The sequence below is a fragment of the Melopsittacus undulatus genome, chromosome 9 (genome assembly GCF_012275295.1).
Source record: "Melopsittacus undulatus isolate bMelUnd1 chromosome 9, bMelUnd1.mat.Z, whole genome shotgun sequence".
NCBI lineage: Eukaryota > Metazoa > Chordata > Aves > Psittaciformes > Psittaculidae > Melopsittacus > Melopsittacus undulatus.
Window position 1 is genome coordinate 37854479 of NC_047535.1, and position 70088 is coordinate 37924566.

Here is a 70088-nt window from a genome sequence, read left to right on the forward strand (position 1 = left end):
GCCCAGATTCCCTTTTCACAGGTGCTGTGGATGGAATATGATCTGGCAAATCAGAGATGCTGCAGGGAACTCCTGGCTTACCTGCCTAGTCTCACCTCCTGCAACAGCAGAGGTTAACACAAAGCTCTGTTTCCTTCAGCAGGAAGAAGAGGGCTCCAGCTGCAGGTCCTGGCAGGTAAGGAAGGATGCAGCAGTTGTTCAGTCACCTCTGGGGCAGGCATGGGGCTGTTGTGATATTGGGTCAATACATGCTTATCCTCATTTAACAGAAAATATTTCAAGGCTTAATCTTTTTCCTGGAATATCGCTCTGCACCGTCAAAACTTTCCTGAGCCAAAGCAGAGGGAGATACATGGTATTGGAACCACAGTTCTATTCAACTCCTCTATGTGGCCCAAGCACCGTTATTTCTAGATCAGCAGCAGCAAGTCATGTATACAGACACTGACAGCCCTGCCTCTAGCTCTATGAATTCTCCTCTCTATGGCAGCTCTAGTTTGGGATATTCCGCCACTTCCTCAGTTAAGATGTAATCAGCCAAATCTTCACCATTTCACTGTTTAAAGCTAGTGACTTCCCCGTACTACAACATCACTCTGGGTGCACATTTATCAGCAGCCCACATGCCACAAGGGGGATAAGCCCATGGTATGTGTTGTCTGTGGCATGCATCAGATTGCACTCAGCCAGGGGAGTCTGCTCTCCTTGCTCAAAGGGCTTTGCCACCCCTCCAGGACCTGCCAAAGCTGCGCTCACTCTACAGAGAGGCTCATTCATCACTTTCCTTGGGGTCTGGTGGCACAAAACCAACAGGGAAACTCTCTGAAACGGGCACCTCCCTTCCTTCCCTAACCCAGAAAGTGCACCTGTGTGCTCTGAAAAGTTAACCTACAACAAAGCAGGCGCTGTTCCTAAGCACACAGCTTGGTAGATGGTATCAGCCAGCACCAGCCCAGAAACTGGAACTCAGGACCTTTTAGTGGTAACAGACACACCAAAAAACCACCGGTGCCATCACACAGGGTTTGCTTCCCAAAGTGACTACAGTGCTTGTGCCCATTTGTAACACAAACCAAAGGGGTGACCAGCTGGGCTCAGTGGGCCGGCCATGCTTGTGGGAAGTCACTGGTTTGTTGGCTTCATCCTCCCCAGTCTCAGCACGATCCCAGAGCAGGGCAGGTACTGTTCATGCATTGATGGCATTGGCAACGTCTGCGAACACAAGCCGGCTGGGTCTCTGGAGGGCTCCTTGACTTGTCAGCAGAATCTGCATTGAAGCAGTGAAAGATGAGACCCAGCAAGTCTGCCTTCGCTCAGGTGCATGTGCTTGGGCACACACTGCACAGGACTGTAACTACATTCTGCCCCTTGCTAAGGGAAGACTGGCTGACTAACATGGTATTAACTTGGCTGTGATGGGAAAATACAACAGGCCAGTGAGCAAGTCAGCACACCCATGTCAGTTCAATTATCCCCACATCACTGGATTACTGGGTGTCATTATTTATATCAATGCAGCATGAAAAGACTTGAAACACCAAGAAGGCCTGAAAACATGCCATAGACTGAACTTGGTTGGTTTAGACTCTCCCTCTCTTATGTTAAGCATTTAAACTTGAAATTTTCCAAGAGGGTATCTATGCATCAGCAAGCTCTGGAGAGATCTCGGGTATCCTGCTGGCCAGGCTCTGTATAGGAAGGATCTGCTTTTACTGTGATGGTTTAACTCTGGCCATGTCATTTCTCCCTTTGCCACCTGGAAGGAAATGTGTACTAATAGAGGGATCTGATGTTTTCCCAGTATGTGCTACCCAGAAGGACAAGATCCTTTGCTTTTATACAACAATATTTCTTGCTTTTCCAGACCAGTGTATGGAATATATTGACTTTCATATTCCAACACACACATCTCCCCTGTGCTCTTTAGTACGTTAGCAAGCATGTCTTAAGGTAAATATTTTATAACTACAGTGGTACTTATCTCCTCTGTTTCTGCCCATGCTTAGCTTGCTGCAGGTTATCTGAACGTGTAAAGCGTGGGGATATTGAGAATTGTTTGGGAGAGCTCCTGGAACTGGAAAAGCAAGGGAAGACATGGGCAACATGGAGCAGCTGGAAAGAATTCAAGAAAGGAGAGATGTCTACTCTAAGGGGAGGCTGCACCACTGGCTGAAAGACATACCTGTTCCAACCGTGCCTGCTGGCTCTGGCTTTCAGATGGGCTTTTTGTGTGGTGGTGGTGACAAAGGAAAGAGAGAACACTGTGAAGCTGGCTGCAAACAATTGTGAGAAACCCTTCTTTGTTATTTCTCCTAACTCTTGGTACATTGGGGAAGGAGATAGTTTCCTATCAAAGACCCATGTGGATAACTGGCCAAGTTATTAAGCTGTTTCCTAACTCACAAATGTAGTAAGTCAGCGGTCTCTAATGGCCTTATAATATCTCAGCATGCTGCATGCCTCTGAAAGCTCAGATGTGGTCAAAGTAAAGGCTTCTTTCCCTCTTCACAATTTCAAATAGAGAACCCTCCTCTCTTTTCCTGAGCCATGCCTGCTCTGTGCCCAGCAAGGTTGGCCTGGAGGTGCTGGCAACACCAGATGTGCCATGCCATAACAACATGCAGGCTTTCTGCCTGTGTTCTTCAGGGCTTGCAGCACAGTTAGCTATTAGGAGTACAGGCTTTCCCTCAGCAAGGCCTTGTTCCACACTTGCATCCTTAGACAAAGCTGGGATACCTTAAAACTGGGTGGGAATTACTTGCTTTTCAGGGCCAGGACAAAGAAGCCTCAGTATTTTGAGGGCATTGAAACCCCATCTCCCAGAAAATTACATTCATCCTACTGCTCCCTACTGCACATCCTGCTGTGGTGCCCTAGGTGGTAAACTGTAGTAAATGCACCCTTAATTACTAAAGTTGCCCTTCGCTCTTGCCTATTGAGTAGATCCACCATTTTGCCTCCCCAGGCTCTTTGTCCTAGCTGCCTAACCCTTCAGTCTGTCCTAAGCACTCCAAAAGGCTCAAGTCCCCTATCTCCAGGGCTGGCAGAGATGGAACAAGTACTCCTGAGGTCTTACATGATTTCCTTACCCTACAACCCTACAAAGAACTCCTTGGCTCTGTAACAAAAGCAGTATAGGGACCAGTGGCTGTAGTAACAGACTCACTGGTCCCTGCTGCCTACCTTGCTCTGTGATGCCTGGGAAGATGCTGCATCTCGCCCATGTTCCAGCAGCTCCTGCTCCAGTTCATCCTGTTCCTCAGTGGGATCAAAGTTGTACATGGGCATGAGCTGGTGCCGGAGCTTCTCCAACCTGCCCATGGGAGGGAAGGGAAAGGGTTGGTTGAGAAGGACAGATGCTCAGGCTGCCTTCCCTGCCCAGTGCTGAGGCTTTCTGCAAGGCCTTTCTCCTGCTGTAAAGGGATTCTGCTCTTGTTGTTCTTGCTGGATAAGGGTTATGTCATGTCCTGTCCTGCAGGGATGAGGATAAGAACCTACTGCACACAGCTGGCAGGAGCAGAAGATACCCAGAGAGCAGTTACAGGGATTAATTGCCATCACTAAGCTATGCTGGCAGGCATTAGTCACAGAGGAATCAGACACGGATTTAAATTGATGCAAACCTTAAAAGAGCAAGCTTTCTGTGGTGGGACAAAGACTGAACATACTGCCTAGGCACGTTGTGACTTTTCTCCCTGTCCTTCTGCCTGCAACAGTCAGTCCTGCCAAGTCACGCTTAGTCTGCCAGCAGAAGTCCACTTCTGGCTCAAGTGGCCCCAGAGTAGTACTTAACTCTGGGCTGAAATACATAAAAATGAATAGAAAATAATAAAAAGAAAACAGGAAAGAGATTCTCACAGGAGGCTGATGCTTGTGGACAGATTGTTCTTGCTCTTGTATCACTGCTCCAAGTGACAGAGCTATAAACTATACCCCATGGGGCCTTCCTCAATACTGGGTGGCTCAGAGATGGAGGATGGGTGGGTGGGCAAGCTCCTGTGAAAATACTGAGCCCTGCCTTAGGCTGTAGCTGAGTTTTGGGGGTGGGAAACACACCAGTAGTTACTGGCAGTGTCACCACAAATATCTGTTTTGGCAAGTGTTGGGATGACACACTCCCTCCCTGGTTCTATATGGGTTTGCCAATACAACCATTATCTCCAGCAGTGCTATGTTCACAGGCCAAGCATTAGCTGCTCCTGTGGCAGTAGCCGGACCTGGGCTTCAGGGTTTGGCTTGGGAATTTTACAGTGGGCAGCAGCCCTTCTTAAGTGTGTTAAGTGAGCACAGCTCACTTCACGGCCACGCCAGGCCTGGCACCAGGAGTCAAGCATGGAGAAGGTACCGTATCTAATGGGTCTTCTTCAGCAGTGTCCCAGCTGTCAGAGACAAGAATTAAGACATGTCCCTCTGTATGCTGCTCTCATCTCTATTTCTAGCCAGCAGCTTAATAAGGAAATTAAGACACTAAGTTTTTGGGGTAGATAGCTGCACCTCTACACTACGCTGCTGCCAGCTGCTGTGACTGCAGCTTAGCCGCCTGTCAGCCTTGCAAGGCCAGTGTCATTGCCCAGGCTGTTGGAAAACACAGGGATCAGGGAATGACTGAAACGTGAGATCTGCACCTCTCATGACAGAGTTCCCAGTTTCTTTGCATACTTGTGAGCCTTTTCTCTGTTTTAGTGCATCCCATATATAAGCATGAAGAGTTTGCAGGATCCCAAACGTCCTCCTGCTCATCCATGTTTTCCTTTCCAAAGCTGCAGAGGAGTCTTTGAAGCTTTGGTGATAGAAAGTGGGTCAGCACCATGAGTGCAGTGTCCCTACCCCTGCCTCCTTCACACACACCTGATTCCCTGGACAGCCATCCCTTGCACTCTCCCTATCTTGCTGTCTGCTTCCCAATTCTCTGAATTTTGAGGGGCACTGAGATCCCTTCAGCCAACAGATGTAACTTACCTCTTCCTCTTCCTGATATACAGAACCTGAAGGAGAAAGAAAACCATCATTATAACAGTCCCAATAGGATGGGGAAGAGAAATTTTGGGCACAGGGCACACGGAAGGGAGGTGCAGCAAGTGTGGTGTCACTGCACACTGAAGCAGGGGGAAGGGAGAAGTGACAACCAAAACTGAAATTCCATAGGCATCAGTGTAAGCTTGGTGGCACACCATGTCTGACACCAAGTGCTCGAGTGGCCTGTTATTAGGTGTGTTAGTAGTAGTAGTAAGAGTATTAGGTATATTATTATTAGGTGTAGCTCAGCACATTTCTGGTGGCTGCAGGACATGTACTGCAGTTTAAGAGTGGGTGAAGAACCTTCTCTTTGTGATTTCCATCTGTAAACTCCCTACAGTGCTGAAGTGCTATAACCCCCTCCCCAGTATGAAGGGATGAAGCAAAGAGGGCATGCTCAGTGACTTGCCTCGTGTCAGCCAGTAAGAGTGGCTGTGCTGGGAAGAAAGGGAGGCTTTTGGCCTCCAGAGCCTTGATCTGAGAACTACGAACGCTGGATGTTGCTCTTGGGAACTTATGACCATTTCCAGGATAATGTTTCCAGGTTCTTAAGGGCTTTTGGAATAACTCCTCCTTGGGCCTGCAATGAAATGTTGCAGTAGTCCCTCTCTGTAGTCTCCTCTGATGGCTGTATTAGTGAAGCTCTTCCTCATACGAGGAATGGGAGCTTGCTACCTTCTGTTCTCTGTTGGCAGGTAAATGATGTAGTTATATATCAGAAGAAATGCAGCACTTGCATTGCCCATGTCAGGCCCAGAACTACAGTTTCTGAAAGCTTCTGCCTGCAGCATTAATGGCAGGTTTAGTTACACAGCAAATCCTCAAGCATTTTGCTAATATCCAGCAAGTAGAACCTTGAAAATACAGCCCAGAATGAGTCAAATAAAACAGATCCAGGCTGTTTTCATTCAAAAAAAGGCACAACCATAGGGGGGGGAGATAAATGTTTTCAACAGTCTGCTTTAAAAGTCAATTTGGATGAACTTTCTTGCAGGGCCCCAGTGTTGACAAGGTTTAAATCAAAGCATCTGTTCCACTTAAGACAGAACAGAATTTGCTTTGTGTTCTTTTAACTGAACTTCCTATTGCTAATAAAAATAAACACTGATGCTACATATGGCTTCCCCTAGGCCTGCTGAGCATCCCGGCTGGATTAGACCTCAAGGAAACTGCAGAAATACAGAAGCACTGGATAAAGGCCTTATAAAAAAAGGGATCTCAGGAACAATCAGTTTCCAGCAGTTCTGGGTGAACCTTTAGCAGAATGCAAATAAATAATTCAACCCAGATCAGTCCTAGAACCCCTTTGCCACCCTCCACAGGCCACAAAATACTTAGCAGGGCTTTCTTACCATAGCTACAGCCAACCCAATCACAGTTATGATCCCAAAGGACAGCAGCATTGTGCTCAGGCCGGGTCCAGTGCTGGTCACATCTGGGATTTTGGTGCTGTTGAAACTGGTAGTCTCAGGGCTTACGGTAGCTGTTTCTGGTACAGTCACATCCAGAGTTGTCCCTGGGTCTGGCCTGGCAGTGGTGGTGATGCTGTGATACAAGTCATGCACAGAAGGTGAGCTGTAACTCATCCTGTCAGCTCTTGGTAGCTCCTTTTAACAACGTGTTGTCCTCACCCATCAGCTACAGAAGTGGAGAGCTGCCCTTCATATGGTGGCCCCTCATGTGAGACCTGTCCTGTAGCATCACCGCTGATGGTTTTCTTCATAGGAACCTAGGAAAGAATGAGACAAATGAACAGTGCAGAGTTCTTAGAGAAAGGCAGAACGTTTTCCATAGCTTTCCAAGTCACTAGTACAATTGTTAAGAGCAGTTCACAGATGCCCACTCAGAGTAAGATTTTTTGGGGGTGCTCCCCAGAGCCATGCCTCATTCCTTGAAGTCAGTCATACTCTCCCCTTACCACTTCAGCTCTGTCTCCTTACAGGAACTTGGCAGATACATGTGGGGATAGCCCCAAAACCCCACATCTATTCACCATAGGAGATACAGGGTTTTCCTGTTTCTGACTCTTGCTGTTCATTTTTGGACAGTTACGCAGATCCTCTTATCAGTGGCACTCGGCTGCGAAGCAGCTGCATCTCAGGATGCTTTTTATTGCATCCAAAGTAGGACTTCCCTGTTGCGGCAGGCACTGGTGACTGGTAAGTCACTGCACTATCCATCACCCCACTGTCCCTCACCCCATGCACTCTGCAAAGGCAGCTTCCCTAGAGCAGTGAGTTGCAGGGAGTATTTCTCAAGTCCCCCATGAAAGCACCCACTCGAGCTTAGTCATGCACTTCTTATTATCACTATTAATTTTAAAATGAGTCCAATTTTGGTTTGAAGTTGTGAAATTTGATGGCTCTATTCATGCTGAAAACATGAAAGCCTTTAATTGCTTCATGCTTCTATTGTGCAAATGATCAGGAATTGCAAAACACCATGGGGATGATCCTATGGGAATTATTTGCAAAACTTTGTTTATAAACCCACTGTTTATAACATCAGTTCAACAACTGCTTCCATGAAAATGCAGCTACCTCTGGACCAGAGCAGTGCCAACCCTGAGAACCTGGTAATTTCTTTGCTGTTGAGCAGACATTACATCTCTGGACTGGAATGCAGCTGGACACAGGGGCTAATGAGCTCTGAATAGAAAAAGACGTTCCTGCAAAGAGAAATGAGCCATTGTTCTGCTCTGTTCTATTCTAGGCAAGGTTATTGTGCAGTTCCCATTACCACAGCGCCTTACTGCTGTCCGTAACTGCATTAAGCGGCATGATTAACATCTGTCAGTAATGACTGCAGCAGAGAAATCACACCAGGCAAACAGCACCTGTGGTCAGGTAGCAGCACAAGTAGCCACCTGCATTCGCACAGCACTTGTCCTGCATCTCCCTGAGCAGGTAAGTCTCTTGCCACACCTGCAGGATCTGTCTCACAGGAGTTGCTGTGGGAGCTGTCAAACTCCCAAGGGTTTCTAAGAGAAATGTAAAGATAGCAGTTGTGGTCTGGTCCCATCTAACACCATGCTGAGACACGAGTTCACTGCAGCTGAAAGGGACCATGTCCTTCACTTCCCACCAAACCATGCATGCTGAATTTAAACCATGTGGCACCAGGATTTCCTGGACCATTTCTGACCACAGCAGAGCTCAGGTTTGGCACAGTCGGGCACAAAGATGGCAAACTTGAAATGCAAGTGCCACAACAGCAGCAGCAACGACAGCCCAGCACTGCAAGGGAAGGGATTGTTGAACCACTGATTTGTGCTATTCAGGGAAAATTTCCATTACAATAATTCAGAGTTTTAAAAAAGCCACAACCAAGGAATCAAGAAGTAGAAAAAGAGCCTAAGTGAGAGGAGTGAAGCAGGCCCAAGGCCTTTGCAAAGTATGGCTTTAGATCTTACACAGCTCCTGAATTATGGAAACAAGAGGGGTTACACCTTCATTTCAATGCGCTGTTAAGTTTTGGAAAAGCACTGGAACTTGGATGTTGAAGCTGATAGCATGCCTTGGGTAAGACCTCTTTTGTATGGACCACGCACTGAGCTGTTGTGCATTGCTCCTTTGAATAAAGTTAGGCTAGATTAGAACTAGACAGCAGAAAATCTGTTCAAAGTGGGAATGGGGGCTTCTGTCCATGCTGATGGATTCCCAAGCATAGAGACCTAGCTCTAAAAGCAGTCCTGTATGAAAGAACATGGCTTATACAACCAGTTCTATGTCCAGATGAGGGTATTTCTACTCCCAAGCCCCTTCTGCTCCAGGTTGCAGAGGGCCAAATGGGGAGGCTGAGTGCAGGGCCCAAGGCTTAAAAAGCAAGGGCTGGGAGCCATTGATCTTTCCCACCACCTTCCTTCCCCAGTTGTCATCCTGGTGCTGGAAGTTTGAGCTGCAAGCTGGGCACACTTCAAGTCTCTGAGCTGCTCTAGGGCCAGGGACTGCTACTACCTATTGCTAGCAGGTTCAGCATAGTCCATGCACAAATAGATGAGGAACCACATCCTCAATTGCTGCTGGCATTCTTCCATTGCCTGCACCACCAGAGCTTCTCACATAGCCAGGGCTGGTCCATGCTGGGCTCTGCTGGGTCTGGGAGTAAGAAGAGTATGTTTCTCTCCTAGCCAGCATTTCCAAACCAGTCTCTGGTAAGTGCTGCTGTGGCCAACACCTCTGAGATGCAGATCATTGCGTCAGGGACTAGCTTGTGGCTGCTGGCTTTTCTGAGCCTTGGTTTTAATCTCTCTGTGCTGCAGCTTCCTCTCGGGTATGCCAGGAATAGAGGGTTGTGTCACAGGGATGAAGGTGGCTCACAGGGTCTCTGAATGAAGAAGGCAAATGGTAACTAGTATTTCTTTCTGCATTACTTCACCGAGATGAAGTGTCTTTAGTCACTCAGAAGTGCGAGCAGCACCGGGCTGCTGTTGCCTATGGGATGTGGCTTCCCAGTGTGTGAACTTATGGCTTCGTCTCGCCCTGCTATGGGGCTGACCGGTCTCCAGGGCAGCCCCCAGGGCAGGGGAAGCCCCGGCCGCGGGTGCCCTCTGTCCCGGAGCACCTCAGCCGCCTCCCTCCCACGGTCCCAGCCCTCCGAAGCACAGGCGAGGGGCCCCTGCCCAGCAATGTCCCTCTCCTCCGGCTCCGCACTTACAGAAACGCGAGCAACGGCCGGACCCGGAGCCCTCTCCGGTCAGTGCCACCCGCGGCTGTCTGGGGATGCTTCCCCATCCCAGAGAACGTTTCCAGACGGGTAACGGGTTATGGCCCTTCCCTCTCCGCAGCGCTCCCCATGCGGGGACGGAGCGGCCCCAGGGCTCGCAGCCCGCTCCCCTCTGCGCTGCTGTCACGCTCCACACCCGCGGCTCCGCCACCCGCAGCGCTGTGCTCGCCCGGCAGGGGCTGGCCGGGCCTCGTCGGGGCGAACGCACCAGGGCTGGGACCGGGCTCCCCCCCGCCCGCTGCCCGGCCCTGCGCTGCTCCCCTCCCGGTGTCAGCCCTGTTTCAGCGCTGCCTCCGCTGCGCCGGGGCGGCTGCTGCCCGCCGGGGCCGGCACTTACTGAGCGCTCCGTGCTGAGGCCTCCGGTGCCCCCGGAGCGCCGCCGCCGGTCGGTGGGGAAGGGGCGGCCGAGCCCCGCAGCTAAGCGCGCAGCGCCGCACGCCCGGAGGCCCCGCCCCGCCGCCCAGCGCCACAGGTGATTGGTTGGCGGCCGCAGGGCTCGTCTCGCGATTGGTCCGTGCCCCTGTCAGTCATGCGCGCGGCGGCCGGCGCTGAGGTGATGTGGTGGCGCGCGGGGAGCGGCGGGGTTGTGCGGCGCTGCCTTCATGCCCTATCCCTCAGCCCCACTGTGGGGTGCGGGGTGCGGGGTGGGAGGTGGATGCGCAGGGTCCGCTTCCAGGGGGTCCGGTTGCGGCTCCAGCCCCGCCGGTGACGGGAGCCATGAGGGGAGGTGTCGCTGTGCGGACGCGCTCGCCCGTGAGAGGGCCCGGGCCTGCCGCCGCCCGGGTAAAGGGACCCCGCTCCATGGCCGCGGTGCCAGGCGGGGTGCTTGGGGGGGTCAGGGTATTGCGTGTGTAGGGAGGGCCGGGCCAGCTGGAAGGAAAGCCGGGTTCCGGTCCCGCAGTGTGCTCTGGGACTCGTTTACCGCCCGAGAGCCGCTAGGTCACCAGAATGAGGTGTGGATGGGCAGCTCCCTGGCTGGCAAATGGGGCCTCCTACCTCCTGCCTGGTACGGGCCGAGGGGCCGGCCAAGCGGAGTAGTGACGCCGTGGCACAGAGGTACCAGGTTGTACTGTGCAGGCCCCAGTTGCTGCCTGAGCCTGTGAGCAGGACAAGGAGTGTGGGGCAGGTTGAAAGGTGGAGCCTTTCAGCAGCCACCACTGTTTGTGTTGGCCTTAATTGAGTGGGATCAAACCACACAACTGTGGGAAAACATCTGTTCCTTGCCTTCGTGCAAACAGGTATTTGCACCGAGAAGTAGCTTGCAGGGAACCTCACATCAGTACCAGGTCAGCTTTATTAGTAATGATAGTAGTGGCAGCATTGTTACAGCCATGGCAAAAGACGGATTAAAGACTTAGCTGCCTCCCTAACAGTAGTGGTTAATGTTTTATTCCTTCAGTGTTCCTCTTTGGTAGTATCCTCAAAACAGGGCTTTGAAGTGTGGAGCTGCTTAGGTAAAGCCTAGCTGTCGGACTCCTTATGCGTAACATAACAACAAGTTTTCATAGGGGCTGCTTATCTCTGCTGGGTAGTAATGAAGATGGTAAGGAGGGAATCTTCAGGCTCTTTGAGCACCCACCCCTTGCCAGAAGGTGGCAGATAAGCCAGTCTTGAGGCCTTTGCTGCAGAGTATGCCCTCTTCTGTCTCTCTGGGCTCTGGTTTGATTTTGCAAAGGAGGGCCTGACTTCCCCCAGTTTTGCTGTGCAGCAAGAGCAGGGTAGGCTCCACACTGCTGCCTGTGCAGCATGGTCCAGGGCTGCTGCAGGGGATGAGTGCCAGCATCTGCCCAGGTGGGAGCTGACCCAGCCTCCCAGATCTCTCTGCAGCATCAGTCCTACAGGGCAGCACCCTGGCTCTTTAGTTGTTTGTGTGGTGGTTTTTTGGAGGAGGGGAGGTTGTGGTTTTTCTGAGAGGGTGAAAGAAAGCAGCCATCAATAGAGGTATGGGAATGGATGCTTAGGGAAACCCACAGTGGCCCCAGGGACTGTGAGTCAGAAGGGAGGGAGGCCCTCATTTCTGATGGATCACAGCAGGAAAGCAGTTTTGTTTCTCACACACAGTCCCAAGTGTGATATGCAGCAGCTGTTCTGTAAAGCTTCATCTCCTTTGTCTCCTGCAGTCATCTTGTTTGTTTTCCTTCTGTCTGGCTCTGCCTGTCCTATTCTTTAAGAAACTGACTTCTTTCTGGCAGGGTTTGCCTTTACTGGCCTTTGTATCTTTCAAGTGTTTCCCTTCCCTCTAGTTGTCTAGTTGTGAGTTTTTCTTTCTTCTCTGCTCTTAGCAGCTCAACCCTGCCGTTGTGGCCCCTTGTGTGCTCTCTGGGGATGGTGACAGTGTGGAAGACCCTTGATATTTGGAGTCAAGGTCTTCTGTGGGCACATCTGCTAGCCCAGGACTTGTGGTTTATGAACAGAGAGAAGAATAAAAGAAAGAATCTAGGAGAGACTTACGGTGTTCCTGCAGGGAGCCAGGATGATCCACTTGTGAGGTGAAGAGCCAAGGGCTGGAGCTGAGGTTGGTGTGTCTGTGGGTTTCTGGGACCAAGGACAAGCAGAGCACTGTGCCTGTATTTGATTTTACAAAGAAGGGCCTGACTTCTGACAAGAAGGCACGCTTGCTTCTGCCCTGCCTCCTTGTAGCTCTGTCCTTTGGAGATGGGCAGCTTTGCAAAGAACTGGATTGCAGCAGCAGAGCAGGTTGGCTGTTACCTGAGTCTTCTGTTGGGGTAATCCTTTGTTATTCTTAGGGTGTAATGGTTTTTTACCTGTGGGCTGGGATTACAGCAAGCAGTCTGCATTTTGTCAGAGGGGAACAACTGATTTGCAAGCCCAGGGGATTCAGGCTGTTCTCTTGTCTCGTTTTCTAGACCAGAAGTGCTGCAAACCAGTGCCATTTTTGTGCTGCTGTGAAGAGATGCATTGACTGTGCTCAGCTGGTGCTTAGCCATAGTGGCTTGTGGTAGCAGCAAGTGTCCTTAGCACTGACTGGATCAGCTGGTGGCAGGAACTGATTTTGCAACAATGAGATGCCTCACGCACACACTGTTTAGGAGGTTGTCCTGTCTCTCACCTCAGTGCATGCCATGGAGGTGGAGTCAAATCCTCAGTCCGAAGGAGTTGTCTCTGAGGCAGAGCTGCAGCGCAAGGCCTGGGGTCATGACTGCCACCGATGTGGTCAACTACTGGCAGAAGGTGTTTGAGACAAATGGGATCCCTGAAGCACGAGAATCCAGTGAATATATCGTGTCATTTGTCCTAGGAGCAAAAACAGTTAAGTAATAGGAAAAGTATGTAGTCTGTGTGTGCCTCTCACTTCATCATTTTGGTTGAATCCCTTACCTTTCTCTTACAGGAAGTAGAAAAACTTTTCCTTCCTTAGGCTGCACAGAGGGTGAGGTGTAGTTTATTTATGCCAATAGAACACTTGGGTTCTCTTGAATACCCTCTTTTGCAGAGATGGAATGTAACCCGTGGCATACACACCCACACTGTACCCTGACTTGTGTGTTGGAATGTTCCTTAATTTTACTTTTTCTTCTGAGCCACAAAAGGAGCAGAAGAACAGTTGTACAGGTTTGGTTTAAAGCTTGCAGATAGGTTTGCCTAATCATTTCTTGTTTCTAACAGCCCCTGGCACATGTTTGTCAGAATACTGGGTCTCCCTGAAGGATGCTTTTGGGAGGGTGCAGAGGATGCCTTAGTGGCACAAGTGGGCAGGTTGTAATGTGACCTTGTCTCAGTTTCAGAGCCTGAGTTCCAAAAGCCTCTGCACTCCGCTTACAGTAGCGCAGCAGGAGCAAATCCAGCAGCTGAGCAACAAGCGACTAGAAAGGTAGGAGCATCCTCTTACAGTCATTCCTTTGGAGGATTTTCCTTCAGCCTTAATAAGCCAGATGAATGGCAGCAGAGAGAAGACAGAATACCATTAGCAGCTGACATGTCAAGTAACAGTGCTGTGTTTGTCTCTCATGTGACTCAAGTGATTGGCATTTGCTGTTGTCAGGTAGCAAATTACCTGTCTGTCCTGTCTGGAAGCAAAGAGGTTTAAGGGATGTTGCAGAGGAGCAGGGAACTGGCAATACTGACTTTGAGTTGGGTACATTTTCATTAAGCTCTTCTGTGCTTACAAAATTGAGCCCTGGCCCCTCCTGTCTTCAGCTGCCAGTCCTACACTGGTCTGTGGTGTTGCTATGCTTTCCTTTCTAGGCTTTGAAAAGAGATTTCCTTGGTGTTTAGAGGTTGCTGTAGCTTTGGCCTCCATTTGGGCTCCATGTGCTTGCTCTGTGAAGGAAACCTTCTCTTAATACAAAAATTAAACGGATTTGCAGTGAAAGAGCTACCTGGAATCAGGCTTGCAGGTTGCTGTGTCTTAAGCGCTATTAAGATTGCAAAAAATATCTGCTGTTCTACATGGAGAACAGTATGGTGCAGCAGCTAAGAGCATGGCCCCAGAATTCATAAAGACATGGAATCATGGAGGTTGACAGGAATCTATGGAAATCTAGTCCATCTCCCCCTGCTTAAAGGATCAACTAGAGCAAGTTGCTCAGAGCCATGCCCAGTTTGGTTCTTAATATAACTGAAGATAGATGTTATACAGCATCTCTGGACAGCCTGTTCCTGTGTTTAACCACCCTCACAATGTAAAAAAAGGAAAGGGAGGAGTGGTTCTTAGATTAAATTGTCTTCTTTTTCAGTCTGTGCCCTTTGCTTGTCTTTTCACTGAAGAATCAGGCTCTGTTTTCTTTGCTTCATCTCACCAGATACATATGGTTATTAATGAGGTTTCCTTCCCCTGCTCATCCAGCCTAAGCCTTCTCTTCTCAGGGTTTAACAGTCCCAGCTCTGAGTCTCTCCTTGTATGTCAGATGCTAAAATCCCTTAATGTCGGCCTTACTCCAGTATGTCCACGTCTCTCCTGTACTATAGGACTTTATATTACTCTCTGCTGAATTTCATGAGGTTCCTGTCAGCCCATTTCTCCAGCCTCCTTAGGTCCTTGGGAAAAGTAGCACATCCATCTGGCCTGTTGACCACTCCTCCCAATTTGCTGTGCACCTGCAGACATGTGCTCTCTGTCCCTTTATATAGGTCCTGAATAAAGATGTTATGCTATATTGGCCCACTCTCTTGACACCAGGGGTTACACCACTAGTGATCTGCCTTCATGACTTTATGCTGCTGAACACAGCCCTCCAAGCCTGCCAGTACAGTCAGTTTTCAGCCCACCTCATTTACCTAGTCCATACTTCATCAGTTTGTATATGAGGATGTTATAGGAGCCAGTATCAAAATCCTTAAGAAAGTCAAGATGAACAGTTTTGGTTATTCTTTTCTCATGCACCGAGCTAGTCACTGTGTCATGGATGGCTGTCAGGTAGTGAGGAATGATTTCCCCTTTGCTGGCTACTCCCGGTCACCTTCCTGTACTTAGTATGTTTAGAAACAATCTCTAGAACAAGTTCCATCACTTGCCCCAGTATTGAGGTGAGGCCGACTGCTCAGTGCATGATGGCAAACTCTTTTGTGGGAATGGAACTCTCTTAGAGTGCACATGCACATTGCACACACAGTTGAGAGCCTTAGGGGTGTCTGGGTGCTCACTCAGAAGGGTGATGTGTTAGTAATGAGGTAAGCATGGTATTGGGAGCTTACCTTGTGTAACAAGGTGTAGTCCTGAAGTGTTCACACTTACTTTTGCTTGCCACAGAATGCCGGTGCAGTATATACTTGGTGAGTGGGACTTTCAGGACCTGACTCTGAAGATGAGACCCCCAGTATTTATTCCTCGGCCTGAAACAGAGGTATGAATGTAGGGAATATGGTGGGGTGGGCTGGAATCTCTGAATGACATACAGTACAATCATAGCATTGCTGTGAAGGCATGCTGTATATCGTGAGGTTGTAGTGATGAGGAGGTCAGATCACTTCTTTTAGAATAGAGGGGAAATTCTTAGCTTGTGATCTGGAACTGCTGGACTTTGCCTCCTGGCTCGGAACAAGAGATATTGCAAGCTAATGTATCAAGTAGTTGCACAGAGAGCCATCTCCATTGATGGCTTTCTTCCCATGACTTGGCTTTCTTTCCTCCTTTCTGCTTTAATAATTACTTCTGGAAGTTCAAAACCTATGCTGCTATATCCTCAGTGGCCTAGTACTTTGGTACAAGGATAAGAATCTCAAAGGTGTCCAAAGGTTGTTAACAAAATCCTGCAGTAGTGAAAAGCTGCTACTGGAAAATGATAACGGACTCCAGAGAACTTTTTTGTCCATGTGGAGACTAAAACAGAGCAAGCTTGTAGGACATGGCAGCTATCACCTGTCTGATATCTCCGCTCATTCAGACAGAATGTCCCCTACTGACAGTGTCAGAAGAGATGTCAAGGACTGAGTGGGCTTTGAGATGGGAAGATTGCCTTTGCTTTTTCTAGGGATGAGATAGTATTGGGAATGCGTGGAGAAAGCTGTGGCTCACTGGAGAGGATGCTGTCTGCAGAATCCCTCATCTGACACCTTTTATTACACAAAAGTCAAAAGGCAAAGACAGCCTGTGCTTCTGTATTGCCCTCTGAAGAAGAGGGTGCTACTAAAATTCATTAGAGAGTTCTGGGCAATTTGGTGGGAATCAACACTTAAGATAGCCTCTCATCTCAGCCTGTACAAGAATACTCAGAAGCAGAGCCTTGGTTTAGTGTGGGGTGTCAGTAGCACCTTACTGAGAGCTGGCAGGGCCCTAGGTCATAGTGATTACACTCGTGTCCAGCAAAGGTGTGAGCTCTCTGTTGTGTCTGGCTGTGATCACTCCATGGTGATTAAGTTTGGAGATAAGGCTCTAAGGAATAGTTTTGCCAGTTGGAGCCCAGCCATGGTTAGCTTTGTTACTGCCAATGGTATTTCTGCTTGGGGTGATTCAAGAGAGTATTTCCAGCCTCTAAATCCCCATTAATTCATGGATACAACATGAGCATTAAAACGAGGGAGAACCTGTGTGCTCTGCAAGTCAGAACATCTGTTGGCAAGGCTTCTTCTGGTGCTGTGCTCTCATTCTCTACATGCAGTGCCGGGCTTCAAGCAAAGGCATGTGGAGTGGAAGCTGGGATGGCTAATGCTTGAGAATGTTGTTAATTGTGCCCATAATCGTGATTTTGGTAAAGCATGTCCACTGGCCCATGCTGAAATGTAGTGCAGTGTAACATGCTGTGTTTGAAACAACGTAACATACCCTGGTGCAAAAATGTAGCATAAAGGAGCTTAACGTAAACCTTGTCTTTCTGGGAAAACTATTTGATGTGTCACCCTACTTACTATGAAGACACATTTTAGCACATTTATTATTGAAGGCCAGGAGTTTACGAGGACGGCTCAGGCATGGAGCTCTGTTGGTAACTGAGAGTTTTCTTGTGATGTTGTGCTGGGGTGGTTACCTGGACAGGAAGAGCTGTTGCCCGTGTTTTGTTTCATCAGAGTAACTTTTCCAGGCTTCACTGGACTTTAAAACTGCAGTGGAAGTAGCTCCTATCAAAAATATTGAAGTTAGTTGTATCTGTTGCACTCTTCTTATTTAGGATTTGTCTGCAGCATCTTAAAACCAATAGTGCTGGAACTTTTCCCCAAATAATGTCTGTAAATAATCCTTGCTCTTTAGGAAACAGTTCATTATCAACATTGATAGCCCCAGTTCAAGTTGCTTATCTGTGACTGCACACACAAGCCACATGGCTTGGCTTGTCCTTGGTTGAGTAAATGTGACTCCCTAAATTGACTTCTTAGTGCAGATACACAAGCAGCTGCAAAATTTGCTTCCTACTTACATTTATGTAGCTTCTGCAAATGCCGTTGCTTGTTGGTTCTGAGTCTGAAAAGAAGAGGAGCCAGTTTTATGCTGCACATTTTATTCCGTTGACAACAGAAGGCATGAAATTAAACACAGTATGACATAAACCACCAGCATTGTTTCAGTCCTGGGGACAGAGACACACATGCAAAGAGAAGCTCAGTTTTCTGCTTGATTTTGTTCTGTGTGAAATCTGCCCCTTATAGTCTATTAAGTTCTCTCTGGTAACTGAGGTCTTTCCTATTTGCTTCCTCTCGGAAAATTGTTTCAGCACATGTGGCTTCGATCTTCTGCTCTGTGGGAATCCAGGTAGGGAGAGACAGGCAGCCAAAATGAGGAAACCAGCAACTCCTCTTCAAGCTCTGAGTGGGATAACAAACCTGATTGTATTCACTTACAACTTCTTGGGGTGCAGGGTTGATAGATACTCCTGTGAGCACAGCCATGCTGCGTTGAGGCAGAGTTTTGTAAGCAGCCCTCAGTCTCACCTTCCTTCAGTTACCCAGCCTGCTGTGAGCAAAGCTTTGGACTCACTGCTGCAAGTGCTCAGTGGGTTTGTGAGGGCTTGTGGAGCTCAGTGTCATGCCTGCTTTCCTCATGTGCCCATCAGAGCCAGGCTTGTGCAGTGGGGAGGTGTTTAGGAGTGTGATCAGCCTCATGAATAATTTTTGTTATGTGATTTTTATCGTAATGTCAAGGAATCCCTGTCTCAGCATTGCTTAGTCACTATATTAATGGAGAAGAAAGTCCTTTTCCCAAAGCAGGGTTTCCTAAACCTCAGGCATCTGCCTTGTGGATCAGAGGAAAAAAAAGGACAAAGAGGAGAACTCAGCCAGCCGTGGGTACATAATTCCTTTTTTGTCGAGGCAAACAGAGGTTAAATGAAGCCTCATAATGACTTCATTAAGGAAAGGTTTGGGTTGGTCCAGGGCTCCTTTGGAGGAGGTAGTTTGAGGTATCACCAGTCTGTTACCCCTAGAGGGCACTACAGGCTTAGGCTCCCGGAGTTCCTGCTCGCTTTATTTCCTATTAAATATGGCAGGATTATCTGGTGTTCCTGATCCCCTCCTCTCTCACTCAGATGCTGTATTTTAAAGCAAATGAAGGCTTATTGTATTTCATTGGGAAAAAAATGGTCATTTTTTAATCCCTTGCAGTTACTGTGTGGGTAGAGTCAGGCTCTTGGACACTGAGGTTTTGTTTTTGCTGGAGGAAAGCTGCTGGGAGGAGAGCCCCAGTTCTGCTTGGGAGGATTGTCACAGTACCACCATCCCCTCTGACCCTCAGGCCAGCCAGGAGTCCCCTGGTTACAACTCCTTGACCTGTTGTGATCTCAGCACCTATGTAATTTTTCTGTCTTGGCTTTGTTGTGGTGGCTATTGCCACATGAACAGTGTGCTGTCCTGTGATGGGGGGACACTGTGAGGATGAACTCTTAGCCTGGGAGACATCTTAGGGTAAGAAATTGCAAGTCTGTGTCACTCTGAACAGTTTTAGTAGTCATGCAGAACAGATGTGGCTGCAAACTTCTGTGAGAGCATAAGAAAAGACTTAGTGTGTCAGGGATCTAGTTCAGTCTAGTTCAATGTGCTGGGTGTGACTGGGGCTTGTAGCACCTGGAGCAAAATTACAAGGGAAAAGATAGGCATGGAAGGACCCCCCCATCTTTTGACAGTCAGTAGTTAAGAGCTGGTTTTAGCCAAAGCTGGATTTGGGTCTGTTGTGCTTTCTAATCACTAATGAATCTGTCCTCCATTCATTTGTTTAATCCTCTTTTGTGTCATCTGTGTCTGATGATGCCTCCACAACACCGTCTGACAGTGAAGCTTTCTAATTTTGTGTTGTAAGTGGGAAGAGTGTTTTCTTTGTTTCTGGTGCTGCCTGCTTGCTGAACAGGAAAGCCCTTACTGCATAACGCATAAACCATTGCTGCTCTCTATAGCATTTGTAACTTGTAGTCCTATTGCTGTCTAATGAATTCTTTTTCCACTTATGATTTTCAAGCTTTTATCTTGTTCCCCAAGATAGATTCTTTCTTTCCCATGATAAGAGTGCTCAATAAACCATTGCTGTGCACTCACATCTGTCAGCTGAAGGGCAGTCATTGTGCTGGGGTTTCTAGGAAAGCACTTTAGTCAAAGATTTGCTCAGAGAAAGCTTTTATGAAGTTTAACCTTACTTCTAGCTAAACATAATCGTTAACCTTTCAAGAAGGTCAAGCACTCAGAGACAGGAGGCTTTTGGGTTCCTGACATGTATATTCAAATCTACAGAGTGCAAGGGAGGGCCTTTTTCCAGTGCTTTATGTCAAAAAAGTATATACATTTTCTGTTTTAATTGGTGCTGAAGGGAAAGGTTTGATGCAGAATGGGCTTTCATTCCCCTAATTTCACTGCCACAGACGGTTACTTTCTGGAAGGGGCAAAAGGTCACAGTGTCCAGTCAGTACAGCCATTGATCCAGAGACAGGAGATGGGCCTTTCTTTCATGATTTTGCCTCTGACCGGTTGTGTCCTCACGAGGAGCTGCTTCTTTCTGAGTCACTGGCTTTGCAAAATGAAAAGGATAATGGTGCCCTGTCTTGTATGCAGCATAAGGTCCTTTCTCGAAATATATATAAACTCCTATGAAGTACATTGAACACAAATGCAATAGGGCATTATTTAATAGGTCAGAAATGAACTGTTCCTTGCAAAATGTAGCTGTGAACAAATGCGCTGAAGTTGGAGCATTGCTGTTGTGGCCTCACATGGATCAGGTTTTGCCTGTGTGAGAGGCAATACTGTATCAGTATGTTTGGGGGATAATATTTTCTGAACCTGGGCTGTGGCACAGAGGCCAGGGGATGAGAATGACAAAGGGAGCCTGTTGTTGCTGCAGAGCAGTTGGTATTGCCCTTTGAGTTAGGCACAAGTGCTTAATAGGATTCTATATGCAGAGACAAATAGTGCAGCCTGTGCCTTGTGGCTGAGGGGCTTCTCACAAGCCAGAAAAGCAGCTCTTCTCACTGCCAGAAGTGCTCAGAGGAAGATTTGGGATTTAACGGATATTGGCTGGCCACAAGCAACTGTTTTCAATGGGTTGCTCAGCAGGCTAATGTGATCCTGGTGTGTGTTAACAGGGGGCTGCCAAGTACAAGTAGCAGGATTAAATCATCTGTATACTGCAGTAGTGGAATAGCCACAAAAATACTATGTCCAGTTATGCTACTGACTGGTTGAGAAAGAAACGGAAAACTAGGTTTGGAGAGGAACCAGTAGGTGAATTAACAGCTGGAACAGTCTGTCTTCTTGTGAAAGACTGTTTAGCTCATCAAAGACAATCTTAGGGGTTAATTACAGAAAATTGGTAACAGAAGTCTCTTTGGTTTCATAGACAAGTGTAGAACAAACACTGTAAATGCAGGCCAGAAGAAAAGGTGCACATCTGTAACAGAAAGGGTTATTAATTACTGAAGGAGCTTTGCAGGGTTCTGCTGCTAGCCACTTTCAGATCAGGACAGGATGTTTCCCCAGGACAGATATCTTCTTGTTCAAAAGGAAATGAAGAAAGCAACAGGGTTATTCCTGGCTAACTAACCAAGATGAACAGTGGCAGTACTTTCTCCTGGCTTCCTATGAGAGGAAAAAAATGCTGTGCTCTAGTGCAGAGGATTACTTCAAAGTTGATGATTTCCAGGGCAGATTCAAACCCATAAAGCAAAAATCTGTGCTGAAAGCAGGGAAAGCAACAGCTGATTTAAGCCATGCACAAACCTGTTCTTCAGGTTAACTTATATAGACTTTCCTAATGTGATTTCACAGATCTCTGGTGTTAATCCATTTATTGTTTTTGGCCCTTAAAGAGCTCTGGGAAGCCTTTAGCTTTTTAATCTCCCTTTTCTGATTGAACGAGTGTCTGTGTTTCTGTGAGTTTCAGCTGAGTAGCTTAACTCATCAGCAGTGAGAGCAGGATTTAGGACTAGGAAGTGGAGAAAAACAAGCTATAGAATGGCTGTAATGAGAAGGATAGGCCTCAAGCAGATTCCCACACGAACAAGGGATAAAAATACATTTCCTACTCCAGCTTCTTTCAGACATCCAAGTAAGTAATGGAATTTGGGAGCTAGGGATTAGTGAGCTGGACCAGTGCATCTGTCCAGATGCTGTATCTGGCAGTGACCAGTACCAGTATCTGCAGAGAAACAAAGTGCCTTGCTTCTGGAGAGATGTGCCTAGAGAGAGGTTTGTGCTGGAGACCTGAGGTACAGCCTTTTACATTACCTTTGTTCCACTCTTGCCCCTCTTGGGCATGGTCAAGTTTAGATGTGACAACTCTAGTAATTTCTCTTGGGCACTAGCGTTCAACCCAAACCATTCTATGATGCTGTGTATGGGTTGTAAAGATTGCTACCTTTTGGTACAGTCATTTTTGAGTGTTGTCACAGCTTCTCTCCCAACAGATGACACAGCGCTTGACATGTGTCCTGACACATCAGGAGCTGCTCCTGTTGTGTGACAGAAGCCAAACTCCTTGCTCAGTACTAGGCTTGTCTTTACCTGTTTGTTTGTCATTGCTTCTGCCTAAAGCCACCTTTTCTTTCACGGTCAGTGGCTCCTTCTGGAGTTACTTTGGTGTTTTGCTTTGTGTGTATAGGGTGGAGTTTCATGGGCTTTGTGCAGTGCTTTCTCTTTCCTACTGTGGTGCCGAGCAGAAGAGCCCAGAACAAAACTGCCATAGCCTGCCTGCCCACTAACTATTGGGCTTGCTTGTGGCTTGGTTTTGGAAGGTTTGTGACGGTGATCTTCTAGGGCTGTTGCCATGAGGTTACATTTCCAGCCTGGCTTCCCAGCTTTTTGTCATGTGCTGATTGGCAGCCAAGTGGACAAACAGGAGGGGAGGGGTGATTCAGTTAATATCAAATCAGGCTCCATGGAAAGTCCCGGATTCTGAGAACAGAAGTTTCTGGAAAGCACACAAATAAGTAAAACATTCCCAGGAAGGGTGCGAAAGCAGAGAGGTTACCCAGGTTTTCATGTGTCTTTTGCTTTCCTTGTTCTGTTTGCTAACCTGAGAAGTAGAGCCTCTTGCCACCTGGTTTGTACCCTGGAACCTTGTCTTCCCTGCTTTCCCCAGAGCGTGTAGGGAACAAAGAAAGGGTGCTTCTAGGGAGTGCAGTATGAATTTGTGACCTCCACGCTTGCCTTTCCCATTCCTCCCCTCCTCTTGTTTTCCCTAGCCTTGTACTTTTAATCACAGAAACACCAGATGGGTCATTCACTGTTATTGGACTGTGGCATGTGATTGCCTCCATTCTCTGTAGCCCCAAGAATCTCTGGTGTTTCCTCCCAACTGTCTTAGTGCTGAAAGCTGCCTGACCTTGTTCTCTCTGCTGGTTGGAGCCACACAGCTGTGGAGCTTGTGGTTTGGGTGCTGGCAGACACTGTCCTCATGCTTTCTTTGTGCAGCTGTGGTTCCAAGAAATACAGTGAACTACAGACCTGGCCGCAGGGAGGGGGGTAATACCAAGAACCTGTCAGAACATGAGTGTGTGCTGGGGGGGAGGTTGGGGACCCGCAGTTGTGGGTGGAAGGGTGAGGCAGAGCATCATGGGAAGCTGGAGGTGTTTGCAATGCTCTGTGTTTCTCTCAACAGAGAAGATGGGAGGGGGGGAAACCAAATAAATGACAGCATGAACTTGGGGTGAATCTGGCAATGAAGCAAGACTTCCTGGAATCACAAGGTGAGAGCAGGCTGTGAGCGGCTTGGCTGAAAGACAAAAGCTTGAGAACCTCTGAGTGCTTGAAATTAAGTAGCATGGGGGCAACTGTTTGTTTCCCCTGTATATGGAACCGCAGGTAATAGTTCTCTTCTAGTCTCTGTAAGCTCTTCTTTTGCTGGTCAGGTCTAGATATCCTTCTCCCTCCCAAGGATGTCCTGCATTTCTTCCAGTAGATTACTAAATTCACCTCTGACAGGGGTCTAAATACCTTCTCCCCACTGTGTTTTGTGCTAAGCAACAGAAGGTAGGTCTCTGAAAATCCATTGCTTGATGCCTGCGTCACCTCCAGCCCAGTGCAATGGAAAAACCATTCCTGATACTTTACACTTAGCTTATCAGCATCATGAATGCACAGGTTTCAGAGGTGACTGGTGTGCTTGACATCCTCTTGAGTATTCATTTACACAAAATCCTTAAAATGGGAGAGAAGGGGAGGTTCATTGATTATCACTGTGCATGGGGGGTTAGCAACAAGCAGAGAGATTGGGATTCAGTCACACTAATAACTTGGCAGAGCTCTGAGCTGGGCCAGTTCTCAAGCCCAGCCTATGGCCCTGACTATCATGCTGTCTGCCTGAAACAGATGACAAAAAGGCCCTGGAGCAGGCTGGCAGTGCTGGAGTGCCCTGGAAGGGCACATGGCAATCTTGCAAGCTGTGGATGGCTGGGGAGCAGTGTTATCCATAGGTAACATTTGCTCCCAGAAACAGCAGTAGCTACTGAGCTCACCTTGTGAATTCTAGCTCTTCCTCACTGCTGCTTGAACATCTCTGCACACCCATCTATTTGATGAAATGTGCAAAGAGAGGATTTTAGTTTCTCTCTGGTTCTGTCTGCCATTTGGTCCCTCCACTCTTTCCAAAGCTGTCTGTGCTGAGGTGAGTTGCTTCTTGCAGAGACTGGGAGACAAAAGATCTACAAAATGTTCAATTTCCCCACTCCAACAGAAATACTACTCTTATACTCACATACATGTATGCCAGGTTCCAGGATAAAAGTAGGTCTGCCAGTGCCTGTAGCACTGGTTAGCAGGTTTTCCAGTGTAGGCTGTGTTGTTGCTGACAATAATGACACATGCTGTAAGCAGTAATGTGAATTTGAATATAACAGAGTTGAGCATTCCTCCTATCCAGTGGTTGACATACCATGGGCACATACAGAACTGGGCCACATTTCTAAGATGCTTTTTAATTTATGATTTTACTTGCTCCTTAATACAGTGCTTTGGATTTTTTTTTCCTATTTACAGATATTTATCTACACCAATAAAACCAAGAAGACAATTCAAGAACAGCCAAGAACTGTCTGTTTGGATGATTTGGGAATCTGGTTCTGATCTTTGTGACTTCTGCTTTTCAGCAGGAGGTCAGTTGCCCTCACACAACTGTAGATCTGCCAGTTCCTAACTGGAGTTTGCAGGACCCATTCCTACAGTATAAAGTGATGGATGTGGCTTCTGGAGCACTGGATTCAGTGCTCTGCTCTGCTGTAGTCCCTCAGGAGATTTGGATATTCACTGTTTTACTGTTGCTCCTCTGGAAAATGGGAGTTGTGAGGATAAAAGTGTTAAAAGGTACTGAAGTGCTCAGCATGTTGCAGGGACAAGGGACCTGAGTGAGTTAACTCGTTTTCCTGGCTTTAGAGATTATCAAGGCACAGTGATTTTCAAGTCATTGTTTTATCCAAAGTGGCCTTTTTCTCAGTGAAGCATGTATTGAATCCTGTAAATGATGTGAGTGACAGTAAGCCCTTTTGGATAACCTGCCATTTCAGTTTAGAATGTCACATTGTGGAGAATTTACCTAGCACATTCCAGAGGTTAATTACCTTTGATTGCTAAAATGTGTGCTTTTATTTCCTAATGGAAATTTTACAATTTCATCTCTCAACCTTTAGAGCTGGTGATCGAATTGATGGTTAAAGATGGCTTTTAGCAATGATGGCATTATATTAGCAGGTTTGTGTGCGCTGGGTCTGCTCAGTCTAAGACATGGAGTATCCTACACGAAGACCACAGCTTTTGGCCATCTGCTGTTGTCCCAGTTTCTCTGCGTCTGGGACTGGCATCACTTTTGAGCACCATCTGCCTCTATTGCTCCTCCCCAGCTGTGGCTCGAGTCAGATTCTTGCACAGAGGTAGGGAATATTTGTCTGCAGGGTGTTTTGTAGTCTTTGTATGAACACTGTAATGAGTGGCCAGAAATACTTCATCTCCCAATATGAGATTTGAAAGTGGTTCTGCTGTGTTCTGCTAAATGCTGCAATTTATCAGTTTCAAGTGGTGACATCTTGGAGATTGTGACTGGATTGCTTGCTAAAAGATGAAAAATACTGAGAAGAATCTGCAGAATACTGTTCTGAACCAGTTTTGGATAACTTGATCGTTCATGATTTCTGAAAAGGAAATCTAGTGCAAAGGCAGTGAGCTGCCTGCATCTACCTTCCCTGCCTGGATCATCCTTGCTGGGGTATCCTCATTCTTCTGCAGATGTTGAGGAAATTGGGGTTTTGTGTGAAAGCTGTAAGTCAAGGGCTGTGATATCACAAAACTCTTATTCCAGTGCATTCAGGTGTGTCTTTGCTTCTTGCTTTTAATACATATCTGCAAATTTAATCCAACATCGAATAATCTGTACTAGTAATTTATTTCCTAATTTGCCAGGTAGGGTAAACCTTGTGGTTTGCTTGCCAATCACTTTTATTTAATAACTGAATTTATTTTCATAATTATTGAACTTTTTGGTTGTCATGAGATACTGATAGCTGAAAATGGCTGCAGTTTCTTTAGGTTGTCACATTAACCTCTTTTAATTTAGAGCTCTTATGATAAGCAAGTGTATTATAAGAGAACTAGCCTTTGCCTCAGTAAGAAGTACATGAAATAGCCCAGGCAATAAGGCAGAGGAGTCAGGAAGTGGGATACAAAGCCTAAGTAATACCAGCATCCTTTTTTTAATATATGAGTGGTAAAAATGGAAATAAGTCATATTTCAATAGGAACAGTCTAAAAAATACTTTCACTGTGGAATGTATGAAATAGAAGTTCCATTAAAAACTCCAAGCTTGAATTTATTTATGGTAAACCTTAAGGAAGTTAATCAATGGTGACAGTAGTTCTATTGCAGAGAAGTTACATTTGGACATTTGTAATCAGCAACTTGTGCTACTGTGTGATCAGCCCTGGAGACAGATGGTTCTGACGAGTTCCTGTAGAGATTGACTGGAAATGTTTGTAAATGACCAGAAATGGCTGGGATTTAGAAAAGTGATTCAGGAGCTGAGCAGGATTTTTTGGGTGGCTTTTCTTTGTGGTCTTGGAATCATCAGCACCTGCTTCCCCAAACCGGCTGGAATCTCTGGCTCTCTGCAGGGCAGAAGTGTTTTCATACTGCTTCGTCTGGAGCTGCTCACTGAAAAGCAAAAGCCATTTTTGCACTGAAGTGGGTAGATAAGGTGTTTATTTTTCCCTGTTGTTATCTGAGCACTGGTAGTCCAGTCCTCTAATGGTTTCCCACAGTCCTCTTGGGAGCCTGTAAGAATGTTTTCCTCTGTAGTTGTCTAGGAAAGGAATCCCATAGCAGCAACAAGGAATACATGACTTGGAGGCTTTTAGGAAAACACAGTGCCAGTACCACCATGGTGACCAGGGATGGGCACTGCAGTGTGGCTCCTTACCTGCCTGAGGCTGCCTTAGCTATCACTCACTGAATTTTGCAGTGAAGACACACCTCTGAGAGAGGTCTCTTGGAATAGCACCCTCCAGCCTGTGGTTCCTTCTCTTGAGCTTTTGAGTGAGTACAGAGAGCTCATTGCTGAGAAGAGAGCACCAAAAGCTGTGGAAGGCAGGGAATACAATCTGGAGAAAGCATGAAGTCTGTTGACACTGAGCATGTGGTCAGCAAAGGCATGAGCATCTCTGACTCTTCCCAGCTCAACATCTGGAGAAGATTTAAGAGAAACAAGTGAAAACAGTTGAAGGTGGTTCTTGCTGAAGAAATCCTGAAGGACCCACAAGGCTGTGGCTCTGAAAGGGAGCCTAAAGAAAGCTGAGGAGCCAGTGGCTCCAGAAAAGCTATTGTTGGCAGGGCCATCCTACTGGAAAAGCAGCAAAGCTTAGCACAGCCCAGTTGAAAATGTCAAAGGCTCAGGAAGGGTGATCTGAAGAAGAAGTAATGTCACTAGAACAATTACACTTTCAAATAAACCAAATTTTTCCATTTATGCTTACAGGCTCTTTCAGCAGGAGGAATCAACAGGCAGGGGTTCTGTTAAAATGGAAGTTGCCTGGCTTTGCAAGGCCCAGATAGTGTTGAAATATGCCATCCCAGGCTGTGAAGCAGTACAAACTTCACTTCTGTTCTCTAAGCGCAGGGTATGTGCTTGCATACAGGGGCACAGCACTTTGATATGTTTAAAAGCAGTTCACATCTTGTGGAAAATCTCAGAAAATAGTGACAAAACAGCTTGTGTCTCAGGTGCTCTGCTGCCAGGGATGTTTCACTGAGGCTCATCTATTCTAAGGCTTCATTTGCATACCTGTTTGCATCCTTCCTCCCTCCTCACTACAAATGCAAATTGACTTAGCATGAAGGATCACCAATAGAAACAAATATTTTCACAAAAACTGCAGCTTTGCACAAGGCATCTATTGCACTGCACCCCAGTTAGGGTGATACATGTAAGGAAGGGCTTGCCCTGATGTACAAGCGTGCCCAGTTCTGGCTCCTGAAAAAGTCCCTGGCTTTACTGAAGGCTGACCTGCCTGCCAGGACATATTGCCTTTAAATATTCCTGCTAATGCCAAGAACGTGCAAGATCTCTTATAAAAAGTGGAAGCTTGATAATTTTCCTGGTAATGTTTTTCATTTGCTGGCAAAATTAAGCCAATTATTCTTTGTAAATTTCTGGATATACAGGGGAGAACCAAGAGCAGACCTCTCAAGCAAAAACCCAGCCACTGTAGGAGGCCTTGTTTCTGTATTGGTGTGCTATGAAAGCATAAGGATTGTGGGGAGTTGTGAGCACTTACTGAAGCTGCTGATGCACTCACAGTGTTTCTAAGGTTTCTGTCCACTAGATTTCTCCAGTGAATAGTAAGGGAAGTTCATGTTGCAGACAGAGGGAGGCACACGTGTGCTTTCTCTTATATAGCTAGTTATTCATTCTCAAACAATAGAACTCTGTATCTGATACCTCTCCTGCTGTTTTGGAATTTATATGACATTTGAAGGGTTTTAAAAGGAGGAGATTGATAGGAGAGAGGAGGCAGTGATGGCAGAGATGTTTATGGATCCAGGAGCATGGATGAAAATCTTTTCCATGTGACTTTATACCAACCAAATGTAGTAGGAGTCCACAATCTGACATCCATGCAGGGAGCTGCTCATTTGGATCATTTAGTAATTAATTGCCTTTGCTTTTCATCTGTAGGTTGCATTATTGTTTTGGATGCTGCTAGGAGCTGTACCTTTGCCTCCAGATTACATACCATACTGAGACAGTGTAGAAATCTTACATTTTGAAGCTTATAAATTCTGAAAGCTGGGATTTTAGTGTCAATAAAATGGTGTTGCAGAAGATAATGTGCTCCAGCTGTTTGGTTATTGTTTTTCCCAACAGTGCTAGAAGATTTCAGTGGATCTGTGGGAAATTGTATCCTGAGGATTTGGTTACTAATCAAAGCACCCTGTAGGGGAGATGGAGCTTAAGTGACTTCTGACATGTCAGTTCCATTGCTCCCATCTGTGTTTAAAAAAATTGGCAACAAAAATGTGTTTCACTGAGCTACAGAGTCAAGAAATTCAAACTCTAGTCCTCAGACCACAAAGGTGTGAGTCATATCAGCTCCCTTAGGGTTTTCTTTGTTTGATTCTCTTAGGATCTCATCTCTCTTGTTGTGGAAGAAGAATCTCTGATGTACAAGAAGAATTCAGGCCTCTGCTTCCCAGTTTCTGCCCCTCATCCTGTGATCCTGGAGATTGGCTGTGGCTCTGGAGCAATTGCTCTGAGTCTGTTGTGCAAACTGCCACAGGTAAGCTTTTTTCAGTGCTCATAGTATGCTAGATGTCTGTGTTACAGGACAGTCCCACTCCAAGTCTTCACTGGGACTTCACAGACAAACCTCTGTTTTGATGGGACTTTGGCAGCTGAGGGCTCTGGCAGTCAGGCTTTATATGTTTGTGCTAGATAGAAGAGGGCTATTTAGGAGCTGTCTGCAGGAGTAGCAGAGGCGCAGTCAGAATGAAAGCAGCAAACGTGCTCATTCTCTGGCTGGCACAGCCCACTATCACCCCAGCCTGAAGCATTGATGAGTGTTGGTTTAAGCTGATATTCTGGGCTGTGGACAAGAGGGGCTGAGGCATGAGCACACACTCTGTTAGTCAAATTTATGGGGCAGTCATCTCTAAAAATCACCATTCTGTGAATCGAAAGATCTTGTCTCTAGGAGACTGAAGACTAAATGAATACAGGGAAGGGATTACCACAGAAATGTCAGTACTTAGGATCGATATGACAAGCACATGGCATGCTACCAAACCACTTTCTGTTCCCTGATAACAACCCACACCTTTTGAAGAGAGTGAAAAGAGCAGAAAAGGGACTGAGATTGGGTGACCAAAGGCTTTCTTGCCATAATAATAGTGTCGTGTAGCATGCTTACAGAGATACTGTTGGTAAGCAGAAAGAGAAGTGAATCCAAGATCTCATCACAATGTGGTTAAGGGAAAAATATTCCACTTTCCTCAGAATTGCAGACGAGCTGGTTTGTTCTCATGAATAGAATTGCTGTGGCCAGCCCCTAGTCCTGCAGAAGTGAAAGACTTGTGTAAAAATTAGAGGCTGAGGCCTTTGTTCCTCTTCCCAGTGACCTGATCAGGTTAATGGTTGAGCTTCATGACTTCAAAGTGTAATTACTCTGATTTCCTGAGCTGTACTTCACACTTTTTTCCTTGCCTGTTAAGTTAAAGAGCTGTGTCAATCTGTCCCTGTTACTGATAGCACTCCTTTCTCTGCTGTGCCCAGAGAAATAAGGAGCCTTCACTGATTAGTTAGTAGTAGCCACACAGACAGCTAAGTGGAGCTTACACTCTGTGTGATCTCTTTAATGCTTGAGGCAGAATTTGGCAGTAGGGTACTGAGAAAACAATGGCAACATTTCACTTATGGAGTCAGCTGTGTCCTCACCGTAAGGGTCAACTTCACGTGTGTGGGTGTTAGTCTCAAACTGAAATTAATCCCTCCAGGAATCATGGCCAGTCACACCATCATATCCAGATGACAAGTAGCTTCTTTAAGCATGCTTTCTCCATGTAAATACTTACCAACATCTGTGTTTAAAAAGCATTGAGCAAAGCAGAACCATGTCAGACCTTTGCCTGCACTTAGCCCAAGGTGGAATGGAAGGTCAAACCAATCTCTAACTGTGTAGTGCTGTATCTTAAATTACACTAGAGGACTCTCCAATACTTGACACACAGTCAGGTATGTGCAGTCAATACGTGGAGTGAATGTGGTGCCAGGACTTCAATGGAGTATCTAGACAAAAGGTGTCTGTGTAACAGATGGAAAATACCAGAACCTCTGTCCAAGTGGTTATATTAAAGCTGGAAGGGATTCTGTTTGCATTATAGATCTTCCTTTAATCTGTGTCTACCCAGACTAGGCAGTGTTGAATCTCACATTGCTAGGAGCCATGAACATTAGGTGAGCCTATGTGACTCCATTGTTGTCAGCTTTGGTTTGGTCAGGAGCCTGTCTGTTTTGGTAGGGTGCTGGCAGTGTTGCAGAGTGCCTTCTGTCACCTTACTCGAAGCAACTCAAGATCCCTTCAGTGCACTGAGATCCGTTCTTCATGAGCTGTTCCTTTTAGGAGCCAGGAATGAGCAGGCAGTTGTCAGGTTTTATCCTGTGTGTCTTTTTTTGGCAGAACATGTCTGTTCACAAACCTTGTTGATGGTGGTTTGTTTTTTTCCTGTGCCAGAGCCGGGTGATAGCCATGGATAAAGAGGAGGCTGCTGTGGATCTCACCAGGGAGAACGCACATAGGTACAAACCCACATATTACCCATAGTTTTAAATTGTTGTTTGAAAAAGACCAAGAGTCCTCAGTATCAGGACATGGGGTTCATGTTTAGCACCACTGGAAACCAGAGAATTTTTAGTCAGTTGAACTCCTAAAGAGTAAGGATTAAGAAAAAAGCTTATGTTTACTTGAGTGTTTTATTCTTTGACTTGTGAATGTGCTTTGCAAAGGCAGCAGCCTAAATAAAGCAATAGTACTTACAGGCTGTCTGTCTTCCACGGGTTTTCAAAGCATTTTGTGGTAACTACTCTTACCCTTTTCTGTGAACTTGGGAAACTCAAGGCAGCAGGTAGTAGGAATGTATGTCACTTAGGAGGTTAAGGCCAAGTGTAGTCTGAATCTTTCTTTCTCTGTCTCCCTTCATCATTATTGCTGTGCTTTTTTCTGGCATTGCTTCTCTACATATAAACTTGCACACTCATATAGCACTTTTACTCTGATGTGCTAGTGTGATATCCCTCAGCATCCTCCTTGCACCATCACCTTGGGTTTAGTGAGAATGGTGCTGCTGGGGCCTGTGCTGTGGCTGGGTGTTCAGAGCTGCTGTATCAAACATCTTGTGGCTGGAGTCAGGACAGACCTATAACTATAGGTCAACCTTGTCCTTCCTAGTGCCTCTGCTCCCTCAAGCGGTTCTTAACTCTGGTTATTCTGGACTGTCACTAACATAGCACAGCATGCACTTTGCTTTCAATTTTGTTCCTTGGGCAAAGAGCACATCCTAAACTTCCCTTGTGGTTTGAGAGGAATCCAGCTGCAGTCGGTGGGGTAGGATATACGTGGATCAGATAAGAGATGTGACATTTAATGAACTGTTCATAGAATGTGCTGTTCATGAACCCACACAGACATTCCCCCTAATCATTTCTCCTTTTGTTCTTGCTTCTGGAATTTTACAGGCTGCAGCTCCAGGAGAGGATCCATGTCCTCCACCAAGATGTTTCATACAGTAACTCTTTTCACTGTTATAATCCCCTTTGTCTTTCTCCCTTTTTACTTTGATGGGGGAGGAGGCATGAGAGACAGCCATAGGACCCCTTTGGAAGGCAGGCATCAGGAGGGTGTTGGAGTTAATGGAGAAATAATCAGTAAGAAGTGAGTCAGTGAAGTGTTTCCCTTCAGAGATTTCCAGGCCAAATGTTCAGCTGAGAGAAGTCTCTGCCTGCATCAGAAGGTTCCTGGTTTTAGGTGTCCAAAGGTTGTGTTCGGATGCTCTCTACAGTTACTGGGGAGAGGCAAATATAAGCAGAGTGTAATTCATTCCATGCTGACATGGATGCTATAGATAAACATGTATGTGCTTGTCTCTTTGTTGATGTTAGAGGGAACCCAGATATTTAGCTTAGATTAAATGCCCAGCTAAGAGGCTTGCCTGAGGACATGCCCACACTCACATAATACATGATTCAGGGCTCGTATGTGTCAGTCCAGAGAGTAGCATGAGCACAGCGAGCTGAGCCTTGTCTGCTCAAGAAGAGCAAGCAATTGGGTAGTTGATACTGCTGAAGAGGGCCTAGCTCTTTATTAGAGGTCCTTATGCAGCTCTGGTGAGAGGAAGGCATCTTGACAACTAGTCTAAGCTGCCTCTTAGCTCTTTGTGAGCTCTCTCAAGTCCCGGTTGTTGCCTAATAACCAGATGTGCACAAAGCTTCACAGCATCAAGGTCCTGTGATTTGTAAAGTGTTCTGCTAAGCAGGGCTGTGGTACGAAAACAGGATAACTTTGCCTGGGCTTAGCTTTGTATCACTCTTGCATTCAAGGTGCCAGGCTGTCCCCAAAAGAAATAGGATAACATTTTATTAGAGAAAAGTGGAGCCAAACACACATGGACATGTGTCTGGAGACAGTTACCTGGCAGGATTTTGGCACTGAGCTTACAGGGGAGATTGCTGAGATTGAGAGCTGGTTGTGATTATTTTCTTCTCTAGGTTCTGCCAAGCAGCTGCTGCTCTGGGGCCCTGTAGACTTCATAGTCAGTAACCCCCCGTATGTTTTCCATGAAGACATGGCTTCCTTGGATGCAGAAATCCTCCGGTAATCAAAGAGATTCTTCTTCTCCTGTTCCATGAGGCAAGGTTTTCTGTCTGCTTTCTTACACTACACACAATTGCACATGAAACATGCAAATGTAGTATACACGTACAGTGTAGGTGTGTTTCTATACTACATAAAAATGCAGTGTTACTTTGATATTGCCTACAGGTCTGTAACAATACCAAAGCATTTTAAGTACACAGAAATATGGAAAAAGCACACACTTGGAAATCAGCAGGCTCCTGATCCCAAACAGGTTCAGGACATTTTTCCTGCTTTTTCTTATAATTGGTGTGACTTCATAAAAGAAAGTACAAGCAGTCTGAGCAGCATTTTGTGATGGAAAAAAGCTTGACTGGAAATGCTGTGACCCATTCTCATCCCAATGATTGCCTTAAGCAAACAAACCCACACAAACATGAATAAGCTCTTTTGGGGTGTGGAACAACTTTGTGTGTGCCGGTTCTTCCTCAGAATCCATCATCATGCATGTCAGGACAAAGGCCTGCACCCGCCTCTCTACAAGATGCACATCCTAATTTGCTCTGCTAGGTTAGAGGGCAGCCCAGCCTGGTTGTTGGCATGGTTGAAATACAGCAAGTGATCCCTTTCTGTACAGCCTGCGCTTTCCCTGTCCAGCTTGCCCAGAGGCAACAGATCCACAGGTCAGAGCTGTGTGACCCTGCCTGCAGGTGGCTTGTAATTTTCAGGATGAGTTCAGGGGATGTTTTATGCTTGTGCTCAACATGGAATTTCTCAGCCTAGTGTCAGCTGCCTTCTTAATCTCTGTATTTACATCAAAGCTATGACTGCCTTCACCTGCTGTAGGAGTACTGGAGTTCAGGTGTATTTGGTGCACCTGTGTTTGGGCAGCACATCCTTAGGTGTGTGCCTCATGCCACATGAATTGCTCTTAATGTTTTCTTATTCCCACACCCAGCTATGAGGACCTTGATGCACTGGATGGGGGAGATGATGGAATGAGAGTCATTGAAACAATTTTGGTTTTGGCTCCTTCTCTTCTGAAGGATTCTGGGTAAGCACTGTAAGAATTTAATGTCTTTTGTCCATTCACTTCTACAACTTCTATGTTCTTTTAATACAGGAAGAAATGGGGAAAAGAGTTGCAGAAATGTCCCTCCCTGCCCCATTTAAGAATACCAATTTTTAAAATGTCATATATATAAGCAAAATTAGCTTGAATTTGGTTAATAAAGGAAGCCTTCCTTGAGCAGTGGTGGTGTTTCATAGTCATTAGTGAAGTGGGAATCTTTAAAGGTCAAAGCAGCAACAAAAAGCACATGAAAGAGAGCAGCAGAGAAAGAGGGAGTGCAAAACAATGTAAGCTTTCTAAGCTGAATAACTGATTGAAATAGGAGTAGTATAGAACTCTGTGAGAATGGATGTAGAGCTCTACTTTCCTCCCACCCTTTAATTAGGGGAAACTTGTTTATTGTGCCAGGATACAATGCTGAATATCCAGGAGAAAGATCAGCCAGAGATAGTTTCTTAAATGCTAAGTTTCTCCAGGGCTAATGCTCAAGACTGATTGTTCCTGTTCTCTTTCATGTGGGATCTGTTTTGTGCTTAAAGATCAACATGCTGATACTGAAAAGTCTGTTGTGCCAGGGCATTCATGTATCCTGCTGAAAGATTCTTGACATTTTACCAGCATAAGAGAGGTCATTGAAAATCTGGTGTTTTGAGAAGAGGAACAGGAATATTGACAAGCATAATGCATGCAAAAGAATTAATTCCCACTGTGCACGCCCATGAGAACAGAAGATGCTCCTCAGAACTTCCCAGCAACTGAGACTGGTCTCATGGGATGATTTTTTTTCCCCTTCCCTTTTTACTTGTTTTATGAGATAGGAGCTGAAGAGTGTAAGTTTTTTAAGGTCAGGAATGAGATCCACACCCAGCTTATAGTTAGTTTGGTGAATTTATAGGGAGTATTCGGTATGGGACTTCTTAGGAATTCTCAGGAGAGAGTATGGTTGAGGCCTGGCCTCTCTTCTTTGCCTGTTAAGCCTATATTTTGCTGTGCTGTCACAGGCTGTAACCAGTTTCATTGTCTTCAAGTGCCTCTAAGCTAGGGTGGTTCTGCTTCATCATGGGAGTGGAGATGCAGAAATGGGCCAGTGTCATGAAGTCCCACTGGAGCATAGATGGAAATAGTCCAGCAGTGTCCAGGGTTAGTCCTGGTGCACTAACAGAGCTTGTCTGATTGGTTCCCTTATCCCTGCTGCACCCTCCTTTGTACAGTTCTTTGTGTAGGGCTTAATGCTGGTGGTGTTTTTGTAGCTGATTTATGGATTTACTGTGGGAAAATGCATGTACTAACTTACACTTTATGACTTGCTACTGAGACATAATGTCACCCTGCTTATAACAAAGTGAAACTTCATGCTGCCAGTCTGGAGCTCAGTGTTGATACATTTGTATCTTAAAACCTTGTTTTGGCCTTAGATCTTTTGAGGGCTTCAGAAAGACAGAGCTGGTGGTATCTATGCATGGAATTCAGAAGGGGTCCCTACATCTCCATACAAGGGTTTAACTGCTCACACACAGGAGCACCATGAGAATTCCCCCAAATCTGCGTCTTACATGGACAGCTATGATCTGATTTAGGATTAGTGTATTGCAGTGTGTTTGCTGATCCTCTCCTTTCCTGCTCTGGTAGGAGTAATCCAGAAAGACAGACCTTAATTTTTATCAGTTTAGCAACCTAAGTGTGTGCATCTCCCCATTTTCTACTCCCAAATTTGTCCTTTTAGGAGTGTATTTCTGGAAGTTGATCCCAGACACCCAAATATGGTGAAGGACTGGCTACAGGCACACCCCAATTTACTACTTGTCCTCCGTGCTGTTCACAAGGACTTCTGTGGCAAGTAAGTCTGGTTTACCTTCAGATTTTTGCTTCGGGTATAGGCCTGTCCCCTTTGTATATTATGTCCCCACGCCCTGATGTATTGAATGAAGTCAGCCAGAGAAAGTCCACAGCTGAAGCCAATCTTGAACAAAACAGGGGGTCCCTTCAAGTGTCTCAACTTTCTTATATCCTGAGGTAACTTGGCAGGTGTTTCTGAGTCAGAAATTCTGATGCAGGTAAGCATTTCTGATGGGGTGACTAGCTCTGGTGCTGTTATCATTATTGCTTTTACAGGATGGAGGTAGAGGCATGTTCTGCCTACTAAGACAGCTCTGGTATTCTTTTTCCCCCAGGCCTAGGTTTCTACACATCCAAAAACAAAGCAGGTGACAACTGTACCAGAAATAACTCTTCCTGCATCGTGCCTTTTACTGAAGAGATTGTTGGGAACTCTGCATGGCAAAACAAAACTCCACTTCATGCAACGCTGGACAGTTTTAAGATTCAGCTGGAGAGGGGGCTAAGTCTAGGCCATGCTTTACTAAGAAAGGTTGGAGCAGATGATCCTTGAGTTCCCTTTCAACTTGGTATTCTATGATAATACATTGGCTTCTCCATGTAGTGACAGACCTGATAACAGAATTCATTCAGAAATGCAGAAGTTTAACAGAGTGTGTAGAAGTGTTTCACCTTCCTCTGGCAACTACGTGAAACTTTATAGTTTGGTCTCTGAAGTGACTCACTAATCTCACTACCTAATGGAAGAGCTCAGACTCCAGATACTTCATTAAAAGCACAACTTCTCAATATGTCAGATCACCCATTTCACCTAAAAAGAACTTCACTTTTTTATTGTGTTTCTTTGCCTGGAAATAAGTTTGTGTAGAAGGTGACCAAATTGGATGATAGGTCCAAACTCTGCTGCGTATTGGTACATGGATTTGCAGCTATAACAGGACATGAGTAACCTGTCCATTTCAAACTCAGTTCTATTCCAAGATCCTTATGCTCTGGAGCAGATCTGCAACAGCAAAACAGCTTTTGTTTCGCAGTCCTGCTGCGTGACATACCATTGATGGATCAGTGCACATGTTACACCATGTGAATCTACAGCACCTGACACTTGATGTATGCTGCCAGAAACCGTCTAAACACTGTAATAAAGATAGTGCTTCAGATCAGTGTCGTTACAAGAATTGCATTGCAGTTACATTTTCAAACATGCTGGCAGATCTCAGTAAACATCTGGCATCTGCACATTGCTTCTGATAGTAATAGAGATGCCTAATTTCTGTGTAAGGCCTTTAAGTGCCAGACTTTACAAGGAAGTCCAGAATCACTACTCCAGTTTTGCAGATGGAGAAGTTGAAAAACAGGAGGTGAAATGGCTTGTACAGAATTTGACAACAAGCTAAGTTTGGAGTAGGACCCAGTCTCTTGACAGCAGTGGTAATAGCTGAGGTCTGTTTCTTTGGGAAGGATGACTCAAGAGTAGGGCTGCCTGAAACAACAGTGAGAGAAGCCCCTGAAATGGACAGTCCACATCATGACATTATAAATAATGGCAGGATTAAATTCAAGCTGCTGCTTGTTGTTGCTGCTGTTTCCAGTGTTACAAGCTCCCTTACTGATCATAGCTAGCCAGGGAAGGAAGGAAAGAAAGTAAATGGAATGATCTGGTTCACCACTCTGGATGGAAGCAGTTGCTGGGCCAGTGGAGGTGAGCACTGGGTAGGGTTGGAGGTATCCAGGCAGTGCCCTCTGCTGTCTGTGCACCAGGAAGGTGCTATCAGGTGCTCTGTCCAGGCTGAACTGCAATACATAGCCAAAATAGTAGGAGATGTATCAGCAAACTGGATCTGTTTGGGAGGCTGCAGCAGGTTCAAAGGGCTTTACATGAGCACTGATAGATCTGGTCCCTTCCTCACACTCACACTCTGCACTCTTTCATTTGCTCTTTAACTCTTGAACATTGGCCCTGCTTTTCCACAGAGACCCAAACTCTTTCTGATGTACCAGTGCTCAGGTCTCTGACTGGATCCTTTGCCCACTCTTAGGGCTTTTACAGCTCTATTCACACAGTGGCCTTTTACCCATCGTACCACTCACACTGTGTTTATTGTCCCCACCACTCTGTGCACGTCAGACCCAGTAGTTCTCCACATCCCACACACTTTATTTGGAGTTATGAGCCTTTGTTAAAGGCAGTGGAGGAAATCTAGGGGGGGAGAGAACTAAAACAAGTTCTGTTAAAATGCACATGCTTCTAGGTTTAGAAATAAAGTTCCAGGCCAGCTGATTTCTGGCAGGTTTGCCTGTTAGAGCTGAGAGTACAAATGCAGTCAAAAAGGTGGTTTTGTTTGGGGATTTTTAGGGGTTTATTTTTTAAATAGTAGTTTTGGGTCCTTTTTTAAGACCAGTTTGTCAGACTTGGTCTAAAAATTGAAAGAGCTGCGTTCACAGATTTCCTGTGGGTGTTAGCAATGTTTATGTATGAAACAGCAACATGCACAGCTTCTGCTGCGTGGTTTACTGGCTTGTGAGAGTGTGAAACAGCATCATGTTGCATTCTTCAAGGGGTAGGCTGATTCCCTCCAGGAGGCTGGAGTTAGATGTCCCTCTTGGTGGCTGGGCTGCAGAAAGCAGTGTGCTTTTCTGGGAAGCATCAGTCACTTTTCCAAGCTCTGAGCAGCCCACTTTCCCTGTGAGACAGACTATTGGTCTAATCCAGTAGGACAAGTGTTAAATTCCTATATGTATAGCTGAAGCACTAATAAAAATGCTTGCATTTCTGTGGGTTTGCGTTATGCACGGTTATATGTCTCGGAAAATCACATGGTGCTGCTGACCTTCTCATAAAGACAAGACAGGAGAAAAATTATCCTTCCTCCCCAGAGGCTGGGTTTGTCATTCTCGCATCTGAGGGAATGCGCTGGCGCAGTACAATGTGTTCTGCAGTGCTTTACGCAGATTGGCCCCGGCTAATTTTGGTACAGAAGCACTGCAGAGCTTTTTGGGGCTGATGGCTTTAAGGAACCACAGGCACTGCCAGACCCTTGCTGAAGCACTGGGCCGTGCATGTGCTGTCCTTGTGCCTGTGTGCCAGAGGCTCGGCTGACGGCAGCGCTGTGCTGTGTACGTGAGCTCTCTGCAGAGGCATAGCCTGTAGCTGCTTCCTGGAGCCACACAAGGCTGGTGCTTCAGTCACCACTTTATGTAATCTAGGATCTGACATGCATTTCATTTTCTGGGAATTTACTGGGTCTTTGGAGCTGTATCAAAACACTGATTTGTTTCCTGATGTGATGCTTTCAGAGGAGGGCTTTGTTTTGCTCTAGGACCCTGAAGAGAGTGGTTGCATGTGTGCTCAGGTCTGTTTTGGAGAGTCACTAGGTGTGAGGTATCTGCTAGGATAAAGCTGGCCTTCCCTGGGGAGCTGGTGGGAGCTTGGTCCTCGGCAGAGCCCTGCAGGTGGTGCTGTGTCCCAGCTTAGCTGTGTCTGTGCTGGAGAACAGTCCTGCCACTGCTTCCCGCTGTGTGGAGAGCACGGCAAGGTGCAGCCCCCAGTGAAAGAGCTCGGGCTTCAGTGTTGATACAGCTGCAAAGTGGGGTTTTAACCTCTAGCCCTGTGCCAGTCAAACAGCTTCAGTGCAGGGACCTCACAGCTTGTGACACAGGACTGCAGTTGTACCTCATGCTGTTAATGGGAGGCCTGAAGTCCAGCTGCATTAATCCATGGGTTTGGACAATCCCTGGTATGCTGGAGAACAGAGATGGTTGCCATTCTTGCCTCTCTAAAATGATAAGTGGAAGTGTGGAGCTTGGGACTTACATATAGGAGACAGACTCTGAGCATCTCTGCTTAGTGTCTGTACTTTGGAGAGTTAGTGGAGGCCCTTCTCCAGTGTGGATGGCTTCCTGGTGGACCATGGGCAATGGGCAAGCAACAGCAGACAGGTCACAGGACTATGAGGAGCCTTATTGATCAGGAGCAGAGCACTGCTCAGTGTGTCACAAAGGTGCCATTGCCTGAGTTTCTGTCAACACCAATTGCACAGTTATGTAGGAGTATACGGGAGGCAGAACTCTGCTTTCAGTGGTATGTCTTAAGCAATTCTTCCATGGAAGATTTTGATTTCCACTTTATGCTGGCTGCTGCCTATAATGTTAGTTCTCCACCTGCTGCTGCTTCCTTTCTTGATGGTTAGCTCATCTCCTGTGTTTTGTATATACTGTATAGCATGTGCACAGTGGGGCATGCCTGTCAGCACAGTGCCTGTGCAGTGAAGTCTTTACCTGGCAGCCTGAGATGCTGCAAGAGCTGCAGTACCCAACAATGCTGGTAGAAGAGTGGCTTTTGCCATCAAAATCCTCACTGTTTGTTTGAAATACCCAAGACTGTCAAGAACGTGAACACAATTCCTTGGGTTGCTGGAAAAGGCTTGAATTATTATAAAATTCCTGGCCTGTCATTTGGTTTATGATTAATTACTTTGGTTTGTGTGGTGGTTTGATGTCCCAGCTGTAAATCCAGAGTAAGCTGCTCCAGCTCTGTTGTCCTCAGTGGAGTCAGCCCACTCACGCCAGTTGGATGGAAGTTGGCTCACCTGGTGATATGTGGTATTTGTGTTCTGTGAAACAAGCATCCAGTCATTGATTTAAACCTTTCCAGGGACTGGAGGCTGTTAAGCTGTTAATCTTTTATCCTTTTCTATATTGCTTTGCCACTTACCTGGGAGTTACCTTCTTGCCATAGCTTTTGACTTTGAGCTTGCCGCCTCTCTGGAGCCCTTTGCTGAGCCTTTGCAGTTCATGGTGTGTTTGTATTGCTGTAGTGCTTGGAAGCTTTTCTTGCAGGTTGCTCCATCTCTAAGCTTTCAATACCCTATTCCCCTGCCAGTATCTTGTTGTGTAACTGTTCCCCTGCCAACATTGTTGGCTTGCATTGATAAATTTCTCCATGCTAGATAACTGAGAGTAACCTCGTGACTGAAACATCCTGATGTTCAGCCTTGCATTCTCCTTCACATGATTTTGCTGCTGCTGGGGTTTGTTGGCGTGGGAGTCATGGCACTGGCATGTGCTCTCTTTGCTTGAGAAGAGCAGTATAAGCTCATACTTCACTCAAACAAGGCTTCTTCTTTTAATGTGTATGGGCAATGGGCACTCAGGCTGAAAGTAGATTTTGTACTTTAACTTCCAGGTCAGTGAGTTTTTTGTCTCATTGCTGTCAGCAGACAGTAGGCCTTTGTTCAGCATCACAACACACACGTGATGCAGATCCTGAATTGTGCAAGAAACTCCACGGTAAGTTCCATGAGCCCAGTAAATACGTCATCTGTTCTGCCTCATTGTGTGCCCTATTGACTGGCAATAAAGCCAGGAATATAGAGGTAGTTGGTTACTCATTTATTTTGGCTCTTCCACCCATCATTGCCTGTGTGAGAAATAAAAGGGGCATAAACACTTTGAGAGTGAAATTTTTGTCTGTGGAGAGGTGGCCTTTGCAGCCTGTGGGAGCTGAATAGTTTAGTGAAATTAGTCAAGTATTAAATTAAGTATTTAATGTAGTAATTAAGTCATTTTGTTACTAAGTACAGTGAGGATTGAGGCCAGGGCAGGTCATGAGCAGGAATGGTCCTGAGTCATGCGCACAAAAGTTAAAGATGAGTGCACCCAGATAGAATGCCCTGTGGCCTGTTGTGGTGTCCTGATCACAGAACTGCTGGTAACCCCATCTCTGCAGTGGGTGGTGCTTGCTGGCACCCTCCTCTGCTAATGCAGCTCTGGAAAAGCAGGAAGGGAGGCACCATCTGTGGTGGATGGCATTCCTTTTCCTGAGCACCCCTTGAGAAGGTGCAGGCACTTGACCTTAGAGCCTCGATCATCCATGTATGGATGGATAGTGGTATATGTTCCACACAGGACCATTACATTTCTCCCTCTCGAGGTCTGACCTGCTGCACTGCTGCAGGCAGTGGGCAGAAGAGTGAAAGCAACCCCTTTTTCCCTTGCTCTTCTATTCTGGCAGTGCCTTAGTCCTCCACTGAAGCTTTACTCAGCCCTGGCTCATTCTCACACCCAGCTATGCCTGACCTCCCATAACCTCTCTGTTTGTGCTGTGGATCCCTGCAGAATTCCCTCCATCCTGAGCCTCTTGGACTTTGTCCTGGCAAAAAATCCTGCTCAGGCTTCTCAGAATTAATGCACATCAGCCTAACTCAGAATTGCTATTTCCTGGGAAGCTCTGACACTGTAAAGCCTGTTTAGTGTCCTGTCTACCCCCACTTCCCCCCCCCCATTGAATCAGAATTAAATAATCTATCTTTCATATTTCTTATGAGCACTTTGTGTCCCAGGCTGGAGTTTTTAGAAATGTATTGCTGTGGGATTTCTGTCTGAGCAACCACTGTAAGCAGTCACACTGTTTATGCTTACTGCTCCTTTGCTAAGGACAGGCTGGTTGTAGGTCACAGTGTGTGACCTATATTATATATAGGTATAAGAGAACCCAAGAGTTAGTCACCTCCCTTTTTTTAATCAATTAGAACAGCTGCTGCTTAATATGACTGAAACATATCCTCTTACTCTCTAGATCAAGAAGTCCCTTGTTTACAATGTAATGAAAGTCTGATGCTGCCATTACAACACCCAGGAATGCCTTCATGTAGACAAGCAGGTAACATTTCATTCTGTAGTAAGCAGTGATTCATCTTAATGATCTAAAAAGTAATAAAATATTTCACTGCTTCTGTCATGTTTGAGCAAGGTAATAACACTGCTTGTGGGGTAAAAACCTCCAAGATAAAACATGTACAGTTTGGAAGTTTCGAAGGAGAGCTTTGGAACTGCCAGAAACAAAACTGCTCCAAGTGGCTTTGACAGGAACTTTAATAAAAATCAATAGGTTTTCAAAACACATTTAAAACCCACCCAAACTATTCTTAAAAGAAGGGTTTGTTTTTTTTCCCAAGAGGATGTATTGGTGGTGCTTTTCCACTAGCTGTTTTTCTGTCCCAGCAAAGGCAGTCTTTGTTATGCTCCATTGTGACCAGACCAAGACGTTTCTCGCTATGACTTAAACCCATGTCTCCACAGTGAAAGACCTAAAACTTCCTTCCTTCCTTCCTTCCTTCCTTCCTTCCTTCCTTCCTTCCTTCCTTCCTTCCGTCCGTCCTTCCACAGGCTGCCCATCTCTGGCTCCCATGCTGCTTTTGTGCTGCTTGTAACACATCACATCAGGTGTGAAATAATTCTCCTTATCCTGAGGCAAGAGCTTGCTAATCAAACAGCTGCTGCCTTTCCTGCCCCTCACATGAGGAAAGGGCAGTGTGCTCTCGCTGTTGGACCCTTTCCATGGAGGCTTCCCTCCATGCAAAGGAAATGACAAATGTCATGCCTGTTTCTCCTTTCCAAGGTGCTGCCCAAACAAGCAACACAAGTAAGTTCCAAAGAAACTCCAGGATGGCCTGAGCAGGGAAGATAGCTTGCATGGCTGGGAGGCCACAGAATTAATAGAGCCAAAGTTTCCTTTTCTGTCATGCTGTGTGTGACATGATTTGATCAAATCATGAGATTTGATGACTGGTGGGTGAGCCTTTGCTGCTTTTGTGAAGGAAAGTGTTCCTGCAGTTAGCTTTCAGCATCTGTCACTGCAGACACTGGTGGGAAGCCAATGATGGGGGAAACAAATTCCAGTGTGGCTCACAGCACAGATGAAGAGTTTATCAGTCTTACAGTAAATCCATGCAACTATTATATCCTATAGTTAAAGAAAACAAGCTGATACTATAGGAGCAGCTTGCTTGTTTGTTTTGAGCAAACATGTTTAATTTGGGAATAGTATTCAGAGTGGAGGAGCAGATCACGGCTGTGGCATGGCAAAGGGCTGCAGTGGCAATGGGATTTGTAAGTAGGGTATTTTCATGGGGTTTCAGACAAGCCAGGTACCAGTAGTTGTAAGATGTGAAGTATCCCAGCAGAGAAGAATGAGGCAGCAGAGTGCTGCCAAATCTGGCCTGCCTTTAGAAGACATAGCTGCAGAGACTTTCTTCTTTTTAATAGTATCAGTGAAAGAAATGTATTTAACAGGGAGGGCTAAGCTCTCCTGAAGTCAGAAGTAGAGATGCTGATAGCTTTCTTGCAAATGCAAAGATAAGAAAATGAGTGACAGTTTCTGAGTTACTGTAAAACAAGCAGATTTCATGAACTGGTTTATGCTGTGTGACCTTAATGCCACTGTTACTGCAAGGTCCTGGGAGCAGTGCATGAGTGAGGGCAGGGTGCAAGGGCAGTTTGGGGAGCTGTGCACTGAAACAGCCCTGGACAAGTTTCCATGGGTGTGCTCCTCTGAATTTCATTTTCACAAGACAACGGATGTCCCTGCTTGCCCCAATTCACAGAATTAGATTGAGGGTTGGAAAATGGAAGAATTCTTTATTCCCTAGGGTAAGATCTGGGTTTAGCTATGTCCAAATTGATTCTTTATGCAAGTATGAAAATGCCTTTGCTTGTTCTTGCATGGTATTTTGTATGCCCTTATTGCCCTGTCTGGATTTATGCTGAAAGTAGATCTTTGAAAGACTGAGCAAAAGGCTGTCATCCGGGAGACATCACCAGCTGCCTCTACACCACTAGAAATACAGGGAAGCCGCAGTGTAGTGAGGACAGCAGGAATTCTGCCCATGAGCAGGGAACTAGTGTTTCATTAGCAGGGAAGCCTGAGGAGAACTGGCCCATGTTAGGAAAAAGATGTTCCCATTGTTCATGGCAGTATGGAAGTATCTGGCCATTCTGAGGGGGTGGGTTTGCTGCATTTTAGAGCTTGCAGAATCTAGTTAAGGGCTGTGTACTTCTAAGTAGGACAGAGATTAGAAGGTCTAAGGGAGGCCCTGTCCATCTGTCAACAGTGTCTGAGCCATATAAACCCAGGATTGAAAGGCAGTGAGTCAGTGGTGTTCAGAGCTGCCTAGAGCAAAGGAGGGGGACCCAAGAGGCCCAGGATCAGGAGAGTCTTCTGTGGGAGTTATGTTGAAGTCAAGCAGCAATACTTGTAGTGTGTGTGGGAAAGCCCTAGGGAAGCGCAGATTGCTCAGGGCTGAGTGCTGGCGCTAGCTTCACACCATGTGTCCTCAGCTAGGGTGGGAATGATGTGCATGAGGCACTGGCAGGCAGGAGCAGGGGAAGGAATGATCCAAGTCAGCACTGAGGAGGCTGCTGGAGGCAGCAGAGGAACTTTGACGTACGGTGGAGCAGTGTCAGGGCTCAGGCGGTTGCAGGGTGGCTTCAAGGGGACAGCCCCGCTACAAACAGGGAAGTTTAAAACCAAGATGCAAGAGTGTGCCAAGAACACTGTGTACAGCTCGTGCAGGAGCAGGTGCAGAGCAGGGCTCTGAGGATGAGAAAGGGACACAAAGCTTAGCAGATGAGAGAAAACTAAAAGAGATGAGCTTGTTTTGCTTAGCAAAACAAAGACAGGGAGGAATGTGGTGTTCCCCTGTACACACTTTGTTGCAAAATAAATACCAGAGGGGAAGAAAAAGTCTTTATAATAAAGATCAATGCTGGCACAAGGACAAATTAGTACAAATTTGCTATTAATATGCTTAGCCTGAAAAATAGGGTTTCAAACACTAGAGGAGTGAGATTCTGGAGCAGTCTCTCAAAGGGAGAAATGGAAACCAAAGGAGCTTTGTAAGGAAGCCTGAAGAGCCTGCAGTAGTGAAGGGAGAGTAAATCTCTGACACACTGTCATTTTATGCATATTGATGCTATAGACAGCCTGACGCAGAGTCTGGGCAGGAGGACAAGTTGTAACAGAAGGTGGAAGCAGTCAGCAGCTGTAATTAAGAATCAATAGCAAAGTTACAAGTCAGCTGCAAGAGATGGGGAGTTTCAGGATAGCTGAGCTGTGCACATACCCAGTTTTTGCTCTATCTATTGTTCGAGAACAGAGACCAAACTGACTAAAGTTTAGGGCCTTTCTGCAGCATCTTTTAGAACCAAAACTTGCACAGTAGGACTCTGTGCTAGATCTTCCCTCTCTACTTCTCAGTTGCTGCCTTTTTCTGCTCCATTTTGGCATGGGTCTACATTGCAGCTGCAGTAGTTTTGTCTCTGTGCTCCTAATTCCTTGTTCATAAAATATTAGGATATGTTTTAAGCCATATTTTAAGAATGGCTCCAGTTTTGCTGGAGGCTTCCCAAGAGAGCCTTTTGGTATGTAATTATAGAAGGAAGGTTAGCAAAGTTTAGCCGAGCTGCCTTTGTCAGAGGAGGTGCTGGGATCCTGTTGCAAACCAGCTTGTTGGCTGCAAGAAGCTTGGAATTGTGTTGGTAAATTTTTGGATTAAGGGAAAATGAAGTAATTTCTTGAAATTGTTTTCAAAACTTCAGTGTTATCCCAGGTCAGAACTGAGGAGCACTTGCCTATAGGACAAGCTGAACTTTTCAGGCTAGAAAATGAGGGGGAAATGCAAATAGATAAGCAAAAAGCCATCCAGCTAAAATAAGAACTTAATGGTGATACACAGAAGGATATTCCCAGAAATGGCAATTCTTTGGAACTGGGATGGAGAACGCAAGAAACAAGCAATAAGTAGAAGATGCACTTGGATGGAAACGTGAGGAATGCAAGAAGGTTTAGTAGGGCAGACAGAGCACGTATCAGTTTTTCAGCTCCTAATCAGACAGGAGCATTCAGCGCAAAGAGTTTACTTCTCACTCATGGGAATGAGCATTATTGTCCATCTGAAGAAGAAAATCTGCTGCTGCTTTGAATTTTGCCATAGTATCTATGGTTTAGCTTTGCTGAATTTGGTTTTCTGTGCAGCATTTTTCTCTTACTAATAGCCTTTACTTATTTGTCCCCCAGGTCGATCCTGACTTGGCAGAAAACTAAGCAGAGCATTGGGAAGTTGCCATCGATCGATGGAGTCAATGCATTGAGGGATAAAGTTAATATAAAAATTGCATTTCCCAGAGGAGGCTCTTACTGATGATGTGAGAAGTCACAGGTCTGTCAGAAGTTGCCAGCTTCTCTTGCTCCAGCTCATTAAAGCCTTCTGTCCTTGCATTTTCAAGTGATCATGGGAACAGCAGCAACTTTTGGTAGGGAGAGAGGAAATCATGAGGAACTGACACCAGTGTGATCTAATAGCTGGCAAGGACAAGGCTAGTCCAGCTTGACACCTTCAGTCTCTATGCAGAGGTTTCAGCTCTTAGCTTACTCCTTTTCAGTGTCTTTGGACCATTCGGCCTACTTGTGAAATTAACTGTGCCCATGATCATTCACTATCTTGGTTTCATATTCTGGTACACAGAAATGGTGTGATTAAAGCCAGGCTTTAGGGATGCATGACCTGCAGCTGCTATTGACTTTGAGGGATGTCTCTCCCCATTTGACCTAATAGGTCAAGAAAGATAGGGTTAAATTCTGGTCTTACCTACTATAAATGAAGAGAACAGGGTGCTCAAAACTGCATTCTAACATATCCTATCTGGAAATTCGTGCAATCTTACTCTATAACTCTTCCCAGCACTGTCTTCCAGCATTAAAATAGTGAAGATTGATGCTCAGGACAAGTTCCTAGGTGACTGGCACAGTGAGCTGTTCCATCAGCTGAAGGTTATCAAATTTAAATGATCTGAATTTATTAATGGAAGAATTCCTACAACATTACCTCACTCTTCTGAATATTTGGGGTGTTAAATGTTCCAGATACCATTGTGATCAGTCTGAATCTCTCTCTGGTTTCCAGAAGTTAAAAGCTGGGATTGGACTCCACAAAACCTAGATCTGGTGTCTCCAGGAAAAACTTCTTTCACTTCTTTTTCTGCAATACCTGAACAAGTGAGTTAGAGACATATTATTCTGTAGTTTTGTTCTCAGTTGTCCAAACAATGCCTGTTCAGATCTGACAAGAGTACCTCTGTTCTAAGCTGCCTTAGGTTGTTTGCCTGAGCAACACAGGGGCATTTGGAAGAAGCCTACCTACATGCAAAGTTGCTCATAATCTCTCTTGGCAAATAGAGGAAGTGAATACAACAAATGCTGCTCACTGGGAAGTTGAAAACCTCAAGAAACTCTGTGTCCTTCCAGAAATTTACTTTCTGTCAATTTAATGTAGACGATAGTCTGTATAGGGGGTAGTCAAAGTAGATTGCTGTGTATTTTCCTTTCTTCCTCCGTTCTTTCTCTTCTTTCACTGATAGCTTAAATGAAACCAGGGTGCTTGGTAAATAGATATCAACCCCCTGGCTCAACTGGAAGGAAAAGCAGACATGCACGGAACAGCCCAAGCTGGCTTCTCCAATGAGAAAAGAAAGTTGAATGGTATTTGCTAGTTGGGGGGGATAGCTCCTTTGACTGAAAGAAATTTCAATGCCTTTTTTTTCTAACCAGGGGGGCCTTTTTCCACATCCAAACACAGTCCTACTTACCCTGTCAGAATGACACACTCAGCACCTTCCTCAGGCTGAGTTTCAGCCTTTCCACTTACTTGTGCCAGTGGTGGGGGGTCATTGCAAAGAGGTACTTCATGAACCTGTTCAGCTCTCATTGCACTAGCTTCCATGTGACAATAAGTAGTGAAGGGTGGAGTACATCAGTCCTAAAGAATGTGTTTGTAAATTCAGGTGAAGAAACTGGTCGAGATTGGAATGTGTTCCGCAAGATGTATTGAAAAACCCAGCCACAGTTTCACTGTCATCTGAATGCTCCTATTGGTGATTGTCAAGACTTTCCCATTAAAAGGATCAAATCCCTGCACTTAGTAATGACAGGTCTTGATCCTGGAAGTTACATTCCCCACTTGTGGTCTCACTTAGGGCATTAGTGCAGGTGTGATACAAAGGACATCCCATCTCCTGTCCAATCCTCCTGCTAGCCATTCCTGTCTCCACAATTAGCTTAGCAGCTGGGGTGATTCTTTGTGCCGGTGCAGAGTGTTTGCTCAAGCTGAGATGGTTTCTTGCTGCCATGAAAGAAAAGGTTAAGAACTAAAACAAGCTCTTCCCTCATCTCTAAGGCATTAGGAGCCTGGTGCTGCTTCTGCTTTGCAGAATTCCAACACCAGATGGACTGGACCTTGCTGCCTTCTCTGGAAGGCAAGCCAGCTGCGGGGGAATTATAAATACCCTTTCCTGCAGTGGATGGGAGCGTGGCAGGATGGAACTCAGCACATGCTTGTGGCTTGGTTCAGATTCAAGCAATGTGAGCCTGTTCTAGAAATATGTCAATTACAACCAGTGCCATGTCATCATACTTTGTCTAGAAATATCTGAGGGGGTAAATCCTGGCCCTTTTGGAGGTGGAGGGCCTTCAATGCTGATTTCAGTCATTGCTTGCAGTCTCCTTGTGAGGATGCAGCAAATCAAAAGGAGGAGCAGGTGGCGTTAGAAGATGGATTAATAAGATGAGGAAGAAGGCTGCTAGCAGTGCAGATTCCCCCCATCTTTCCCTCTTCCTAGGAAGGCTTCGGCACTCTAATGCAGATCTCAGTGCCTAGCTGAGAATGGTCCAACTGCTGAGGTGGATATAGTGTTTAGGGTGTCCACTTCTTTATCTAGGATAATGGATAATGACACTTCTTTTTAACATCTGAATGCAAGTGAGTCTGCATTCGGTGTTGTCTGCTGCCCAAAGTTTAGACTTAAAAGTAGCTGAACAGTCAGGGAGGAGGATGAAGGGATTTTTGTGTGATGCTGAAGTCACTATTCAAGGCAGTAGTGCTGGACTCTGGAGAGGAAATCCATTTAAGGAAGCAAACTAACTCTGAGAAAAACCACCAAAATCAGGAACTGCACCAGCCTCAGTGTTGCACCTTTTGGTCTGACTCTTCTGCTGTTGACCAGGAGGTGCAGTGCTACACAGTGCCTGCAGATGATGGGGCATTTGCCTTATGTTTCACTGGGTCAGGATAACAGATATCATGTAGAGACAGGACATCATCTGTAAAAGTTAAGTTTAGCTGCAGCTATCACAGTGATACTTATGTGAGGTGCTTCTGTTCTAACCCATACTATGCAGGTGTAATGCTTCTTGGTTTAACCACTTTTCTGAAGTGGTTCAGCCATGCTTGAGCCATTCACGTTGACACCTGGTGGAAGTATCTGAAGTGCAACCAGGCAGATTGATCTGGTTACCCAACAGGTTGTTACATACCTGTAATTTTCTACCTTAAGGCCTAATACTGCTGGGGGAGGGTTAATGGTTCAAGTGTGACTCATGACCTGCCTGTCTTGACAGCTCTGATAAAATCTCTGTAAAGGATTTTGGAGCTCTGATCACACCAGCTTATGTGGGTGCTTGTCTCCAAACTCCTGTCTCTGCTGGCAGAAACCTTATTTGAAGATTGGAAGTTGACAGCTCACATCAAGCTTTTCAGTGACTTTAGCAGAAGGATGTTTAAGCTGTATTTATGATGTTGCATCATAGGTTGAGCATCAAATAGCTTGGGATTTTTTTTATTCTCTTTGAAGGGACAACAAAAACATTGGCCAGGTTATTGGAAAATATTCTGGTTCTTGAGCTTGTGTCTGTTGGGCTCTGCCACTGCTCTGTGCTGGGTTCAGTCCATATTGGGGATGGATGACATCTGTGAAGTATTCAAGTGATTGGATTGGTAACTGGGGCATCTGTGACAAATTGCCTTTTCACCTGGCTGTGAGGGCTGCCAAATGCTTGCCTTCCATGCAGGTGTTACTCATAGCCAGGCAGGAGCTAAGTGTAAGTTAGGACTATGCCCTCTGTAGAGAGCATGTGGAGCAGCTTGGGTACAGGTCTGGTTTGCAGCAGTGCTTCTTTACCTTTCCCTGGTAAAGGTGTCTCAAAGTAGGTATGAATTAATTTGTCATCTCTTTGACCTTCTTTCCTCAGTGACAGGGTGGTAGAGAGGCACTGTGACAGGAGGGCCAAGCAAGCTGGTCAGCTCTGCTCAGTAGGGCAGTGTGATGGGGCTGCAATACTGTGCTGAAAAACTGGTGTTGTATTTGTTTTGTGTTGGTTTGTTCCAAATGCTAGCACTGTTCCCATGAGAGCAAGGAAGGAAGAAGTGGAGAATTGTGTTTAATATTCATTTTCAGTGAAACAGTTAATTGTAGAATTCTCTAAAACATGAATGTATTCCTTTTCCTAGTGTTCTTCTCTTTGTTAAACTGAGCCTAGATGAAAGCTTCCCAAGACAGCTATATTAGCACAAGGTCATTTTGGTTTTGTCTCATTGTTTCATGTGCATTAAAAGGAAACAAATCCAGCTTTACCTGTATACCTGGAAGATGAGACTTAAATTTAGTACACTTCCTTCTTCAGAAAGGAGAGCAGGACCAACCCTGGTTGCTTTTGAAAATTGAAATGGTTGGGGTTTGATATATGTAAAAAAGAGAAGGTTTTATGTAGCTCTGCACAAGAAATGGGAAAGTAACCATAGTCATTAAACATGCTGGGAGATAAAAGTAGTTTCCACAGAATTGAAAACATTTAGTTAAAAAGCCCCTTCTTGAAGGCAAAGTTCTGATTTCTTTTTGGTTTTTACTTGAATTGTTTCCCTATTATTGCTATTTGTGGTTTGACCAGCACATTATGCATTGCACTTAACTGTGACATGGTTAGGGCAGCTTGGTTCACTCAGGTCTCTGCTTATCTGTAATAGCTGTACCTCAGCCTGGGTCAGACTTGCAGCAGGCAGTTGTGTTTATTTGATTGCTGAGATCAATTCTTTATTCTTTGTGACCTAGTAAGAGATACAGAAGAGATAGTATGTAGAATAATAATATGCTCAGTACAGCTTTTATGTAGCAAGAATGGCACAGGATACACAGTGATCCAGTTTGCAGTGGAGCATGAAAATGGGCTGTGCTGAAGGCTTTGGGAAAGGGAAAATGGCTGTAGGAGAAAGTAAAGGCATCCCAGGGTTGTGTGGCAAATTACCAGGTTCCCTCCTGTAGAAGTGGAATGACAATCGAAGCAGCCATTTCTTTGCACACTATTGTTGTGTTTGAATGAGTGTGTTTTGTTTGGGAGCGTGGTCCCAGGCTTCAAATCACATCTCAGATACCTGTGATAAAGTGGGGACCTCTGAGCTGCTTTGTCCTGTCTTATTTCAGATTAAATACTGTAGCCCCATAAATGTGGGCAGGCTCAATCTTGTGCTCTGTAAGGGAATAGTGCTGGGGTTTTATATCACTCACAGAAATGTGTATGGTATATCCTCATAGGGCGTGGTGGTGGTTGAATTTCGATAATCGAAAGAGGCACTAAGATGTAAAACCATGAGGATGTTGCATCCCATTTGTTTCCCAAGGAACTACCCCTTTGTGCTACAGGCTGCCATGTGGCCGGTGGTGGTCATGCCTGAAGCCCATAAGTGAAACTCTCCCCCAGCAAGTGATCCAACAATGGTCTGACCCCTGTACCAGCGCCTGGATTGAACAGGGAAACAAGGAAGGGTCAAGTGCCTGAGCAGTCCTGCACTGCGAGGCTTACAGGACTTGTACAAATGGGGAGAACATCTCCAGTCTTTATAAGGGTTGATGAGCTTCCACAGCAGCAGACAGCAGAGCCCTGCTGCTGGCTCAGGAAGCTGTGTCATACACAAAGGCCTTGGTGGTGGCCACAAATATGCAGCGTTCAGTGACGCCAAGGACAGGAGGCACTGGCTGTACCTGCCAGTGAACCGCACAGCTTGTCTGAGTGTGCCAGCAGGACCATGGCTCTGAGTGGGAGGAGCCCATTCTTCACACTGCTTAGGAAGCTGCCAAGTGCAGTTCATCTGAGGATTTCATCAGGCACAGCAGGGACAGAGTGAAGGGGAAGGGAAGGTTTGGGACATGGTTCCAGAAGCATTACAACTCCTCCTTTACAGCCCATCAGCAGGTTCTCACCTTTGGGGTGGCAGCAGTTCCTGATTCCCACTGCTCTTGCAAGGTCAGGAGCTGCTGCCTCACCCAGAACAAATGCTTCATTCTTTCCACGTTGAGGAAGAAGCAAGAAAAGAGTATGTTGGATTTCAGAAGGGGGCAGTAGCCATTGTCCATATCATACAACAAATTGCAACCTAAGTTCCTAGCTCAGGGGCATTTATGATGTCTAGAAAATGCAGAAGCAGGTCCTGAACAATGAGTTACTGAAAATGGGCTCAGCTGCCACGGGGAAAGGAGCAGAAAGAGGCTTAAAAGGGTTTATTTTTTTTCTGAACAGGCCATGTAATCAAGCTTTGCCTCTGGTCCTTGAAGGGACAGCAGAATAAACTTTGTAGAGTCATAGAATATGAGCCTACAAACTTAAGAAATGCTGGATCCTCCAGCAGACCAATCTAGGCATTGCAAATGATAGGGCAGATTTGAGTAGAATATGTCTTTCTGTCTCCATTAGAGATGCTTAAAGAAGCTCATGTTCTAAGAATTGCAGTTAGATGTCTGCATTTAGCTGGATCAATATAGGCATTAAGGGCTTATAGTACTCTTGTGCTGAATTAAAGGGGGAAAAAGGTCCAATGTGTTTAGTGAATCAGTTTTTCCTGGAAGAACATATTCCCAAAGTGTAAAATTATGGGTTTTTTTGAGGGTTTTTTTTGGTTTTTTTTTTGCTTCCTTTAAACCAGTTTCAATGACATGAATGGAGCTGAAGTGATGTACAAGTCTGGGCAGAATCCTCTCTCAACTCAGAATTTCTCCCCAGGTAAGTCAGTGCCCTGCTTTAACATCATTACACCATCGGTGTCGTGCTTTGTGCCCTGTGGTAACAGTGTAAAGCCAGCAGTGCTGGGGAGACAATGCTATTCTTTTATGCCTTTTCTGTTCTAATGGGCCCAGCAGGCTAAAGACATCTTGGGGTGCTCACAAATGAAACACAACACTTGGGCTGAGCTGCGTGTGCAGGTGGAAATCGCTGTGACTGTTTCTAACATGATGTATAGCTGGTACACAGCTCCTGCCCTACCCTCTGCCCTCTGAGCTGGGGCTTGCTGGAAGGAGACTCCCAGGAATGCCTTAGAAATAAGGAAATGTCATGCAAAGAAAGAGGGGGGTCTGCCCCAGGCTCTCCCATCTCCTAATGTTGTGTCCCAGGAGTTGTCTTTGGCTGTTTTCTCTTGCTTTGTTCTGTGTCTGTGTTTCTTATACTGGGTTTAGTGAACATGCTTCCCTCTGAGTTTTTTTCCTGTCAGTATCACAATGAAGTAAAGATACATGGGTAAAACACAGAGGTTCCTTCCAGAGCACTATTTCTGTGCACAGGACAATTCAAGGCAGCAGCAAAGCATCACAAAGCCCACAATATACTGGTACTATATTATAATACTTCTTGAACAGCAGTTGGTGGTTAAGTTTGGTTGGCTGAGGAGCCAGCAGTTATCAGCAAGTGGTAAAAGCCAATCTGACTGAAGAGCAATTGTTCCAATCAAAGATTTAAAAGCATTTATGTGTGATTGGCTGGGAGGTATTGAGTGAATTTAATAAAACTGTTTCCCAGTCTCTCAAAAAGCTCTCAATTTTTAACAAATTCTGTCTGTAAATACATTGGTGAAAAAATTTATTTGAGGATGGAGTGTATATATTTAAGTTGTAATTCTGTTGGCTGTCTGATAAACAGTGAAGTAAATAATGAGAAGAACTTTCAGAAGTAGCTCACAAGGCTGCAGAGCTCCATAGGAACAGGATGGGTCCACGGGTCACGACCTGAAATGGGCCTTTTGGGTTTAGCCTGACTTCTTAGGATTGATTAGTGAATGCAGCTTAAAGACTCTTCCTCCTCGTGGAAGTCAGCATATGGACTTTAAACCTATTTCATTTAATACGGAGTGATTTTTATATGAAAAAAGGACTGTCATTGCTGAAAGCTAGAAGTACAGCTAGAGCAGAAGTAAATAGTCACATACCGTAAAGGCTACATGCTGCGGCTCAATAAGCACCCACAAAACCCATCTTTTCTCATGAATGGCTTTTTCTTCTCAGACTTCTCCTTCCTGAAAGAGTTGGTATGTAGGAGGCTGTGCAGCACATCTCAAACTTCATCAGACCCAGTTAGCCAGAAAAGAACAAGACAGGTTCCAGAAAGGACAAATGCTCTTTCGTTTCCTCAGAGAGGTTTCCCATTACTGCAAACATTCTCACATCACCACCTCCTCTACACACAAGAGAACCTACCAAAGCATTGAAACTAATTGCCTTTCTCCTGGATGTGATCAGGGTGTGATCTAGAAAAACTTATCCACAAAGACTAATTTTTACTCTGGGCAGCAGCAGCACAGAATCCCCTGGTCACTGTCAGTATTGTCTCATTCCTGGAGACCTCTGTGGCCTAAAACTTGGAACTGAAAGAGGGTAGATCTAGCTTAAATGTAAAGCAGTTCTTCCCTGTGAGGGTGCTGAGGCACTGGCACAGGGTGCCCAGAGAAGCTGTGGCTGCCCCATCCCTGGCAGTGTTCAAGGCCAGGTTGGACGGTGCTTGAAGCAACCTGCTCCAGTGGAAGGTGTCCCTGCCTGTAGCAGGGAGTTGGAACTGGATAAGCTTTAACTCCCTTTCAACCCAAACCATTCTGATTCTGTGATCACCATGGCTGGTGACTGGAAAGGGAAGATGTCTTGTGATTTTAGGGTGAATCTGACAAGTGGTAAAAACAGCCATTCATGTCTTACGGAATGATGGCACTGCAAGTAAGGATATATCACGGGTAACGTGTCAGCCAGCCAACCTGACCTAAGTGGTGCTGTTTGCTAAATCCAGACTGTCATCAGAGTCTCAGAGATGAGGGGTATTGGGTTTTTAGGGCTTTGAGATAGACTTGTCTCAGCTAAAAGAAGTTAAATGATACCCAGATGATGTAAGTGTTCCTCACAGGCTTTTTGTAGTGTATGTGAATGTTTCCAGTAGATAGGAGTAGCCCTGTGTACTGTTGTTTCTGTTCGCATGTAGCTACGTGACCATACAGCTCTCTTCACAGACACTGGTGTTGATGCAGTTACCGTGATCTAGGTCACTCTGCTGCAAAGGATTGAAGATGGGGCCATACACTGAAATCACTCTGAAACTGAAGCCACCACAAAATAAGAGCTGCTTGTTAAGCAGTGTATCCTGGACAGAACATGTGGCAACAGTTTCTGAGGACTCATATTGGCTTAAGTGGTATGAAAGAGGAATTCAGCCTGTGGTTGTAACCTGTGCCAGGGTTTCCCAGATTTGTGTTGCTGTAGTGCACAGGCAGTAGCAGTAGCAGCCATAGGTATTAGCAACAGCTGTCATTTTAAGTACCAGAGTCAAGGGCAGATCATGAGGCAGTGGCTGCTGGAAATGTGCTGTTCTGTGCCTATGGGGGGGTGTGCCTCCCATTTGTACCTTCCCATCATATACTTTCCTAATCCATAAGCTGCCATATTCTTTCCCAGAGGGACCCATCCTCCCTGTCTTGAGTCAAGACCCACACTGCTCTTTGATTTACAAAACCCCATCTCCATCAGCTATAACTGTGTTCATGCAGATATCTTCCCTGTGACCGGCGTAGTTACTCCTTCAGGGATTCCAGTACTACAAGTTAGGAACCACTGCCTTGTGTGCTCATGAGCATATGGAGGTGATCTCTTTACCTTTTCACTTTGGGAAAGTGCTTATATCCCTGCAGGAGGTGGATCCAGCTGAGAGATGTTCCTGTGTGGGTTTTACAGGGCCCTTGAGATAAGATAATTTTAAGCCAGGCCATTGTGGAGAGACACTAACCAGTGAGTGTCAGAAATGCATCCCTTGTAAACCGCATTGCATTGGTAATGGATTAAATGAATTGCTGAGGTATCAAAACAGAGCAGGCTGGGGTGAAATGTGACTTGTGAGTGGGAAAGACAGTGATGAGTGAAAAAACCTTGAAACTAAATCAAGCCACATTGCTCTTTCCTGATTTCCTAGGGCTGGTTGGTTCTTTAACATCTTTATTAAGTCTGTACAGGTGAGCTGACTCCAGCACAGAATTGAAACAAATCAGTGGACAGGCAGTAACACTTTCAAGCAAACAGCGTAACAGTTTTCTGTTTGCCTGTATTCCACCTTTCCAAGCTTTAAAGGAGACTGCCTTGAAAACAATATCTTCATAAAATACAGGCAAGCAATTACATTTAGTAAAGCATGAAAGAATTACAGAAAAGAAGGCAGGAAAGTCTGTGTCTCTTGTCCCGGGGCAAGGCCAGATCTCTGTCCTCTTTAACAGCCTCTGCTGCATATGAGAAAGGTCCCAGGGACAGTGTTTGTGTGAAGAGTGGTGTATTCCAAAGCAGGCTCCTCAAAAGAACACCTGCAGCTTCAAAGCAGCACAGGGTGAACAGCTCAGGTGTTTTGTGGTGAAGTAAACCTTATTTATGCTTCATAAAGCTTCTCATGTGGTGCTATGCTTGGTAGATCCTAGCTTCCAGAAGCAGAATAGTGCAATGTTTTGTCCTTTTAAGGTTACATTTGATAACATAGGCAACCAATCCAGAGAAAACCAATGTTCTAATGACTTGTAATGACATCCCAAAAGAGCCTGAAGAACTGAACTGAAGCCCTGGCAGGGCATACCTGTTGTAGAATGTACTTTGCATGTAGGTGAATGTGTACAGCTTCCACAGAACATACCTGGGTAACTATGTGTAGAGAGGACTGTGTGCTTTATCTTCTTCTGTACTTAATACTGCAATTAGTGCAAGGAATTAAAACTGCAAAGTTCTTCCTCTTGGCATCCATGGTTTTGCTAATTCAGAGTCAGTGCAGTGTCACCAGACGTGGGTTTATTTCTCCACTTAGTTCCTCAGTAAAAAGCTGTTGAAAGTCAAACATGTCAAGGATGGCAGCAGATTGCTGCAGACTTTAGAACAGTTCTCCCTTTGTGTAGTAAAGAATGGAGCTGAGGAGGTTTTAAAAGAAATGGGATTGTGTAGTATGTTAATCTGAGAATTCTTTAGTGGCTTTGTGCTGTTTCTGTAGCTCAGATGTATGTAGGATTGAACAGATAAAATGTCAATTTTATATGATACTCTGTTATTGCATGGATGGCCTGTGAGTGTGGAGTGACATTTGGAAACCACTTAAGGAAGCCAGAAGGTCATTAGGGAGCCCTTGGCTGTTCTCCCTCCTGGTAGGCTGCTCTCCCCATCCAAGAGTGAACACCAGTTTGGCTTTCAGGAGCTGTGGCTAAACACTTGTCCTGGTTTGTAGCAATGTTTTCACTCTACAAATGAGAAGAATTCATTTGGAAATGCCACAGTTTATTAGTTTGTTCCAGTATTTGTCTGTCTGTATATGTCTCCTCTTTTGCAACATAACTAATTGCAGACCTCATGTGTCAGAGCTCATATGGATAAAGTCCTGAGCAATCTGGTCTAATTGGAGGTTATCCCTGCTTTGAGCTAAATTGGTGGACTAAATGAAACCCAGACATCCCTTCCAAACTCAATTACATTGTGACAGACACACTGAATTGCTCTGGTGCTGGTTGTAGCACTCACTTTTTAGTGCCTGGCTATGTAGTGAGAAGCTGAGAGTGTTTAGTCACTGACAATTGTCTTTACCTCTAAGCCTGAATCTTCTCCATGGTAGTTTTCAGCACCGGATGTGTTCTGTCATCTTTACTATATTCTTCAAATCAGACTTTGTGAATTCTTGTGCAAAAAATGACAAGATAGGAGAGAGGGGGCTGGGGAAAGCAGAAGAGTCAAGGCCCAAGCACAAGACAAGCCTTTTAAAAGAGCCTCTCCCTTAATTATACATAATGGACTTTTGTTTATTTGTCTTTTAATTCCCTTTGAAGTCTTGGGAACTGTCAGATGTGGGTGAAGATTTGGCTGGATCATAGCATTGATCTTGTTGGGCAATTTGGGGGCTGATTTTTAAGTTACCCTAATATCTGTGGTTAGTTCTGAACACACCAAGTGCCTGAACTGCTTTTAAGATGAAACCACTAATTTGCCCACTGAGATTCCAAACCCAGATTTCTTTTCTACCTTCTTCCACCCTTCTCTAAGATGAGAAAAGGCAGTTCTTCAAAGAAGAACTTTGAAGAATCATTTCAGGCTCTAATCTAGGACTATCAGCAAGAGGTATAGGCAAGGATCTGTTTGGGTTGGGGTTTGAAGTGTTCCCATAGTGAGATTTAGTGAACACCCTGAGTTCCTGGCTAGGATTGAGAGGCCTGGCTTCAGCCCACTGGAGGTATCTGGGCCAGTTGGGGCTGGCAGCTCAGTGGGAGTTTGTGTTTGTCTTTGCACATGATGGTTCAGTGAAGGTGCTGGGGGGAGCAGCTCAACCAAACACTTACTTGAATGCTAAAAGCAACAGTTCTATGAGTAGTTTCTTGTTGGGTAGCATGAGGTATCTGTGCTCCCAGGACTTAAAAGCTTTTCGGTAAATGCAGTTGTTCATCTGACCCTTTTCCATTCTTTTCTCCTCTGGGCTCCACTTAGGAGAGTTCTGCCCCAGAAGAGACACCCAGTGAGATATTTCTGCTCCTTTCACTGATGGTCTCTTCCTGTTCCTTTCTTTTTGTCCTTGCTGGAATCCCCCAGGTAAAGTGGGGTCTTAATCCTCAGCTGCCAGCCTTCATCATGATCAGCACTGGGCAGAATCCAGGTTCATACATTGTCCCTCTCTGCTGTTTTCCAGCCATGATGTTTTAATTCCCTTTCTTTCACACCCATTTTAGGAGCCCTTTTTCTAAGGTCTAACTCTAAGCCCAGCACCCAGTCAAAGCAGTGGGAAGATGCCAAGGAGAGCAGAGATCTCACTTGGTGGTGGGGGTGGACGTGAGCATTAGTCCCTGCTGCTACATTGACTCAGTGGCTGTTGTGCAACTGGAGTCCAGGAATCTGGATCCAGAGAAGGTAAGTGCCTGATGGTCACACAAATCAGCAGGTGTAGCCTCTCGGAGTGGAAGGATTTATGTGCTGTGTGACTTGCAAGAAATCATTGAGTAGTGTTTTAACAGACCAAGCACATCTGAATTGGAAGTTGGGAGTATTTGTATGATTGAAGATAAATCTAAATAAAAAGACTTCCCCAGCTAATAATGTGATGTGTAATTACCCAGAGCTGAAGGACTTTTTTGGTTAAGCTTGGGGAATTTTCTAGTAAAAAAATTAAATTAGAATTAGATATTCTTTAAGAACAGTGCATTATATGAAAAGAACTGTGATTCTGCCCTCAGGAAAGAGGCATCTTCATAAAAGCTGATCGTTGTTCTGTTGTGAAGACAGGAACAGAAAAGTAAAAGCAGTGTGGAAGGGAGAGTGGGGTGCAGTTAATATAAATGAGAAATGAAGTGCAGAAAACTGGAAATGGAAAGGAAAACGTAAAATTATCCTTGGCTGCTGCCTTCAAGGACGAGAGAGAATTTGAACATCCTGCTTGAAACAGAAAAAGAATTGTGTAAGGCCTCTTTGAAATGGAAATGGTGCAATTGTTAATGATGACGAAAATAAGTAGAAGCCTTTAGTGAGTAGTTCTGATCTGTGTTTGGATGACAGCAGAATAATACACTAGAATCACAGGAGGGTAATGAATTAATTTCTAAATCATTAGGCCTCAAGAAAAAAGTATTATAAAACACTGACTAGTAATAAGCTTTTTAGAAAGTACAGGTTCAGATAACTTGCAGACAAGAGCCCCAGCAGCGGTGTTAAGAAGACAGGTGGTTTGCAGATGGCAGTTTTCAATACTGGGGAAATCCGGGACATTGGATTTTTGGCTGTGGTTTCAATATGGTGAAAGGGATTAGTCAAAAAACCAACTACATGGGAGTTTAGAGTGAAGAACTTTTCCCTTGGCTCCTTCTTTCTCTGTGGCTGTAGGGGTGAGCTCTTGGGGGGGGATTATCCTTCTGTGTACCTGCTGGATATAAGGCCTCTTGTGACTCTTGCAGGCCAGAATGATGCTTCAGCTCCTTTAGGAATAAGTTGTTCATAGCTACTGAATCAAAATAGAAGATAAATGAAAAGATTCTGGATCAGTAAAAGGTCACAGTGTGCTGCTGGTTTGAGGGGGAGGTGAGATTCAAAGTCATCATCCCCCCAAAGCAGTATCAATTTTGGATTAAGTGTCAGTGGGAGGTGGTAGCCCCGTGGTTATTCTTGGATGTTCTGTTCATTGGTGAGTTAAGCTCCTGCTTATGTATTGATTTCCTTTGAAAATGTTCTGAATGATGGTGCAGATGCTGAAGCTATAGTTCCTCTTTAGATGGGCTGGGAAGGGAGCGTGGGGTCTGTACAGCTTCGAGCCTCTCTGCTAAAGCAAGGGTGTGCTTGCTGTTGAGCTTTTGTGCATGCCATGGCTCTGTCCAGCTGCAGGGCTTGGATACTTCAGAGGGAGCATACGTGGGAGCTGAGGGAATTCTCCCACCTTTGCACCTGCTCCAGAAAAGGATTTGTAAGAACGATAGGCAGGTCTTTCTGTGTGCAGGCTGTGCCTCCACAGGGACATGTTACAGGCGTTTGCCTGCTGTGGGCTCAAGGCCTGGATGAGATACAAAACCCCAGGCTACTCCTACATAACTAATTGCAGCATAAAAGTGTGAGATCTTGCCCCAGGAAGCTCTTCAAAGGTACAGGCACGTACCTGAATGCCACTTACCAGCTGGTTCATTTGAGCTTCTTGCTGCAAAAGCATGCAACAGTAAGGAAAAGCCTGTTCAAAAGAAGAGTAAGCCTCTGGGCAGAAAAAGAAGGCAGGGCTAAGAGTGAAGTGTTAAACTAGTACACATGCTGATTCTGCTTTGAGTTGTATGATAAGAGATACTTATTATCTATATGTCTGTATGCTCCCCTACCTCCCCATTGGCTTTGTCTCACGGTTTCTCATTCATCTTCTAGTACAGCTCTGCTGTCCTCAGCTTGAATAGGTTCACCACAATGGCAGAAGTGGTAATCCTGCTTCTGTTTCCTCACTGTTCCCTTGATGAGAAGGTAACTTGGCTTTTCTTAAAGCACTGCAGTGTGTTTCCCTGAATTACATGACGTGTGCTTTTCAAATGTACTTATGTCTCCAGTGAGTGTTTTGTAATTTAAGAGCAAATTATTTCTTCTCAGTATCCTTCTAGGAAATGCCAGTGTCTGTGGATATCAGAGAGGCTTTTGTGTTGCAACGTTAACTCAGGGGTTAGGGCAATCCATTTGTGCACTCTCACACTTCCCAATTTGTACCTTATATTATTCCATCACCATTCATCACAAATACGATTTTCTGCCTAAACTTTTGTTCCTCCTATCAAGCTGGTATCAGCAATGATGATGTGAAAGCAATATTAATTATTAGACGAATGGAAGGAACAGAACTAGGAATGGAATAAAAATGAATTATTAATATTCATGAATGCTTTATTATGCTATAATGTTTTGTGGACCTGCATTCAACTGCACCATGCAAGAAACCCTTTCCCTAATGTAGCTTTACATAATCAATTCTGAGTATCTGGAGCTTCGAGTGTTTCTTAGATTCAGCTTTAGAGCTCAGTGCTGCTTTTCTACTGCAGGTGATGAAGGAGAGCTGGCTGGGCCCTTCCTGCTCATCTGTCTTGCCTCAGGCTGAATCAAAGGCGCAGTGGCTGATTTAGGTTTGTGCTACTGTTGTCTGGTTCCTCTGTCCTATTTCTCTCTGTACTTTCTCACTTTCCCTGCTCTGTTTTCACCTTCTGCCCCCTGCAATAGCAGGGGGTGAGAGTATGAAAGCAGTGCAGGGGAACTCTTAATCTTTCTGCCTCATCTGTCTTGATTCAATAGTGATCCCATGTTACACAGGAGAAATTTGCCAAGAGAAGTCAGTAGCTTCTACATGTGGGAAGCAAATTCAGTCCTAAAGCATCTTTGGCAGAACCTGTTTAGAGGACATTTCTAGGGACACGCTCTGTGCATGCCAGGCTGTTACATCTGTTTGCAGAGCAGTTGCATACAGCATGAGGAGAAAAGGTGGGGAGATACAACTGACCTCTTCAAGGGTATTGCCAAAGCTAGAAAACACAGCTCTAAAATACATCTGAAAAGACCTTCCTGTGACTTAGTTCTGCATGCATGGTGCCTTTGCATGGCCTAACTGTGAGGCTTGAGGTGCTGATACTATAGAAACACATAAAAATAATGATTCCTTGCATTCACTGTCAGCTGCAAGCTTTGACAGTTCCTGAAGCATTTCAACACTTCTTAAATGTCTGACTGTTTCTGCTTAGAGGATATTTTCTTTGTCCTATTCTTCTAGCATTTAGCTTAGAATGTGAAGAGCTCTTCCTAATAGTAATATGAAAGCTAGTGACAGAAAAAGGAGGTATTTTTAAGTGTAATTCTCTTATTCAGACCCTCAGTAAAAATGAGAGGATTAAGGAGCAAAGAAAGAAGAAAATGGAGTCTTCTAGTTTATCTTGTAAGACTTATTAATAGTGAATTTGAACAAGTGCAGTGCCACAAGCTCCTGCCTTCTTTTCTTGCTTTGCTAAGTGCTGCTGCAGCACTGTTGCTGCCTGTTGTATGCGGTTTGTACACTGAATTAATCTTTCAGTCTCTGTTTTCTAAACCTGTTGCTGTTCACAAAAGCCATTGAAAGAAACAGGTTAGCATTATTGCAGAGGTACTTCAGACAAGTCATTTCCTTCATCTATTAAGGATGAGGAGTTCAAGGACCTTCTCATTGACAGTGAATTGCAGACCATGACAGTTACATCTGCTCAGTAATTCACTGTGCGTGGGCTGTGCTCTCTGAAGTGTTTCATGCAATCCCGAGCCTGGGTCACTGAAGCCACATTTCATTTGAACAAGGGTATATTCAGCTGGCCAGGATGAGTGTTTGGAGTTGAAACTCATGGTGGTTTCCTCCTGTCTCCATGGGGCTGATTACCACACATTCCTTTCTTTTAATTTCAGCCCTCTACAGTTCTAGGAAAAGGTCCTTGATTAAGTACTGAGAAACCAGTCTATTTGCAGGTCTAATTTTGTTGCTTCAATTACATTACTGTATGCTAAATATAGGAAGGCACCAAGCAAATCCCCAGTTCCTGGACTGAACAGGGTGTTCAAGAGCACTGAATTTAAATCTTGTGCCTTGGGCCTCTGTTTAATTCCAGCTAATGAGCCTATTTCTCATAGAGTGTAAATCAGCATGTCCACATTGATTTAGGGACAAGTAGCTGGGTCATCACAGTTTCACACAGCTGAAAATGAGCCTAGTGCCCAAGTCTTCGCTTCCTGTTCCTAACTGAAGGTGGCAGAGATAAATGGTGTGTCATGCTGGTGCAGGTCTGAAGTCCCAGAGGGACAGGAGTGCTTCAATGTCTTAGCTGGTGTCTGAGAACCTAGAAATCAGCAAGTGGAAAATGTCTGACAACCTGTAAACTGCTCTTGTAGTTTGGTGCTGACGCTGCATTGCTTTCTGTGCTGTTCCCTGAGTGGGTTTTGGGTTTATAGCCCCAAAATCTATGAAAGAGAACAATGAAGCCTCCCTGTCTTCTAAACATCGGCATTGCAAGGAGCTTCAGAGTCCTGTGTAAATGCAGATTTGCATTTTCCTTCTGCACAGCAGGTGAAAAAGCACACCCAACAAACAGAAAAGCACAGCATTTTAAGTGCATGGAGCACTTGTGTTAGGTGAGAGACTGATTGCACTGGAGACAGATGTCTTATCTGCTGAACAGCTCCTGTGTATCTCAGGGAGCAGCTCCTCCTGCAGTGCCTCTCGCAGCCGTGGCCCTGTCCTGGCGTGACCAGTTGTTAGTCTGAGCTGCTGTCTGGCCCATTCGTTCCTGGCCTCTTGGCCAAGCTGCCTGGCAAGGGAGCCCGTTTGCTGGGTGCTCAGCTGGGGCCTGTGGACACACATGTCACATTTTCCTGCAGGGAGACTGGAGTCTGTGTAAAAGATGGTGTGAATTCTCCTCCAGCCACGCTGCTGCCTGCAGACTGCAGCAGGATTTCTCCCTCTGTTCACAGCTCTGTGCTGCTGCCTTGTATTTCAAGGGCAGCTTGTGAGGAACAAACTCAGCCTCATTCCTGTTTTCCTTTTGTGTGTGCCTCAGGCTCTCCTCGCAGCTGGTGACTGCTCCATTTCCCTGAATCTCATTCAGAGTACTGTACCTACAAGCCAGATACTTGTCATCTCTAAAAGATGTTTGTTTCCACAGAAGAATAGCAATGAGGTTACCGTCTGCTCCCTTCACAGTCAGCCAGGCTGGGAGAAGTCCAAATATCCAATCATCCCTTGGAATTTGTGTTGCATGAAGATAAAGCAGCCAAAAATAGTTTCCATGAACTGGATGGTTCTATAGCTTTCTGTGTTTATCTAACAAGAAAATGTTAAGAAGTACAGTAGGTCATGCACTAAAGAGAGCAAAATCATGGGGCATATGGGAGTTCATGGAGATGAGCTTATCATTTATTTATGAGATTAACTTAACCTCTCTCTGCCTAAGAATTGCCTGCAGTTTTCTTGCATTGCTCTTATGTTTATCTGATAAAAGGAAAAACCAACCCAGTTGTACTGTGAGGAATTAGAGATGCTGAAAGAGGCTTTTGGGGAGGGGAGAGAGGAGAGCTTGCACAGCTCTGCCAGAGCCTTATTTTTTCCTGCCTTCCAAGAACAGGGCTGTGTTCCATCTCCTGCTGCCCCCTCAGCTGGTGCTGGGAAGAGCAGCTGAGTTTAGCTCACTGTTCCTGGAAGTCACTGAGACACTGAGCATCTAAAAACCCAGCATTTTCTGTAGCAGGCTCTGCCTGAATGGAAAAGATGAGCTGATCTTCATCTGCCTTGTTCGCTAGCCTGGATTAACCCTCACTGCACCAAGACACAGGCTACAGAGGCTACAGAATGTGCTGGAAGGGACAGTGGATTTCTTCCTTCACTGGGGCCCTGTGCCTGGAAGCTGCTCTGAAATACAATGTCACATCATCAGCCAAGTGTATCCCTGATGGAAGTCAGGTTCCTTAGATATATTCTGTCATTTACTGTTTCTTCCCCTTGCCTATCAGATTTGTAGCAGGAGCAGCTCTTCAGCCAGGCAGTGGCCAATGTGCTCTTGGGCTCCACACTTTAGTAAAGAAAGTGCCTTTTAGGGTGCAAGGAACTGCTCAGCCACAAAAATCCCCCCAAATTGTCTTGGTTAAGGCATACTTCAAGAGGGTAATTACAGGATGGTGCTGGGTACTGGTGCACAAAGGGTTTGATAGTGTGCTTTTAGAACCCTATGAAGGCTGTCTGTGCTGTAGGGTAAATTTCAGTCAGTTAAATGAAATTACTTATATGAGGGTCCACATTTGTGTTGTAGATAGGGAGGAGGAATTTGAGGTTTGTAATCTTGTCATTTGAATTCTGTTCCTTGCTGCATGACTGGGACCAAGTGCTGCTGTCCTCTGCCTCGGTTTGCCCTGTGCAGTATAAGAGGTACTGATAACTGTGGTTCAGCTGAGGATTGTGAGGGTTTATAAACGCCTGTGAGTCCCCAGGTAGAGATCCTTCTGGAAACACAAATCATTACTGGATTACTGGAAAGGCACTGGCTCATTTGCTTCTTTCTTAGGGTGACTCAAAGCCTATTATTCCACAGCTCTGACTGTCACAGCTGTAGCCCCAGTGCCAAATTTATTCAAGTTTGATGCCTGTGATGAATCTGACAAGGCCTAGAGCACAGTTTAAGGTGACCAAAACATAGCAGATGTGGGCATTTCTATTGCTATTTCCATGGATGCAATTAGCTGAAAATGAGTAGTTCACAGGTTTTTCTCTTTCAGTGTTTCTGGCTCTCTTTATTCAGGGAAAAAAGAAAATCTGTTCCTTCTGTGCCTGAAAATAGTTTAGACTCCTCACTTGAGGCTTGCCTTGCTGCCTTTCAAGTTTCATGCTTCACACTCAGCAACCTGTAATACTGCAAAGCAGAGAAGAGGCTGTGGTGTGTGAATCCTGCCCAAGAGTATGGCCTCTTGAGAGGGAGCGGAGTGAACAGCCCTATCTCCTGCCTTCTCCCTGCCACCGCCGAGGAAGCACTGTGGTTTGGTTAGCTGCCTGGACAAACAGCAGTGGGGAGGTTTTTGTGCATGAGCACATTCTGGGGCAGTGTAACAGTGGTGCTGGAGGCTGCCCACCGCCCCTGGTGTCTGCAGGGTGCTGTTGGGGCAGCTCCCTGCATGCATTGCTCAGCCCTTCTGTTGCGTGTGGTCTCGTTTTAGTTTGTGCAGATTCTTGCTGCAGCGTAGGAAGGTGCCAGAACAGTGATGGTGGTGATGCTGAGGAGAGGGTAGAAGTTTGTTTGACTGCTTCAGTTCCTGGAATTGATCTGGGCCAGGCAGCATCTTGAAAAACAGTAACTAGAAAATAAACTCTATCTGCTGATGCGTTGCTATCAGCACAGATTCAAAGGGGAAAATGGAGCTGCTGCAAAAGAGTGCAGACATCCTGCATAGGGAGGAGGTGTCAGCAGCTGAGCCATGCTCACAAAACATCATTTAAGCAAAAATCCAGGACACAGCTTCCTCACTGTGCTGTGTCCACAAGGTGTGTGAGTGCTTGCAGGGGGCAGAGAAACTAACACATGCTTATAAAGCAGGATATCAGTAGCTTCAGTCCTAGCACCATGGCCTTACAGATGCTGCCTACAGGAACAAAATCCTTTTTCTGAGTAACAGACTGATCACAGTGCAATAAGGAATTACAGTATAGGATCTCACTGAACCCATAATAACAACCACAGAGTTCCACGAAATTGGTTTTCCATCAGCCTTGAGTTTTCATGGGTGAGGAATAAGAATTTCCTTTGATTTGAGTTTTACTATAAAATGCTGCTTTTCTAGTCCCAGAAGCTGTAGGGTTGGTTGCCTGGTTGCCTGCTCACTGCACGCAGTTCATGTACACAGCTCTTCTTTCCAGGCTGAATAGCCCTGGGACATTAGGTCATATGCGCTGTGACATTTGTCCTAGAAATACCAAGCTTGAACCTTAAAGTACTCATTATTATTTCCATTACAGAACTATTCAGCATTTTGCATTTTAGGATGCATTTATTGTTACAAGCACATACTGTCCAGCAGCCAACACCCATGAAACTCGCATTCAATACCAGCAAGGCAAAGAAAAAGGGAGAAAAGGGACTGGAGCCCAGGATGCACAGTGGTTTGTCTCAGGATAGCTGACAGGTTAGGGGAGAAATGAAAATAGGCTTTAGGTCTTCTGAGTCTCGGCCAGCATCTTCACTGCCCCTTAGCTGTGGGTAAAAGTCTCTGAAACTGATGGTTCAATCACTTCCACCTCCTGACTCAAGCACAAAGAGCATAACAATTTGCAGTTGAAAGACTATATAGTATTTTTAGTGCCATATTGTGCATGGTTAGGACTCTGAAACAGTGCTTGAAATGCAGTGTATATCTACTTCAAATGGGCAGAGTGTCTGTGCCCCTGCAGCCCCAGAGCCTGCTTGTGTGGTGGAGTGTGAAGCTCTCCCGGGAATCTCAAACAGTCCCTCCTGAAAGTGATGCTTCTTGGGAGTGGATGATCTGTGTGGGAAGGTCTGGGTTTCCCTAACTTGTGCTGTGTTCATGACTGAGGAGTGGGTTTTGACACCAGTGAGCTGGGACAGGCTGGGGCCTCTTTGGACTTCATGGCAAGTGTTTGTGCAAGCCCACAGGTAGCAGCAGTGTGTCTGTGCATCGGGACAGTGAGCACTTCCTGCTCTCCTGGGTCAGGGTCAGGAGTTACTTTGCAAAGGTGAGGTTTGGTCTCCAAGGAGCAGAGGGTTGGAGTCTGGAAGTTCAGTTGGCATCAAGCTCCCAGAGGTGCCTGGGAGCTTTACTTGTACAGCAGAGGTTTCCAGAAGTCTGCTCATGCTCTGAGACCCTTTTGCACCAGGTGCTGTGCTAACACTGGCAAAGGGCAGACCTTGTGAGTGCTAATGCTGCTTGTCCCTGTGCTCGTGATGAAGAAACAGGGGCAATCCTGTGTGGCTGAAAGAGAGTGATTTTTGTGTCATGTTCCGCCCCTCTGCTTTAGGGCTCTGGTTGTTTTCTAGGAGCAGCCTTTACACAAACACTCACAAATGGCAACTCTGGCTCTGGTGTGTAGTGAGAACTCAAAATGGATGGTGGCCTCTCTCCCTCAGTGTAATGTTTCTTTGTTCTCTCAGTCCCAAGGGCATTTTGTTTTCACTGCGCTTTCCTCATCAGTCTGAAGTGACTCTACCTACACTCCCTCCATGCTCTCTGCCCCCTTGCTTGGCCTGCATTCTTGGCTTCTTTCCTCCCAGTATCTCAGGCAGAGCTCTCCCCGACTGTCCCCTCACCAGTCCTGACTGTACAGTCTCGTCTCCTCCTATTGCCACCACACTTGTCCTCTTCTTTCTCGAATTCTCTCTTTATTAAAGCCTCCCCTCTGCTTTACAGCTGGTTCCTCTGCGGCTCTTCTCTGCCTCTGAAAGGAGAATAAACAGACTAAACAAGAGGTTTGCCAGCTCTTTGCTGTGCTCCTGATAAACTCAGCACTTCTGTAGCTGCCGGTTGTGCTGCCGGTGCGGGCAGGGAGCCCAGCATCCCCCTCCCACACGATGAGCTCACAGGGAGCTGCCGCAGTTTATTCTAAGAAATCAGCTAATGTACAGTACTCGGCAGACGCACCCCTCCCCTGGCAGGATCAGCAGAATTAGGATGTGCAGCAAGTTATCTTGGGGATTACACAATCTTATCACCTCCTCCAGGGTGCCAGGGAGCAGAGAGCACCAGGCCCTCTGAGTCACACTTCCCCCTGAAACAGGTTTCCTGACTCACTTCCTCCCAGGTTTCCTTAGGTCTCTAACCAACATTA

At 45.6% G+C, this 70088-nt stretch overlaps 2 protein-coding genes across 6 annotated transcripts; one reads left to right on the forward strand and one right to left on the reverse strand.

Annotated features, from left to right (window-relative positions):
- Positions 1–769: 769 nt before the first annotated feature.
- Positions 770–10175, reverse strand: C9H3orf18 (chromosome 9 C3orf18 homolog). The gene is made up of 6 exons (XM_034066319.1): positions 10079–10175; positions 6648–6745; positions 6369–6561; positions 4960–4985; positions 3184–3313; positions 770–1267 (listed from the first exon to the last, which is right to left on the reverse strand). Exons 2-6 carry the CDS (start codon positions 6737–6739, stop codon positions 1187–1189), a joined length of 522 nt encoding a protein of 173 aa, XP_033922210.1. The 5' UTR covers positions 6740–6745; positions 10079–10175; the 3' UTR covers positions 770–1186.
- A 91-nt stretch (positions 10176–10266) lies between these two features.
- On the forward strand, positions 10267–39122 carry HEMK1 (HemK methyltransferase family member 1). 5 transcript variants are annotated; one of them, XM_031042372.2, is made up of 11 exons: positions 10267–10294; positions 12609–13011; positions 13482–13573; positions 15452–15545; positions 29215–29367; positions 31318–31382; positions 32319–32368; positions 33348–33453; positions 34394–34489; positions 36231–36344; positions 36679–39122. In XM_031042372.2, exons 2-11 carry the CDS (start codon positions 12763–12765, stop codon positions 36713–36715), a joined length of 1056 nt encoding a protein of 351 aa, XP_030898232.2. In that variant the 5' UTR covers positions 10267–10294; positions 12609–12762; the 3' UTR covers positions 36716–39122. The 5 variants fall into 5 exon arrangements, with proteins under 5 accessions (XP_030898232.2, XP_030898231.2, XP_030898234.2 ...); XM_031042371.2 differs by lacking the exon at positions 10267–10294 and adding an exon at positions 10774–12256; XM_031042374.2 differs by lacking the exon at positions 10267–10294 and adding an exon at positions 10774–12256 and having other exon boundaries at positions 12817–13011.
- Positions 39123–70088: the final 30966 nt, after the last annotated feature.

Coding starts and splice junctions, on each gene's coding strand:
- C9H3orf18 (XM_034066319.1), bottom strand. CDS start 6,739: ATGAAGAAAACCATCAGCGGTGATGCTACAGGACAGGTCTCACATGAG. Junction 4,986..6,368: donor TTGGGTTGGCTGTAGCTATG/GTAAGAAAGCCC, acceptor TTTCTCCTTCAG/GTTCTGTATATCAGGAAGAG. Junction 1,268..3,183: donor CCCAGGCATCACAGAGCAAG/GTAGGCAGCAGG, acceptor GCTTCAATGCAG/ATTCTGCTGACAAGTCAAGG.
- HEMK1 (XM_031042372.2), top strand. CDS start 12,763: ATGAGATGCCTCACGCACACACTGTTTAGGAGGTTGTCCTGTCTCTCA. Junction 15,546..29,214: donor TTCCTCGGCCTGAAACAGAG/GTATGAATGTAG, acceptor TGATTCTCTTAG/GATCTCATCTCTCTTGTTGT. Junction 31,383..32,318: donor ACCAGGGAGAACGCACATAG/GTACAAACCCAC, acceptor GGAATTTTACAG/GCTGCAGCTCCAGGAGAGGA.